The sequence below is a fragment of the Sarcophilus harrisii genome, chromosome 4, assembly GCF_902635505.1.
Source record: "Sarcophilus harrisii chromosome 4, mSarHar1.11, whole genome shotgun sequence".
Classification (NCBI taxonomy): Eukaryota; Metazoa; Chordata; class Mammalia; order Dasyuromorphia; family Dasyuridae; genus Sarcophilus; species Sarcophilus harrisii.
Genome location: NC_045429.1, coordinates 211562632 through 211634720, shown reverse-complemented (window position 1 = coordinate 211634720; position 72089 = coordinate 211562632).

The following is a 72089-nucleotide window of genomic DNA, read 5'->3' as shown; positions in this document are numbered from 1 at the left end:
CCAAGATGGAGGAGAGAAACCAGGAAATTACCTGGTCTATCCCCAGTTTCCCTCAGAGAGAGGAAAATCAAATCTTTAAATGGTTTATGAAGGGACAGAACCCATGAAAATTAGGAATGAAGCAAGTTTCTAGTGAAAGGCAATGTAGAAAGACTTCAGGGAACATCTGTCTCACCAGGATGGAGAGGGCATATGAGTATGGTATAAGGAAAAGAGCTGAAGGTTCTTAGCCACAGCAAAGATCAGTACTTGAGGTCCCTCAATACTCACTTAGTTCATCAGTGGTATAGGTCAGCCATAAGATCTTCAGCTCCAGTGTAGAAAACAAATTATAAGCCCTTGAACTCTTGGGTGAACAGGTCAGGCTGGCTGGGCAATAAACCAGTAAAAGGCTGTTAAAAAGAGCAGAGCTCAACAGAAAATTTGATCTTCAAATGCAACACTCAAAAGAAGCATAAAATGGTAAACTGGAAAGACAAAAAAATGTGAAGATTAAATTCTTTAAGTCCCTTAAAGGGAAAATGATACATATAACTATTGAGAACACATCTTTGGTTTTTATCAATTAATTAATTAATTTAAAATACTCATTGTATTATGAATCACAAAAATCAAAACAAAAGGGAAAACATCATGGGAGAGAAACAAAAACAGAAAAAAAGAAATCAACATAACATATTGTCATTTACATTCAATCTCTTTATTTTCTGGATGCAGATGACATTCTCTACCCAAAATCTCTTGGCATTGATTGCCATGGATCACTGAAATACTGAGAAGAACCAAGACTTTCATTGTTGATCATCACACATTCTTGCTGGTTATTGTACACAATTATTCCTGGTTCTGCTCATTTCACTCAACAGCAGTTCATGTAAATCATCCCAGGCCTTTCTAAATCAGCTTGTTCATCATTTTTAACATAACAATAATATCCCATTACTTCCATATAACACATCTTATTCGGTCATTCCTTAAAGGATGGGCATCTATTCATTTTCCAATTCTTTACTACTACAAAAAGAGCTGCTATAAACATCTTTGCATATGTGGGTCCTTTTCCCTCTTGATGATTCAAGTGACACTGTTGGCTCAAAGGCTATACATAATTTTATAGCCTTTGGACATAGTTCCAGATTATTCTCCAGAATGGTTGGATCATTTCACAACTCTACCAAAAATTCATTAGTGTCCCAATACTGGAGTACCAATTATTTTAAGGAAAGCTCCCTTGATCCCCATGTTCTCTAGTGTTTTTAGTAGGAATGGATGCTATGTTTTATCAAATGCATTTTCTACATCTATTGAAATTATTATGATTAGGGGCAGAGCCAAGATGGTGGAGAGGACACATGCTTCTTTCTGATCTTCTCCCATGACACTCAAGTAATTAGCAAATTCATCCTCTGAATTAGTTCTGCTCTGGCAGAATTCATAAATATTGGGAATACAGCAAATTACCAGCAGAAAATTTTGAAGATCACCATAAAAGGTTTGTTTCAGTCAGGCACAGAGGGAGGTGGCCAGGTGCAGTCAGGCAGAGCATGGATGCCAACACATACTGTGCAGACCTAAGAAGGGGTATGGACTCCATGGGAAGAAGCATACTCCACACTGCAGAGAATATTCGAGCAGGAGCCTACACCAGTGCTGGCTACTCTGCCCTGGTTGCAAGCCAATAGATTGGCAGAGAAGTAATAAAACATCCAACACAAACACAAAAGGTAAATTGTGAACCCCAAAGTGCTGGAGGCTCATAGGTGGGTGGCACACCCACCCAATACTGAGAGTGAGTCAGCACTGACCTAGCACAGCTGCAGTTGCTTAGTTGCTTGTATAGGGAGCTTGGAAAATCTCCCTTGCCATAAAAGCATATTCCAACTTTTAAAAAAATGAGTAAAAAGGCAAAGAGAATGATAGATAGTTTCTATGGTGAAAGAGAAGAATAGATTGCAAACCCTGAGGAGACTAAAAGCAGATTGTCTTCAGAAGAATGTGGTATAACTTGGTCCCTATTACACAAGATTCTCCTAGAAGAAATTTTAAAAATGATCTTAAAAGAGAGCTAGAAGTAAAATGGGGAAATGAAAGGAAAAATTTGCAAGAGAGTTTAGAAAAGGCATAAAACTCATTAAAATATAGATTTGATAAAATGGAAAAAAAACTCCTTGGAAAACAGAAGTTGAGAAACAGAAAATGAAGATAACTTAAAAAAAACAGAATTTGTGAAATGGAAAAAAAATCCATACAACAAAACAATTCCTTTAAAAATTCAATTGAACAAATACAAAAAGAAGTAAGAAAAAAGTAAATGAAGAAAATAATTCAGTAACCATCAGAACTGAACAAATGGTCAATGAATGACTTGATGAAACATCAACAATCAATCAAGCAAAACCAAAAAGAAAAAAAGAAAAAAATAAGAAAAAGTAAAATAGCTAATTGGGAAAACAACTGACCTGGAAAATTTATGTAGGGGTGACAGTCTAAGGATTATTGGAATCCCTGAAAACAATGATGAAAAAAAAAAGCCTAGATAATATTTTTTCATGAAATCATCAAAGAGAACTGCCCTAATGTCATAGAATCAGAATGCAAAATAGCTACTGAAAGAATTTGCTGAACCCTTCGAAAGAACCCCAAAAAAAACCCCCAATATTGTGGCAAATTTTGAACATTGACCCAGGAAAAAATATCAAAGCCCAGAAAAGACAATAAATACGGGAAAACAATTTAGATTACCAGGACCAACATCTTCTACCTTAAAGGATCAAGGGGCCTGGAATTTGATATCCGGGAAAAAACTTGGAACAAATAAAAACCTGAAACTACTTTCTTCCGGGGAAAAGATGGAAAGCAAATTCCACCCCTAAAATTTACGACAAACAAAAATTACCAAACAAAAAAAACATGTAAAAGCCAAACTCTGAAGGGAACAAAAAGAAATGAAAAGAATGATTTAAAAAAATGAGATGAAGAAAACTCCCAAAAAGGGGTAAGATAAAAAAAAAATTAATCCAACAAGGCCAAAAAACCAAATTGAGAAACAAAGGAGGGGCATTGAATTTTTCCTCAATTTCCCCAGAAAATATTAGGATGTTTTTCGGAACCTCCCACTTGAAAAAAGTGGGAAAAAGGAGAAAAAAGGGGGATAGGGAAAATGGAAGAGAAAAGAAACAATAGGGAAAGGTATAAGAAAGGAGAAGTACCTTAAAGGGGAGGGGTTTTGGGGATGGCTGCTTGAAAGGGTGCCATAAGAAAACTGGGGAGGAGAAAAGAGGAAAAGGAAAAAGAAAAGTAATCTGGGGAAAAGATGAAAAACAAGAATTAGCATTTTTTATCCATAAATGTGAATGGGGTGAACTCTCCCATAAAGTGGAAGCAGATAGCAGACCAGATGAAAAGTCAGAATCCTATAATATATTGTTTACAAGAAACGCATTTGGACTCCTGGGGGAGGTGGCAAGATGGCAGAGATGATATACGTTTCACTCTGACCTTCTGCTACAACACTCAGACTAATTAGCAAATCCAGCCTCTGAATTAGCTCTAGAATGTCAGAACTCACAGATATTGGGATTGCAACAAATTATCAGCAAAATATAATTTTGAAGCTTGCCAGAAAAGATCTGTTTTACTTGGAAACAAAAGGGAGGCAGCAAGCACAAGCAGTTGAGCACAAACATTAGTGAAGACAGTGCAGAGTCCTGGGGTGGCATGGACTCAGTGGAGCAGTGCAATCTCCATGTGGCCGTGCATACATATTCTGTGTGGAAGAGAATCTACATGAAAGAAACAGACCAGAAAAGGTCTGTTTCAATCAGAAACAGGAAGGAGGCAGTCAAGCACAAACAGGTGAACATAAATACCAGTGAAGACAGCACAGAGTCCAAAATCTGTGCAGGCAGCACAGGGTGGTGCACTCTCTGGGGATGGAGAATCTACAGGGAGGAATATATAGCACCAGTGTTCGTTACTCTTCTCTGACTGCAAGCCAGTAAATCAGCAGGGAAGTTAGAAAATATCCAACACAAACACAAAGGTAAATAGTGAACCCCAAAAGGCCAGACTCTCACAGAACCTGGCCACACTCACTCACCAGCCAGAGTGAGTCAACACTGACCCATAATGCAGCTGAGGATGATCATAGAGGAAGTCACTGTTTGTACAGGAAGTTTGAAAAATCTGCCCTGCCCTAAAAGCAGATCTTAACTTAAAAAAAGTGAGTATAAAAGTAATGAGAATTCAGATGATAGATAGCTTCTATGGTGAAAGAGAAGAAGAGATATCAAATCTTGAGGAGACTAAAGGCAAATTGTCTCCAGATGAAGCCCCAAAAGGTGATATAATCTGGTCCCCATCAAACAAGGCTCTCCTAGAAAAAATTAAAAAGGATCTTAAAAGAGAGCTAGAATAAAAATGGGCAAAGGAATGAAAACTTTACATGACAGTTTGGAAAAGGCATACAACTCATTAAAAGACAGATTTCATAAAATGTAAAAAGAAAACAACTCTCATAAAAATTTCTGAATTTCTGAAAAAGAACAAGAAAATAACTCCTTAAAAAACAGAATTTGTGAAATGGAAAAATAATTTTTCCATTTAAATACAGAATTTTTGAAATTGAAAAAAATTCCACAGAACAAAATAACACATTTAAAAATTCAATTGGACAAAAACAAAAAAAGTTAAAAAAAAAGTAAATGAAGAAAATAATTCAGTAAAATTCACAACTTAACAAATGGAAGTGAACAACTTAATGAGACAAAAAGAATTAGTCAAGCAAAACAAAAAAAAAAAAAGTAAAATGTAAAAACTGACCTGGAAAATAGATCTTGGATAGACAGTCTAAGGATTATTATTCTCCCTGAAATCCATGATGAAAAAAAGAGTCTAGATATTATTTTTCAGGAAATCATCACAGAGAACTGCCCATATGTCATAGAATCAGAAGGGAAAATGACCATTGAAAGAATTAACCAAACACCTCCTGAAAGAGACCCTAAAATTAAAATGCCAAGAAATATCGTGGTTAAATTTCAGAACAATCAGACCAAGGAAAAAGCAGCCAGAAAGAAAAAATTCAAATACCAAAGAACCCCCATTAGAATTACTTGGGACCTAAAGCTTCCACTTTAAAGGATCAAAGGGCCTAGAATCTGATATTCTGAAAGGCAAAGTACCTTGGAATGCAGCCAAGAAAAAATTACCCTGCTAAACTGAGCAATTTTTTCAGGGAAGAAGGAGACATTTGATGAAATGGGTGAATTCCATTTTTTTAAAATGAAAAGACCAAAACTAAAAAAAAAAAAATTGACCTCCAAATATAGAACTTAAGAGAAGCATAAAATGATAAAAAGAAAAAAAAAATCTTGAGAACTATTTCTTTTAGGGATATACATAGATGATACATGTATAATCTGATTATATTGTTATAGTCTGAAAAATAAACTAGAAGTGGAAAGGGGATCATCCCAGAAAAAAAGGGGAATGCAGAGGTAAAATGAGGACAATTCATCTTAGGAAGAGGCAAAGAAAACCTATTTTAATTGAGAAAAAGAAGGCAGGGTGATGAATATTATGGAATCTTACTCTCATCTGATTTGGCTCAAAAAAGAATATTAGACATATTTGTTTCTCTAACATTATAGAAAAGTGGGAAGTGAAAAGTGAAAAGATAAGGGATAGGCTAAATAAAAGGGACAGCAGAAATAGTAGGGGAAAGGTGTAAGAAAGGGGAAAGGTCCCTAAAGATGAAGGACTGCTTGAGGCAAGTAGTGCTCATAAGTAAAATACTGGAGAGGAGGAACAAAAGAAGAGGAAAGAGAAAAGTATAGTTTGGCATTAATGAGATGGCAGGAAATATAGAATTGGTACTTTTAACTGTAAATGTGTATGGGGTGAACTCTCCCATAAAGCATAAGCAGATAGCAGACTGGATTAAAAGCCAGAATCCTACAATATGTTGTTTATTAAAAAAAAAAACATACTTAAATCAGAAAGATACATACAGAGTAAGGGTAAAAAGGTGGGAGCACAATCTATTATGCATCAGGTGAAGTAAAAAAAAAAAAACAGGGGTAGCCATCCTGATCTCAGATCAAGCAAAAGCAAAACATGAAAAAAATGATCTAGTTAAAACTATATCTTGCTAAAATGTACCATAGATAATGAAGCAATATCAATACTAAACATATATGCACCTAGTGGTATGGCATCTAAATTCCTAAAGAAGTTAAGAGAGTTGTAAGAAGAAACAGACAGCAAAACTATAATAGTAGGAGATCTCAACCTTGCTCTCTCAGAACTAGATATATCAAACAACAAAATAAATAAGAGAGAAGTTAAAAAGCTAAATAGAATACTAGAAAAGTTAGGTATGATAGATCTTTGGAGAAAATTGAATGGAGACAGAAAGGAGTACACATTTTTTTTCAACAGCTAATGCAACCTATACAAAAATTGGCTGTATATTGGGACATAAAGAACTCAAAATCAAATGAAGAAAGGCAAAATTTGTAAATGCATTTTTTGATACCACAATGCAATAAAAATTCCATCCAATAGAATGCCAGGGGAAAATAGACCAAAAAGTAATTGAAAGCTAAATAATCTCAAGGAAAAAAATATTATAAGCAGGCAGAAAAAAAAAAAAAAAACAACAATTAAAATATCTGAGGAGCCAAAATAAGGATTACTCAGGATCTAGCAGTATCCACATTAAAGGATTGAAAGGCCTGCAATCTTAAATTCTGAAATATCAGTCAAGAATAATTTATTCAGCCAAAATGAGCTGGACATTCAATGAAATAAGTGAAATTCACTTATTTCTGAGAAAAACTGGAACTAAATAAAAAAAGTTTGACCTCCAAGTATAGGATTCAAGAGAAACATAAAAAGGTAAAAAGAAATCTTGGGAACTATATTTCTTTTATAAGTATACATAAAGAATATATGTATAATTTGGTTTTACTATATAATATATAATATAAAAAAGAAGATAGAGGTGGAAATGAAATTGTACCAGAAAAAGGTAAGAGTGAAGGTACCACAACTCACAAAGAGGCAAAAGAAAGCTTTTATATCTGAGGGAAAGAAGGAAGGGGGATGAACATAGTGTGAATCTTACTCTTATCAGAGTTCGCTCAAAGAGAAAATATTAGACATTCAATTTACAGAGAAACTTCTCCCATCTCAATGAAAACTGGGAGGGGAAAAGTGAAAAGGGAAGGAGTAAGCTAAATAGAAGGGAATACAAAAATTGTAAAGGAAAGATTTAAGGTAAGGGGAGTTACTCTAAGGGTGTGAGGGATCCTAAAGAAGGAAAGTTGCATGAGGCAAGTGATGCTCACAAGTTTAATACTGGGGAAGGGGGTAAGTGAAAAGAACAGAGAAAAGCATAATCTCAGGTTAACAAAATGGCAGGAAATACAGAATTAATAATTTTAACCATAAATGTGAATGGGGTAAACTCTCCCATAAAGTGGAGACAGCAGACTGGATTAAAAGTCAGAATCCTACAATATGTTGTTTACAGGAAACACACTGGAAGCCAGGAAATACATACAGAGTTAATTTAAAAGGCTGGAGCAGAATCTACTATGATTCAGGTGAAGCCAAAAATCAGGGATAGCCATCCTGATTTCAGATCAAGGAAAAGCAAAAATTGATCTAATTAAAAGAGATAACAAAGAGCAATATAGCTTGCTAAAAGGTAGCATAGATAATGAAGCAATATGAATATTAAACACATATGCATCAAGTAGTGTAGCATTTATATTCTTAAAGGAGAAATTATGACAGCTGCAAGAAGAAATAGATAGCAAAACTATACCAGTGGGAGATCTCAACCTTGCACTCTCAAAACTAAATAAATCAAACCACAAAATACACATAAGAAAGATGTAAAAGAGGTAAATAGAACAATAGAAAAGTTAGGTGTGATAGACCTTTGGAGAAAACTAAATGAAAACAGAAAGGAGTATACTTTCTTTTCAGCAATTCATGGAACCTATACAAAATTGACCATATATTAGGACATAAAGACCTCAAATTGAAATGCAGAAAGGTAAAAATAATAAATACAACATGATGCAATAAAAATTACATTCAATAAAAAGCCAGGGGAAAATACACTAAAAAGGAATTGGAAACTAAATAATCTCATCCTAAAGAATAATTGGGTGAAGCAGCAAAAAATAGATATAATTAATAATTTCACCCAAGACAAGGACAGTAATGAGACATCATAGCAAAATATGTGGGATTCAGCCAAAGTGGTAATAAGGGGGAATTTTATCTCTTTAGAGGCCTACTTGCATAAAATAGAAAAATAGAAAATCAATTAATTAGAATTGCAACTAAAAAAAGCTAGAAAAAGAGCAAATTAACAACCCCAATCAAACACTAAACATGAAATTAAAAATAAAAAGAGAGATTAATAAAAATTGAAAGTAAAAAAAAAACTATTGAATTAATAAATAAAACTCAGAGTTGGCCCATGAAAAAAACCAGCAAGACAGATAAACTCTTGGTAAATTTGATTAGAAAAAGGAAAGAGGAAAACAAAATTGTCAGTCTTAAAAATAAAAAGTAAGAACTTGCCACTAATGAAGAGGAAATTAGAGCAATAATTAGGAGTTACTTTGCTCACCTTTATGCCAATAAATTCAATAACTTAAATGAAATGGATGAATACATTAAAAAATGTAATTTGCCCAGATTAATAGAGAATAAAGTAAATTGGCTAAAGAGCCCCATTAAAAAAATAAAATAAGCTATTAATCAGCTCCCTAAGAAAAAATCCCTGGGACCAAATGGATTTACATGTGAATGTTACCAAACATTTAAAGAACAATTAGCTCCAATGTTATATACACTATTTGAAAAAAAATTGGGATTGAAGGAGGCCTATTAAATTCTATTTATGTAACAGACATGGTACTGATACCTAAACCAGGTAGGATATAAACAGAGAAAGAAAATTGTAGACCAATCTCCCTAATGAACATTGATGTAACAATCTTAAATAAAATACTAGAAAAAAGATAACAGAAAATCATCACCAGGATGATATACCATTACCAGACAGGATTTATACCAGGAATAGTAGGAAAACTATTAGGATAAATGACTATATCAATAACCAAATTAACAAAAACCATATGATCATCTAATAGATGCAGAAAAAAAATTGATAAAATCCAACACCCATTCCTATTAAAACATAAGTTAGAGGAAAAATGGAATTTTCCTTAAAAATAAGATTTATTTAAAACCATCGTAAACATAATATAATAGGGATAAACTGGAACCATTCCCAATAAGATCAGGAGTAAACAAGATTACCCCTATCACCATTTATTCAATATTGTATTAGAAATGCTATTTGGCAATAAGAATCAAAAAGGAAAGAATTATATGGGGGAAAATAAATTATCACTTTTGCAGATATATATATATATTTAAGAACCACAGAGATTTACAAAACTAATTTAAAAAATCCAAAGTTAGAAATTTGCAGGATACAAAATAAATCCACATAAATATTCAACATTATACATCACTAACAAAATCCAACAGCAAGAGATAAAAGAAATTCTATTTAAAATAATTCTCAATAGTATAAAATATTTAGGAATTTATCTTAAAAATGAAAGTCAGGAACTACATGAGTAAAACTACAAAACACTTTCCACACAAATAAAGTAATCAAACAATTGAAAAAAAATTAATGCTCGGGGTAGGTCGAGAAATATAATAAAGAAAAATAACGTAAATTAATCTATTTATTTGTGTATAAATCACTCCAAGAAACTATTTTAATGACCTGAAAAAACAACAAAATTAAGGAAGAACAAAGACAACATTTCATTAATGAAAAAAAAAAAATCAAATGAAGGTGGGCTAGCTGTACCTAATCTAAAACCATATTATAAAGCAGAGATCACCAAAACCATTTTGTATTAGCTAGCTGATCAGAGTAGTTGATCATTGGAATAGGTTATTGGAATATTGGAATAGGTTCACAGGACAAAAGTCAATAACAATAGCAATCCAGTGTTTGAAAAACCCAAAGACCCCAACTTTTGGAATAAGAATTCACTGTTTGATTAAAACTGCTGGGGAAATTAGAAATTAGTATGGCAGAAACTAGACATTGACCCACAGTGAAGACTGTACATCAAGATAAGATCAAAATGGATTCATGAATTAGGCATAAAGAATGAGATTATAAATAAATTAGAAAATCATAGGATCGTTTACCTCTTAGACCTGTGGAGGAAGAAGGAATTTGTGACCAAAGAAGAACTAGAGATCATTGTTGATCACAAAATAGAAAATTTTGATTATATCAAGTTAAAAAGCTTTTATAGAAACAAAACTAATGCAGACAAAATTAGAAGGGAAGCAATAAACTGGGAAAACTTTTTTTTCAGCAAAAGGTTCTGATAAAGGCCTCATTTTCAAATTATATAGAGACTTTATTCAAATTTATAAGAAATCAAGCCATTTTCTAATTGATAAATGGTCAAAGGATATGAACAGACAATTTTCAGGTGATGAAATTGAAACTATTTCTACTCATATGAACAGGTGTTCTAAATCATTATTGATCAGAGAAATGTAAATTAAGACAATTCTGAGATACCACTAAACAGCTGTTAGATTGGCTGAGATGGAAGAAAAAGGAAATGATGAATGTTGGAGGGAATGTGGGAAAACTGGAACACTGTTGCATTGTTGGTGGATTTTTGAACAGATCTAAACATTCTGGAGCACAATTTGAAATTATACTCAAAAAGTTATCAAAATGTGCATACCCTTTAATCCAGAAGTGTTAGTGCTGGGCTTACATCCCAAAGAAACATTAAAGAAAGGATATGCAAAAAAAAAAAATGTTTGTGGCTGCACAATATAGGAATGCATGCCTATAAATTGGAGACTGGCTGAGTAAATTATGGTATATGAATGTTATAGAATATTAATTTTCTGTGAGAAATGACCAGCATGATGAATACAGAGGGGCTTTGAGGGAACATGCATGAACTGATGTTAAGTGAAATGAGCAGAGCCAGGTGATCATTATATGCTTCAACAACAATACTATATTAAGATCATTCTGATGAAAGTGACTATCTTCAGCAATGAGAGGATCCAAATCAGTTCTTATTGAACAGTAATGAACAGAAACAGCTACATCCAGTGAAAGAACACTGGGAAATAAGTGTGGACCATAACATAGCATTTATTCTCTTTCTCTTGTTTGCTTGCATTTTAGTTATTTTTACCTTCTTTCTAAATCCCATCTTTCCTGTGCAACAAGAAAATTGTATAAATATGTATACATATATTGTCTTTAACATATACTTTAACATGTTTAATATGTATTGGACTGCCTGCCATCTAGGGGAAGGGAGAGAGGGAAGAAGGGGAAAAGTTGGAACAGAACTGTTTGCAAGGTCAGTGTTGAAAAATTACTTATGTATATGTTTTGTCAATAAAAAGCTATAATATTCATAATAAATATTCAGCTTCTATTGTTGTGGTCAAGAATTGGAAACTGAGAGGATGTTCATTGAATAGGGAGTTGCTGAAATGATTGTGATAAATGATTGTTATGTAATGTTATTACACTATTCTATATGAAATAATGAGCAAGATCATTTGAGAAAAACCTGAATAGATTTATATGGATTAATGCAAAGTAAAGCAAGCAGAACTACTGCTTAATGAATTAATTCATTACATACATAGTGCATAGTAATAGCAATATTATAAGGGTGATATGAGCAACCAAGCAGTATAGCAGATAAAGTGCTGAACTGGAAGTGAGGAATACTTATTTTCTAGAGATCAAACCTGGGTTCAGATACCTATTAGGTCTGTGGTCCTGGACAAGTCATTTAACCTGTTTTATTCAGTTTCTTCATCTATAAAATGAGATAGACAAAGAAATAGAAAATTACACCACTCTCTTTGCCAAAAAACTCCAAATATGGTCATGAAGAACCAAACATGACTGAATAATGACAATGGTTATCTGTGGAAGACTTAATTACTCTGATCAGCGTATTAATTGAAGACAATTTCAAAGAACCCATGATGGATAAAATTTGTCCATCTTAAGAGAAAGAACCATTAAACTCTAAATATAAATTAAAGCATATGTTTTAAACTATAGTTTTCTGTGTTTTTTTTCAAAAATTTTAAAATAAAAATATTTTTACATGACCTCTCCTGTAACATATAAACCAAAAGCCTTGCCTTCTTTTTTCATGTTAAATGTTGTATATTAGCATGTTATGTAACAAAACTTGCCAGTCATAAACAACACATAACAGCATATGGCACAATTTTATACAAAGCATATTTTACATGCACACTAGTAATGATCATTACCTGACTTATAAGTGATCATTTCTCTGTTTTTCTTAGGATATCATTATCTCTAAGATCTTGGACCATAAGATTCTAGAGACCAAAACCTATTTTTGCTTAACTTTCTATCTTCAGTCTTTAAAAGAATGTCTGACACTCCATCAACCCTTAATAGATAGTTATTGAAGGGTTATTAAAGTTGGCAAAATAGGGTTGACAATTCTAATGTGATTCCCAATTTTGTATACAACTAACTTAAGATGATCATCACCATCTATAAACTGACTGCTTTGCAATAATAATCCTGTGAATGTGTGGGACAGTTGTTTATTGTTTTTTTTTTAAATTAAAGCTTTTTATTTACAAAATATATCGATGGGTAATTTTAACATTGACATTTGCAAAACTTCTGTTCCATATTTTTCCCTCCTTCACTCTACCCTCTCCTTTAGATGGTAGGTAGTCTAATATATGTTAAATATGTTAAAATACATATTAAATCCAATATATGTACACACATTTATACATTTATTTTCCTGCACAAAAAATAATCAGATCAAGAAAGGAAAAAATCCTGAGAAAGAAAACAAAATGCAAGTAAACAACATAAAGCAAAAATGCTATGTTGTGGTCCACACTCACTTGCCACAGTCCTCTGTATGGGTGTAGACAGCTCTCTTCATCACTGAACAATTGGAGTTGGTTGCAATCATTTCATTATTTAAGAGAGCCACATCCGACTTCTGACCAAGATGGCAGAGAGGAGGCACACATCTGCTTAGGCTCCATGTTTTATCTCAGAATCTGATGCATGACAAGCCTCAGAATTAGTGCTTGACTGAAAAAAACCAACAAATAATTACCAAGAGAAGACATACTTGAAATTTGCCAAGAAAGGTCTGTTTTTGCTTGAGGGCAGTGATGGTTTTAGATCAGGCACAGGCTGAGGGCAGGCAGTGGTAGTGAGAGCACAGCAGGCAGCTCAAAGCTGAGCAGACCTGAGGGGGGGTGGGGTGTGATCTCAGCCATCTCTGCAGGGAGAGCTTTACTACAGTATTTGATACTTTGTCCTGGCAGCAAGCCAGTAGACAAGCAGAGAAGCTAAAAACACAAGGGATATAGAAGACTATAATCAAGAAAAGCTAGCTTCTATCAGGACCTGGGCACCTTCCCCCTCCCCCCACAGTGTCTCAGAATGCTCTCGAAGTCTCAGAGCACAGGCTCATCACAGCCATTGCTGTCCTGCTAGCGCCTTGCTGCTGCCCCTGTCTCCCCCCCCCCCAGTCTGTAGAGTAAGCTTGGTAACACCACCCAGTCTCTCCAACAAAGCAGATTCCATTTTTTTTGATAGTTTGTCTTCTTTTATTCTTCTCTGACAAAATCAGCAAAAAATTTAAATGGGCCTTAACCATTGATAGCTTCTATACAGATAGAGAGCAGACTTTAAACCCTGAGGAAGGTAAAAATAGACTGTCTCCAGATGAATCCCCAAAGGAGGATATCATCTGGTCATCAACACAGATGATTCTCATAGAAGAAATTTTAAAAAGGCTCTCACAAGAGAGCTAGAAGAAAAATAGGAAAAGGAAAGGGAAGCTTGGCAAGAAAGTCTGGAGAAGTCATCCCACTCATTTAAAGACAGAGTGGATAAATAAATCAAATCCTTGAAAAATAGAATTAGTGAACTGGAAAAAGAAAATAGCTCTCAAAATTACAAAAAAACTTTCCACGTAAAGTCCCACTTAAATAATTGGAGAAATATTAAGTGCTCCTGGATAGGCTGAGCAAATATAATAAAGATGACAATACTCCCCAAACTAATCTATTTTTTTAGTGCTATAACAATCAGACTTCCAAGAAAATATTTTAATGATCTAGAAAAAATAACAACAAAATTCATATGGAATAATAAAAAGTCGAGAATCTCAAAAGAATTAATGGAAAAAAAATCAAATGAAGGTGGCCTAGCTGTACCTGATCTAAAACTATATTATAAAGCAGCAGTCAATAAAACCATTTAGTATTGGCTAAGAAATAGATTAGTTGATCAGTGGAACAGTTTAGGTTCACAAGACAGAACAGTCAACTATAGCAATCTACTGTTTGACAAACCCAAAGATCCTAACTTTTGGGATAAGAATTCATTATTTGACAAAAACTGCTGGGATAACTGGAAATTAGTATGGCACAAATTAGGCATGGATCCACACTTAACGCCGTATACCAAGGTAAGATCAAAATGGGTCCATGATTTAGACATAAAGAACAAGATTATAAATAAATTGGAGGAACATAGGATAGTTTATCTCTCAGAATTGTGGAGGAAGAAGAAATTTGTGACCAAAGACGAACTAGAGACCATTATTGATCACAAAAAATAAATTTTGATTACACCAAATTAAAAAGCTTCTGTACAAACAAAACTAATGCAAACAAGATTAATGATTAAAAAATTTCTAATGATTTCTTGGGAAAACAACAGATCTGGAAAATAGATCTAGGAGAGACAATCTGAGAATTATTGGACTCCCTGAAAAATATGATTAAAAAATTGTCTGGACACTATTTTCCAGGAAATTATCAAAGAGAAATGCCCAGAAGTCATAGAAACAGATGGTAAAATAGACATTGAAAGAATTCATTGATCACCTACTGAAAGGGATCCTAAAATCAAACCACCAAAAAATATAGTGGCCAAAGTCCAGAACTATCAGATGAAGGAAAAAATACTGCCAGCAGCTAGAAAAAATCAATTCAAATATAGAGGAAACACAATAAGGATTACCCAGGGTCTAGCAACATCCACATTAAAGGATAAAAGGGCCTGGGATATGGTATTCTGAAAGGCTAAGCAACCTGGTGTGTAACCAAAAATAACATACCCAGCCAATATAAGCATCTTTTTCCAGGGAAGAAGATGGACATTCAATGCAAATTTCACCTATTTTTGATGAAAAAACCAGAACTTACCAAAAAGTTTGATCTACAAATATAGAACTCAAGAGAAACCTAAAAAAGTAAAAAGAAATCTTGGAAACTATATTTCTGCTATAAAGATATATAAAGAATACATGCATACCTTGTTCTAGAAATTAGAGGTAGAAAGGAAATTGTACCAGAAAAAGGATAAAGTAGGGGTACTACATCTCATGAAGAGGCAAAAGAAACCTATTATATATGAGAGAAAGAATGGAGGGGGATGAATGTAGTGTGTATCTTACTGCCATCAGAAGTGACTTAAAGAGAAAAAATATTAGACATATTCGATTTATGCTAAAACTTTTCCCATCTCATTGAAAAGTGGGAAGGGAAAAGTGAAAAGGGAAGGAATAAACTAAGGGAAGGGAATACAGAAAATGTGAGGAAAAGGAATAAGATAGGGGGAGGAACTCTATGGTAGGGGAGGGATACTAAAAAAGGAGGGCTGTGAGAACCAAATGATGCTCACAAATTTTATACTGGAGAGGAGGCTAAGAGGGAAGGAAGGGAGAAAAGCATAAACAAGGGTTAACAAGATGGCAAGTAATACAGGATTGGTAATCTTAACCATAAATGTGAATGGGGTAAACTCCACTATAAAGAAGAAGCAGATAACAGAATGGATTAAAAGCCAGAATCCTACAATATGTTGTTTACAGGAAACACACTTGAAACAGGGAGATACATACAGAGTAAAGGTAAAAGGTTGGAGCACAATCTACTATGCTTCGGGTGAAGTCAAAAAAGCAGGTAAGCCATCCTGATCTCAGATCAAGCAAAAGCAAAAATTGATCTAATTAAAAGAGATAAAGAAGTGCACTATATCTTGCTAAAGAGTAGCATAGTTAATAAAGCAATGTCAATATTAAACATATATGCACCAAGTGATGTAGCATCTAAATTCTTAAAAGAGCAATTCAGAGAGCCTCAAGAAGAAACTGACGGCAAAACTGTAATAGTGGGAGATCTCAACCTTGCACTCTCAGAATTAGATAAATAAAACCACAAAATAAATAAGAAATAAGCCAAAGAGGTAAATAGAATACTAGAAAAATTAGATGTGATAGATCTCTGGAGAAAACTAAATGGAGATAGAAAGGAGTACACTTTCTTCTCAGCAGTTCATGGAACCTATAAAAAAACTGACCATAAATAGGACATTAAAAAACCTCAGCAGAAATAGTAAATGCAACCTTTTCAGACCACGATGGAATGAAAATTACATTAATAAAAAGCCAGGGGAAAATAGACCAAAAAATAATTGGAAATTAAATAATCTCATACTAAAGAATGATTGGGAAACAGCAAATCATAGAAATAATTAATAACTTCCCCCAAGAAAATGACAATAATGAGACATCATACCAAAATGTGTGGGATGCAGCCAAAACAGTAATAAGGGGAAATCTCGTATCTCTAGAGGCCTACTTGCATAAAATGGAGAAAGAGAAGGTCAGTGAATTGGGCTTGCAACTAAAAATTCTAGAAAAGGAATAAATTGGAAACCCCCAGTCAAACACTAAACTAGAAATTCTAAAAATAAAAGGAGAGATCAATAAAATTGAAAGCAAAAAAAAAACTATTGATTTAATTAATAAAACTAAGTGTTGGTTCTATGAAAAAAAAACAATAAAATAGACAAACCCTTAGTAAATCTAATTTTAAAAAAGGAAAGAGGAGAATCACATTATTAGTCTTAAAAATGAAAAGGGAGAACTCGCCACTAATGAACAGGTAATTAGAGCAATTATTCGGATTACTTTGCCCAACTTTATGGCAATAAATTCAACAACTTAAATGAAATGGAAGAATACCTTCAAAAATATTGCTTGCCCAGATTAATAGAGGAAGAAGTAAATATCCTAAACAGTCCCATCTTAGAAAAAGAAATAGAAGAAGCTATTAACCAACTCCCTGAAAAAATCCCCGAACCAGATGGTTTACATGAATTTACCAAACATTTAAGAACAATTAATTTTTTATAAACTTTTGAAAAATAGGGATTGAAGGAGTCCACAAACCGTTTTACGACAAGACATGGTACTGATTTCAAACCAGGTAGGCTGAAAACCGAAAAAAATTATAGACCAATCTCCCAATGAATATTTTTTAAAATCTTAAATAAAATATTGTAAAAATATAGAAAATCATCCCCAGGATAATACAATAAGACCAAGTAGGATTTATACCAGGAATGCAGGGCTAGTTCAATATTAAGAAAACTATTAGCATAATCAACTATATCAATAACCAAACTAAAAAGACCATATGATCACTCAATATATGCAGAAAAAAATTTGATAAAATCCAACATCCATTCCTAATAAAAACACTTGATAGGATAGCAATAAATGGACTTTTCTTTAAAATAGTCAGGAGTATATATTTTAAACAATCAGAAATTATAATGGGAAAATTGGAATCTTTCCCAATAAAATCAGGAGGAAACAAGGTTGCCACTATCACCATTATTATTCAATATTGTATTAGAAATGCTGGTTGGAATAGGGTTTAAAAGAGATTAAAGGAATTAGAGTGGTAATGGGAAACCAAATATCACCTTTGCAGATGATAGATGGATACTTAGAAACCCAAGAATTCTACTAAAAGCTATTCTACTAAAAGCTATTTCTAACTTTAGAAAGTTGAGGATAAAAAATAAATCCCCAAAATCCTCAATATTTTTATATATCCCAACAAAATCCAACAGCAAGAGAACAAAGAAAATTCCATTCAAAATAACTCAATAGCATAAAAATTTTGGGAATCATTACCAAAGGAAAGTCAAAATTATATTAGAAAAATTACAAAAACTTTCCCAAAAATTGTTAGATTTAAATAATTGGAAAAAAATTAAATCCTTTGGATAGGCTACAAAAAAAAAGTGACAATACCCTAAAAATAATTTTTTTTAGTGTATATCAATCAGACCCTAAGAAAATAGTTTAATGATTAAAAAAATAAAATAAAGTTCTAGAGAAACAAAAGGTCAAGAATTCAAGGGTTAAGAAAAAAATCAAATAAAGGGGCCATTTTACCAGATCTAAAAACAATTAAATCAGCAGTCACCAAACCATTTGGTATTGGTAAGAAATAATTAGTTGGATCATGGAATAGGTTAGGTTCACAAAAAAAATAGTTAACTATAGCAATCTAGTGTTTGACAAACCCAAAGATTCTAACTTTTGGATAAGAATTCATTATTTGACAAAATTTTGAGATAACTGGAAATTAGTATGGAAATTAGGCATGGACCCACACTTAACACAGTTTACCAAGATAAGATAATAATGGGTCCATGATTTAGCCATAAAGAATGATATTATTAATAAATTAGAGGAACATAAGATAGTTTACCTCTCAGACATGTGGAGGAAGAAGAAATTTGTGACCAAAGATGAATGGATGGGTAAATTGTGGTATATGAATGTTATGGAATGTTATTGTTCTGTAAGAAATGATCACCAAGATGAATTCAGACAGGTTTGGAGAGACTTACATGAACTGATGCTAAGTGAAATGAGTAGAACCAAGAGATCATTATATACTTCAATAACGATACTGTATGAGGATGTATTCTGATGGAAGTGAATTTCTTTGACAAAGAGAAAATCTAACTCAGTTTCAATTGACCAATTAGGGACAGAAGTAGCTACACCCAAAGAAAGCACACTGGGAAATGAATGTAAACTGTTTGCATTTTTGTTTTTCTTCCCGGGTTATTTTTACCTTCTGGATCAAATTCTTCCTGTGCAACAAGAGAACTGTTTGGTTCTGCACACATATATTGTATCTAAGATATACTGTGACATATTGAACATGTATAGGACTGCTTGCCATCTGGGGGAGCGGGTGGAGGGAGGGAGGGGGAAAAGTCAGAACAGAAGTGAGTGCAAGGGATAATGTTGTAAAAAATTACCCAGGCATGGGTTCTGTCAATAAAAAGTTATAATTATTAAAAAAACAAAAAACAAAAAACAAAACAAAACAAGGAAGAGGAGTCTTTCTGATGTCAGGACTGGCACTGTACACACTGCAGCTTAATCACTTTATTAACAGAATTTCAATTCAAGTTCAATTTTTATTTTAATTTTTAAATTATAACTTCATTTTTAAATATTTAATTCAATTAAATATAATATTAATTAGGCGCCTAAAAAAAAGAGAGCCACATACATCCTAATTGATTATCATTTAGTCTTGTTGTTTCCATGTATAATGATCTCTTGGTTCTACTCAATGCACTTAGTATCAGTTCATGTAAGTCTCTCCAGGCCTCTCTAAACTCATCCTGTTGGTTGTTTCTTACAGAACAATACAATTCCATAGCATTTATATACCATAATTTATTCAGCCATTCTCCAATTGATGGCAGAGCATCCATTCAATTTCCAGGTTCTAGCCACTATGAAAAGAGCTGCCAAAAATATATTTGCACATGTAGATCCCTTTCCTTCCTTTCAGCTTTCTTTGGGGTATAAGCCCAGTAGAAACACTTCTGGGTCAAAGGATATACACAGTTTGATAACATTTTGAGCATATTTCCAAATTGCTTTCCAGAAGTGTTAGATCCATTCACAGTTCCACCAACAATGTATCAATGTTCCAGTTTTCCCACATCCTCTCCAGCATTCATCATTATCTGTTCCTGTCATCTTAGCCAGTCGAAGACGTGTATAGTGATATCTCAGAGTAGTCTTAATTTGCATTTCTTTCATCAATAGTTATTTGGAGTACCTTTTCATATGACTAGAAATAGTTTCAATTTCTTCATCTGACAATTATCTGAATTGTATCCTTTGACCATTTATTAATTGGAGAAAACTTGGATTCTTATAAATTTGAGTTAATTGTCTATATATTTTAGAAATAAGTAGGCTTGTCTTGTTAAAGAAGTGAAAAGAGGAAGAAGTAAGAAAATTTGGAACTTAAGTTTTTTTTTAAATAATGGTTAAATAATATTTTACTTGTAATAAAGGAATATTTAATGAAATTATATATATATATATATATATATATATATATATATATATATATATATATATATATATGTTTTGGGTTTTTTAAAGGCAATTGGAATCAAGTAACTTATCCATGGTTACACAGCTATTACATGTTAAGTATCTGAGAACAGATTTGTTCTCATGTCATCCCAAACTTCTATGTCAGTGCTCTATCCACTGTGCTATCTAACTTCTCCCTATAAAAATATATTTAAAAAAATATATTCTCAACACTAATGGATATCATGTGTGGATTATTTTGAAAAATCATTTATTTTATTAATAAAAATCAGTTGAATTTTATTAAAGTAATATCCCATTTACATAAACACATATAATGTTGAATTGCTAAACCTACACACTCTTCAATATTTGCTTTTGATTATAGATGATAATAATTATGGACAGAAGAAGAAAAAAAATTGTTCATGATTTTTATGATTGCTGATATAATTATATGAAAGTATTCATAAGTGAGTGTAAGATAGCAACTTGTACTTGCGAACTTTTCTTTTTGAATTCCATTTACAAAAACAAATAAGAATGGAATCTTTATTATTGTTATCATACCAAAGTCCAATATACTTTTTTTCATGAGAGAGGGCAGGGAGGTGAGTTGAGAAACAATATCAGAGTAAGGGCATTCCAGTTAGAGTACTGTGAAATGGGGAATTTATGTACCCTGAAAATATTATGGAATTTGAAAACTTGACAAGATGAGCATTGGCAGTAACCACCTGAACAATATGCGAGAAATACTCCAAAGAATCATAAAAGTAAATAACATATAGTGTTGCCAGGTGGGTATATCCAAAACTGTCTTGTGTAATTTAGGGGCTAGAAAAATGAGTGATATTTCTTCATGTTTGTTAGAGTTGGAAAATAATAATAATTTCAATAGAATAAATAAACAGCATTAATATTCCACTGAATTGAAATAAAGTATGAATGGCAGTGACCCATGGAAGAGGTTAAAGCATGATCAATTAAAATCAAAAATGATTATTGCAATAATCAAGGCATGAAGTTATGAGGACCTGCACTAGAGTGGTGGCAGTGTTAGAAGAAAGAAAGTGTCATATTTGAGAACTTTTTTGCTTGTTTTTGACAAAGATGAAATCTAAAGACTTTGACAACTGTCTGGATGTTGGAGGTTGAGGAGTGAGAGATATTGTCAAATTCAGGATGCCTCTTAGATTGGAAGCCTGAGAAATTGAGAGGATAGTAACAGGGAAGATTAGAAGTAGACTGTGAATGCTTAAGGAGAACAATTGTGAGTTCTATTTTGCACATAGCAATTTTAAGATGTCCACTGGATATCCAGTTCAAAGTTTCTGAAAGGAAATTATTTAAAAAAAATAAAGATTAGAGGTCTGTAGAATGATTGGGGCAGGAAAGGAAGATTTGAGAATAAGTACCATAGAGATGATAATTAAATACATGGAAGGTGATGAAATTACTAAATGAAGTAAGTATTCTTCAGTGAAAGGGTGTGATTTGGAGGATTCAGCAAATGACACAGATTATCAGCCTTGGGACAACTAGGAGGAAAATCAGGAAAAAATAGTATTCCAAAAACTTGTCAAGGAAAAGAGAGTGATCAACAGTGTCAAAGTTTATAAAGGGATCAAAAGGAATTAGGATTGAGAAAAGGTCATTGCACTGGTAACTAAGAGATCATTAATAATTTTAGAGGGAACAGTTACAGCAGATAGTCAGAAGTCAGAATGTAAACTGTTAAGAAGAGAATGAGAAAAGGGAACTCTTCTAAATAGGCCATACTTGTAGTTTATTTACAGAAGGCAAAAGAATTATAAGATCGTAGTCAGCAGACATGAAAAGTTAAATGAAGAGGTTTTTTTGGTTTGTATTTTTTTAAGGATAAAAGAGAGATAAGCACATTTGTAGGTCATAAAGAATGACCCAGTAGAGAAGAAGAAATAAAAATAAATGAAAGAGTGAGAATGATGGAAGAGGGAGTGTGTTGGAAGAGACGTAATGGAATGAAATCTCTTGAAAAAGAAAGGAGGAAGAATATCTCATGTAAAGATAAAGAAGGACAAAGTTTTAGAAAGAAGTAAGATAGAGGATTATAAAGAGGAGAGAATAAAAAATTTCATGGGAAATGATCCAGTTGAGCCTATGAATAAATATAAGTTCATAGAAGAAAAAAAAATCACAAGATAGAGTCATTTGTAAGGATTGCTTTGTTTTTTTTTTTTTTTTTTTTTTTTTGCCATATATTTCTTTTCATTTTTTATTTGTCACTTGAATTTTCCACGATAATAAAGTGACTTTTTATTTAATTTCCTAAAGCAAAAATACATAAAAATACTTCATTCTAAACCAGTACAAGAGGTTAAAAAATTAATTTGTTTCCAATTTTAAATTATATCAAATAGGAAATGAAGTGAAAGAACTGCTAAAACCTAAAGAGGCAAAATTTAAAGAACTTGAGATAATTAAAAATCTTCATCTAAACAAAAATTCAAACAACGTGAGATGGATGATGAAAACAACACTGATATCTCAACCTATTTTTAAAAATGAAATAAGCATATTTATATTGATTTTTTAAAAAATCATTTTTTCAACATCATGACTTTAGATATCAGACCGACTATGTCAAAAGTATAATTCCGAAAAGATGGTATCATCTATAACTACCAGCACCTAAAATTTAACAAAATGTTCAAACAATATTTGAGGGAGAAATGTAAAAAAAAAAAAATTTAGAACTCAACACAAAAGTATAGTAAGTTTCTTCACTTAGACTCATAGGAGAAAAAGTGGCATTATCAAGGGATAATCCAAATGACTACTGTCAAACACCATCATGGATGAGAAGATTTGAGAGAATTAAGAAAAGTCTGCATAAAGTTATTGAGAGTGCATCAATATCTAGGTAATTAGTCAAATACCATATCACCCAGTTAAAGGCAATTTTTTAAAAAAAGGTATGAAACAGAATCAGGAACCAAACTCAAGGGTTTATCAGAACTATAGATTCTTTAAGCAATGAAAAGCAAACATCAGACTAAAAGCAGTTCAGATGAGGAAAATAAACAATTCATCATTAATGTTTAAAACAGTTGTGAGAAATAAAGAAATTTGAGTGATGAAAGAAAGACCCCCAAGGAAGGATGATATGTCATCTATTTAAAAAAAAGAGAAATGGAATCAATAGTTAGAAGGGCATAAAGAATGATGGCATAAAATATGTTGGAAAATAGTGCTCAGTGGATGCCCATCAGTTGGGGAACAGCTGAATATAGTATTTGAATGAGATGAAATATTGTTTAATAAGAAATAACGAACATGCTGAGTTCAGAAATGTCTGGAAAACTTACATAACCTAATGCTAAGTGAAGTGAGCAGAATAAAGATAGCATTATACACAGTAACAAAATATTATTTGATGATCAATTGTTATGGCCTTGGCTCTTTTCAATAATAAATTTATTCAAGACAATTTCTGTAGACTTCTGATGTAAAGTGTCAATCACATCCAGAGAGAAAACTATGGACAGTGAATGTGGATCAAAGAATAATAGTTTCACCTTTTTGTTTGTTTTGTTTTGCTTTGCCTTTTTTATTTTATCCCCTTTCATCCATTTTTTCTTGTGCATTATGATGAATATGGAAATATGTTCAGAAGAAATGCACATATATAACCTATATTAGATTGCTTGCTGTCTTGGGAAGGGGGAAGAGAGAGAGGGACACAAATTTGGAACACAAGATTTTGCAAAGGTGAATTTTGAAAATTATCTTTTATTGTATTTGGAATAATAAAATACTATTTAAAATATTGCTCAAAATAATAGATAAAAAACTTGGGATACAAGTGTTATGATTAGTCTCATTTTTCAAATGAAGAAAATGAGGCAAAAAGAGGTTAAGTGAATTGCCTTATTAACTTGCCTAGTTAGTTAGTGTCTGAAGCTTCTATTTGACTTCTACTTCTTCCTGAGTCCAGATCCAATACTCTATCTACTGCATCATTATAAGAAATGAGAGAACGTGAGCTCTGTATTTTGAAAAATAATAATAATACTAGTGTAAAATTATCATTTTCCTTTTTGTAATATTTATATCTTATTTAATTTTCTCCCTGGCTTACTAAACAGAATAGATAGAACTCAGTTTTCTATGATGAAACATTATCCTTTCAAATTATTGTACTATTTTATCACCAATCAGGGAGTAAACTTAAGTAGCTTTTGACAAAGGCATTTTCAAAATTAATGTGTATATGTGTGTGTATAGATGTAGATCTCTAAATCAAAATGCATTTATATAGATATCTTTTTATCTCTCTATCTCTCATCTAGCTAGCTATCTGGAGAAACTTTTACTACTAATACATTACCCTACCTACAAAGCCTAAGAAATATAAATACACAGAGTATTCCTGATCAAATAGCAATGCTGATGTGGAGAAATACAGGGCTATAACACTCAATAGCTTGAATAAGACACAGAGTGATTGAAAAATAGTAGTCAATTAATTTGTAAAGTTTGTTGTAGCCCATTTGTCATGAACTGCATATGACAGGCTCTGGATTCCCTTCTTCATTACCACACATAATCTCTTTTTAATCCAATCATCAATAGGGACATAATGAAAGACTTTTGACTTAAGAATGATAAAGTCAGGTATTTTCATTAGGAAGAATATTTTGTCAGATGTGAGAAAGATGGATTGAAGATGGTAGAGATTACAGAAAGGTATTTCAGTTACATCATTACAATATTACATGTGAGAAGTGATGATGAAAGGAACTAGGGCTTTGGGAAGGGTCTTTAGGTAGACATGAGAGAGAATGAGATTAGTAGAATGGTGAGGATTTAATATCTGACTGAATGTCAATGTGCTAGGGGAAGGAATAATTAGAATTCATTTTAATATTTTCATTAGAAAAGCTTTAAGACTAAATAAAAACTAAATTGTGTTATAATAAATGTTACTGTTCAAAAATAATTTTGTGATTTGATATGTGACCATTGCAAAACAACAATAAAACCTAACTATATGTATTAGCTTCTTTGAAGGCAGCAACAGAATATTCTTTTTTCTTTGTCCCACTATATATCTGTGTGTACCCCCACACACATACAGATACATGTACTCATGTACATATACTTGACAAAAGGGGTCATTAACATTTTATGTGCATGAAATATGGAGATCTAATTCTTTCCTTTAGTTTTTGTTAGATAGATAGATATATAAAAGTATTCTTTCTATATAATTGAGTTTCCTGTAATACCAGTCATACATTCCTTAATGGTCTGAAAATTGTTGTTAGAGTTAGTGCCCAATTACAAAGAACACTTAGAGATCTTAATTAAAAGAGAGCAGTCCATGTTGACAGCTTATTCTAACTAGTTGCAGTTACCAGAATAATTTAATAGATTTTTAAATGGATTTCCAGAGAATATACATTTTAGCATATTTCCAAGGAAGGAAATGTGTTTGTACTCCTTTCAGTCCTAAGTCACAGTTTGGTGATATTAAAATTAAAATGTTCCCTGAAGTCAACATAGATTTTGGTTATTCTTAGAAGAGAATGGAATGTGTTCACCAATATAGATTTACCTCTTGAAAGGCCCTTGCTTCAAGTACTAGATGTTGGTATTAAATTGTTCTTTTAAATGTAGATGTCATTGGGAAACCTGAAACTTAAGCATTTGGCTTTTTGCCTTTAGATATGGTGGAAAGCTCCTAGAGGGCAGTGATTATCTTTTTTTTTTTTTTTCATTAATTGTATTTTCAACATTTAGTCTAGTACTTGATACATAATACACATTAAATAAAGTTTATTGGAATGGTTTGGATTTAGAGCATTTTATACCTAAGGCAATTAATTATTATGGGCAGTGAGTTGGTATAGTGAAGAGAACTCTGGGCCTGCATTCAGGAAGACTAATTTTTTGTAAATTGAAATCCAATCTCAGATGTTTCTTAGCTGTGTGACCCTGGGAAAGTCACTTTATTTTTATTTATTTTTATTTTTTAATAATTATAACTTTTTATTGACAGAACCCATGCCTGGGTAATTTTTTACAACATTATCCCTTGCACTCTCTTCTGTTCTGATTTTTCCCCTCCCTCGTTCCAACCCCTCCCCCAAATGGCAAGCAGTCCTATATATGTTAAATGTCACAGTATATCCTAGATACAATATATGTGTGCAGAACTGAACAGTTCTCTTGTTGCAGAGGAAGAATTGGATTCAGAAGGTAAAAATAACCTGGGAAGAAAAACAAAAATGCAAACAGTTTACATTCATTTCCCAGTGTTCTTTCTTTGGGTGTAGCTGCTTCTGTCCACAATTGATTAACTGAAACTGAATTAGGTCTGTTTATCAAGGAAATCCATGTCCATCAGAAAACATCTTCACACTGTATCGTTGTTGAAGTATATAATGATCTCCTGGTTCTGCTCATTTCACTTAGCATCAGTTCATGTAAGTCTCTCCAAGCCTCTCTGTATTCATCCTGCTGGTCATTTCTTACAGAACAATAATATTCCATAACATTCATATACCACAATTTACCCAACCATTCTCCAATTGATGGGCATCCATTCTTTTTCCAGTTTCTAGCTACTACAAACAGGGCTGCCACAAACATTTTGGCACATACAAGTCCCTTTCCCTTCCTTATGATCTCTTTGGGATATAAGCCCAATAGTAGCACTGCTGGATCAAAGGGTATGCACAGTTTGATAACTTTTTGGGCATAATTCCAGATTGCTCTCCAGAATGGATGGATTTGTTCACAACTCCACCAACAATGCATCCGTATCCAGTTTTCCCGCATTTTCTCCAGCATTCATCATTATTTTTTCCTGTCATCTTAGCCAATATGACAGGTGTGTAGTGCATCTCAGAGCTGTCTTATTTTGCATTTCTCTGATCAATAGTTATTTGGAACATTCTTTCATATGAATGGTAATAGTTTCAATTTCATCATCTGAAAATTGTGTGTTCATATCCTTTGACTATTTGTCAATTGGAGAATGGCTTGGTTTCTTATAAATTAGAGTCAGTTCTCTATATATTTTGGAAATGAGGCCTTTATTAGAATCTTTAACTGTGAAAATGTTTTCCCAGTTTGTTGCTTCCCTTCTAATCTTGTTTGCATTAATCTTGTTTGTACAAAAGCTTTTTAATTTGATGTAATCAAATTTTCTATTTTGTGATCAATAATGGTCTCTAGTTTAACTTTGGTCACAAATTTCTTTGTCCCCTACAATTCTGAGAGATAAACTATCCTATGCTCCTCTAATTTATTTATAATCTCCTTCTTTATGCCTAAATCATGGACCCATTTTGATCTTATCTTGGTATACGGTGTTAAGTGTGGGTCTGTGCCTAATTTCTACCATACTAATTCCCAGTTATCCCAGAGTTTTTGTCAAATAATGAATTCTTATCCTTGGGCAAGTCACTTAACTGCCTCAATTTCTTTATTTGTAAAATGAGTTGGAGAAGGAAAGGACAACCATTACAGCATCTTTGCCAAGAAAATCCTTAAAGATTTCACAAAATTGAATATGACTTTAAAAAGACTAAACAAATTAAAGAGTAAACATTCATTAAACACCTTACATCATGGACTGTCTGGTAAAATTCAGAAAAGACTTGCTAAAGATCACACAGAGCTGACAGCTTAACTCATGACCTCTGACTCCATGATCACTACTCTCTGAGTTCTACTCCCTTATGAAATGAAAACATGTTGCTTGCCTCCAGAAGTAGTGAGTGAATTGCATCTCAATAGAGTTCTTCAAGAAAAGCCTTTATAATCATAGGTGTACAGTAATGGGAATTCTTTTTTCAAGCATGAACTGGACTAAACAGCTTCTGAGGCCCTCACCCAAATTAGAAATTCTTTGAATCTGTGATTCCTTCTAAGTAAAAAAATATGGCCCTTCAGCATATTTATAAAAAAAACTCCCCACAAGTTGAAGAGAAGAAATGATCAGGGGCATTTTTGGGTAGAGTCAACCTAGACACAGTAATATTTATTCTATATTCCGGTTCATAGGCTCTTCTGCATTCCCACAGAGAAGGAAAATTATTCCCCTTTTGAATTTTATAAGCTTTCAGATACTCTTCTATCAGACATACCACCTGATCATTGTCTCTTATAATGAGTCTAAACTTCCATCTTGGAAAGCATAATTCTTAATTTATAGGAAACAATGGTAGAGTTTATGAGGGTGGAAGAGTATAGTCATTTATTCAAAAAAAAACTTACCTTTTTTAAACTGTACTCTGAACACTGTCTGATATATATTTTGGGTGTAGTCATGCTGTCACTGATAAATGTTATTAAAACATGTTGCTCCTCACAGCAATAAGCATTTCTGTTCCTAATTCCTATAGTGAAAGAAATAATCTCTTGGTGTTTTCTGTCTCCTATCCAACTGGAAGATAGAGTAAGAGTTTATCAGCGGGAAACTTATACTCTGAAGAATTAAAATATCCCAAATATTTGTGCTTATGGAGGCTTGTGTCCTTTCACTTACTATCTCTCAGAATTTTTGACCTTCATTAATTCTTTATTAAATTTTAGTCTTTATTAATTCTTCCATATCCTTTCACCTTTTCCTTATCTGTTCCAAGTTCACATTTTTTTTTAACTTTCTTATTTATTTATTTATTTATTTCATTTTTACTTTCTTTTTACTATCCATCAACACCATACCTTTCAGAACATTCCTTCATAGTGTAGAGAACTGGTGAAAGTCCAGGCAGTAATAATACCTGTGATATTTCTGGTTCCTATTTCATCTTCCAGGCGTCCTGTTGATAAAGGATGATTTCATCATTCCTTGAAATATAAATATGTTACCTCAGCATAAATTTTTGAAATTTATGAGATGGTCATATTATTAAGACACAGCATTGAACCCTTTCTATTAACTCCTCTTTTTCAAATTCATGTATAGTGCTGTTCCTATAAAACAAACCTGTGAAATTTCTTTTGTTTTACAGGTTATCCTTTACTTCCCCTTATTTCTCAAACAGACTCCCTCTGAGCTCTCTGTCACAATAGCCTTGCCAAAAAACTATCAAGCTTATTGGCCTCACTAAATAAATTACTTTTTCACCAGCTCTCTCATGTATTACACTTTCTCACTGGGGATTGCATTTAATTGGCCTCACTCTATAATTAGCTCATTTTGCTGGGATTTTATTTTAAATGTGATCAAGCTGCAATTTTGTGATTTCCTTTTCTAAGGCATATCTTCTAGTCATCCCTCTCATTTGAATTACTTATTTTTATGGTCTCTTAAAGGTGTTCTCACTAACCTTCAAAACTGTGTTTAGACAGATAGCTTCTTTCATTGTCTTCTTTGTACTTGTGGTTTTCTTACTGGAGGACTTTTTATTCTATCTCCATTGGCAATATCATCCTTAAAATATCCCTAATACTTTTTTATTAGTCTTTCACTTAGACTATTATTAGTTACCTTTTATCCAGACTTAGTAAGAGATGAGAACTACTCATAGTATGAGAAATATATGAATATTTGTTTAGGAAACCTAAGTAGCCAACTCACATGATCAAAGGAAGATATTTATTTTTAAAGAGGCAATGTTGTATACTGGTTGGAGACTAGACTTTAGGGTAAGGAAGACCTGTCTTCAAGTCTTCCCATTATTCATGTTGTTTGTGTGAATGATAAGTCATTCTAAGGATCACTCACTATCATTGCTATGATTATAAATTGGAGGTCTGATGCCAGTCTGCATAGTTTGAAAAAAAATTGCTTTACTAACTAAACTCTTTTTTTGGATATATATATATATATCTATCTATCAGTATTTTATCTATATCTAGTAAAGGTAAATAGGAATAGAGAGAAATATATAAAGCACTTCACAAACCTTAAAACTCGATATAAGTGCTAGCTAGGAAAATTGATGGAATATATAAAATCTATCTATCTTTCTTTCTAGCATTGTAGATATACATGTATGTAAAACATTTTTCTTTGTTCCTTTATTCTAATATTTAAAGTTAAATTTAACACTGAGGATTATATCCTTGTAAGCCTATATGCATTACAGGATATAAATAATTGAAATTCAATATCAGAAATTAGTTACTTCAAAAAAGGTATAAAAGACAGCAGTTGTGAAATATTAAACATTTGTATTACCCATTCATATATGTTGATTCTCATTTATATCATCTCATATTAGTCTGGTTATTTTATTCAACAAAAGCTTTGTATACATGCTGCCAAAATATCTGGAGAAAAAGGAAAACATTATCAATCTATTTTTCCTCTCACCTTTTTGTATTTTTATCTCAAGCACCTAGTACAGTCCTAGGCACATAGGAGATATTTAATAAACATTGATTGGCTGATTGAAGATGGAGGCATGAGAAAGAAATAGTTGAGTATCAAGTTTCTTTAAGATTATTTCAGGAGTTTGAAAATGCAAAGGGAAAAGAAGCTGATAATCAATACTAAAAAAGGGGAAAGACTTTTAAAGCTATTTTAGGGCAAGAGAAAATGGATCATACTATTGCTTGAGCTGGATAAAGTGATTATAATGGATTGCAAAAAGAAAGCAGAATTTCTTTTGTTCTGTTTTCCCTGCCGAGAATAACACATAGATTGTGATATATCATAAACAAATTGTTAAGTAGATATATAAGATAAGTGATGAAGTAAAAAGAAAATATTTACCTATAATCAATGATTTCAAAACTTGAAAACTTGAATGAACTATAAGAGTTGCTATATATGTTTCTGTAATTGTTGGTAGTGAGTCTAGAAAGCTATGAAAAAGGAGAGGTGACATAAGTGTATAGTGTCAGACATATGTATTGAATTTCTTTTAAAAGTAGATTCTCTAAATTAAAAATTAGTGTACTTGATTTGTATTGCTAGAAAATGTGCAAAATGTGCAAAGGAATAATGTGTGAGACTTTAGAAATGGCAGTAGTAATCTCTAAAATAGAGAGCTTCATGAAATATTTGGATCTAGGAAGAGTACCAGACTGAGTAGTGTTTGAGAATTCCAAGGAGAAACCTCATCAGGTCATTTTTTCCTACCTCAAGGTCACCAACTGACCCCAGAGGCAAATACTCAGGGTAGGAATTGAAGACTGGGATCATTAACTTAGCTCTTGGACTCAGAAGAGGGTCAAGATGTGTTCTCTCTGATCTCAGACTGAGATTATCACCCAGTCTCTGGATTCAGAAGCAGCAAAGGTTTAAACCTCTGTTGCTTTCAGGGGAATTAGACTCAAACAAGATGTACATTCAGACAACATAGTCACTCACTGAATAGATATTGTCTTCTAAGTAGCTAACAACGTAGACTCTACCATTCTGAACCAATGTGTTAATGATATTTGACTGTATGTTTTTTACCTTTAGTGAAATCAATTATGCATGCATATAATTATGTTTTTCTCTCAATTTCTTTTCTTTTGCATTATTGATTCACATATACATAAATGTATGTATTCCATAATTATCTTGCCTTAAGAGATAGTCAATGGTTCCTTATAGTTCCAATAGTTCCCAATTAAGTTACTTAGTCTCTTGCAGAGATTTTTTAGCTAACTGTCCTCAAAACTTTTATGGTTCAGAACTTTCGACTTACAAATACTTTCTTCTCAATTAATGCTCACAGAATGCTTTCTCATAGACACTAGTTGGCCTGGAGTCAGGATGTGCAGAGTTCAAATATGATCTCAGACACTAGCTATGTAACTCTAGGCAAGTCATTTCACCTCAATCAGACTTCTTTTTCTCATCTGTAAAATGGGGATAGTAATAACACCTACTTCAAAAGATTGATGTGAAGATCAAATGAGTCAACATATGTAAAGCATTATTATACAAATCTATTATGTTTTAATTTTTAAAATCTTTAAAATAACAAAAAAGAAGATTCATTGAGAGAAATAAAATTTTGGTAATTGAAATAATAAATCATTTTTTGATGTCTTTTTTAATACTAATTTTTATTTTTATTATAGCTTTTTATATACAAAACATATGCATGGGTAATTTTTCAACATTGACCCTTGCTAAACCTTCTGTCCCAACTTTTCCTCTCCTTCCCCCAATCCCCTCCCCTAGATGGCAGGTAGTCCTGTACATGTTAAATATGTTAAAGTATATGTTAAATACAATATATGTATACATATTTATACAGTTTTCTTGTTGCACAGGAAAGATTGGATATAGAAAGAAGTTAAAAATAACCTGCGAAGAAAAAAAATGCAAACAAATAGTAACAGAAAGAGTGGAAATGTTATGTTGTGGTCGATACTCATTTCCCAGTGTTCTTTCTCTGAGTGTAGCTGGTTTTATTTATTACAGATCAATTTGAACTGATTTGGAGTCTCTCATTGTTGAAGAGAGCTACTTCCATCAGAATTGATCATCATGTATTATTATTGTTGAAGTGTATAATGATTTCCTGGTTCTGCTCATTTCACTTAGCATCAGTTCATGCATGTCCCTCAAAGCCTCTCTATATTCATCCTGCTGGTCATTTCTTATAGAACAATAATATTCCATAACATTCATATACCACAATTTATTCAGCCATTCTCCAAATGGTGGGCATCCCTTCAATTTCCAGTTTCTAGCCACTACAAAAAGGGCTACCACAAACATTTTTGCACGTATGGGTCCCTTTCCCTTCTTTACAATATCTTTAGGATATAAGCCCAATAATAACACTGCTGGATCAAAAGGTATGCACTGTCCAATAACTTTTTGAGTATAATTCAAATTCACTTTCCATAAAAATTGGATATATATTCACAACTCCACCAACAATGCATCAGTGTGCCAGTTTTCTCACATCTCCAACATTCGTCATTATCTTTTTCTGTCATCTTAGCCAATCTGACAGGTGTGTAGTGGTATCTCAGACTGTCTTATTGCATTTCTCTGATCAACAATGATTAGATCACCTTTTCATATTACTAGAAATAGTTTCAATTTCTTCATCTGAAAATTGTCTGTTCATATCCTTTGGCCATTTATCAACTGAAGAATGGCTTGATTTCTTATAAATTTGAGTAAATTTTCTACATATTTTGGAAATGAGGGTTTTATCAGAATCTTTAGCTGTAAAAATGTTTTCCCGATTTATTACTTCTCTTCTAATCCTGTCCACATTAGTTTTATTTGTGCCAAAGTTTTTTTAACTTAATATAATTGAAATTTTGTATTTTGTGATCAATAATGACCTCTAGTTCTTCTTTGTACCACAGGTGCAATTCTTCCTCCTCCACAGGTCTGAGAGCTAAACGATCCTATGTTCTTCTAATTTATTTATAATCTCATTCTTTATGCCTAGATCATGGACCTATTTTGATCTTATCTTGGTGTAGGGTGTTAAGTGAGGGTCCATGCCTAGTTTCTGCCATTATAATTTCCAATTTTCCCAGAAATTATTGTCAAATAATGAATTGTTATCCCAAAGCCTTGGGGTATTTAGGTTTGTCAAACACTAGATTGCTATAGTTATTGAGCATTTTGTCCTGTGAACCTAACCTATTCCATTGATCAACTAGTCTATTTTTTAGCCAATCCCAAATGGTTTTGGTGACCACTGCTTTATAATATAATCTTAGATCAGGTAGAGCCTAGGCCAATTTCATTTGATTTTTTTCAAGTTCCCTTGAAATTCTTGACCTTTTGTTCTTCCAGATGAATTTTGTTGTTATTTTTTCTGGGTCATTAAAATAGTTTCTTGGGACTCTGGTATAGCACTAAATAAATAGATTAGTTTAGGTAGTATTGTCATCTTTATTATATTCGCTCAACCTATCCAGGAGCATTTAATATTTTTTTGAAATGTTAAATCTGACTTTATTTATGTGGAAAGTATTTTGTTGTTTTGCTCATAGAGTTCCTGATTTTCCCTTGGCAGATATAATCTTAAATATTTTATACTATTGGTAGTTACATTAAATTAAATTTCTCTTTGTAACTTTAACTGCTGGATTTTGTTAGTGATATATAAGAATAATGATGACTTATGTGGGTTTATTTTGTTTCCTGCAACTTTGCAAAAGGTCTGGATTATTTCTAATAGCTTTTTAGTAGATTCTCTGGGGTTCTCTAAGTATACCATCGTATCATCTGCAAAGAGTGATAATTTGGTTTCCTCATTACCTACTCTAATTCCTTTAATTCCTTTTTCATCTCTTACTGCTGAACTAACATTTCTAATATGATACTGAATAGTAATGGTGAAAGCGGGTAACCTTGTTTTCAAGAATGGTTCAGTTTATCAGTTAATATATTTATGATAGTCTTAAATAGATGCTATTGAATATTTTAAGGAAAAGTTCATTTATTCCTATACTCTCTAGTGTTTTTAATAGAAAGAGGTGTTGGATTTTATGAAATGCTTTTTCTGTATCTATTGAGATCATCATATGATTTTTGTTAATTTGGTCAATTATGCTAATAGTTTTCCCAATATTAAAACAGCCCTGCATTACTGGTATACAAGTCATGGTGTATTTATCCTAGAGATGATTTTCTGTAGTCTTTTTGCTAAGATTATACTTACGATGTTAGCATCAATGTTCATTAGGGAGATTGGTCTATAATTTTCTTTCTCTGTATTCAACCTACCTGGTTTAGATATCAGTACCATGTCTGTGTCATAAAAGGAATTTGGTAGGACTCCTTCATTGCCTATTTTCCCAAATAGTTAAATAGCATTGGAATTAATTGTTCTTTAAATGTTTGGTAGAGTTCATATGTAGATCCATCTGGTTTGGGGGATTTTTTTCTTAGAGAGTTTATTAATAGCTTGTTCTATTTCTTTTTCTAAAATGGGACCAATTTACTTCTTTCTCTGTTAATCTGGGCAACCTATATTTTTGAATATATTCATCCATTTCATTTAAGTTATCAAATTTATCAGCTTAAAGGTAGATAAAGAAACTCTTAATTATTGCTCTAATTTCCTCTTCATTAGTGGAAATTTTTCCCTTTTCATTTTTAAGACTAACAATTTTATTTTCCTCTTTCCTTTTTCTAATCAAATTTACCAAGGGTTTTTCTATTTTGTTGGTTTTTTCATAGAAGTAATTCTTAATTTTATTTATTAATTTAATAATTTTTTTTAACTTTCAATTTTATAAATCTCTCCTTCTATTTTTAGAATTTCAAGTTTAGTGTTTGGGGGTTTTTAATCTTCTCTTTTTCTAGCTTTTTTAATTGTAAGCCAAATTCATTGATTTTCTTTTTCTCTATTTTATCCAAGTAGGCATTTAGAGATATAAAATTTCTCTTTTTTACTGCCTTAGCTGCATCCCACACATTTTGGTATGATGTCTCATTATTGCCATTCTCTTCGGTGAAATTATTGATTGTGTCTATGATTCTCTGCTTCACCCAATCATTTTTAGGATGAGATTGTTTAGTTTCCAAAAGCTTTTTGGTCTATTTTCCCCTGGTTTTTTATTGAATGTAATTTTTATTGCATCCTGATCTGAGGATGCATTTACTACTTCTGCCTTTCTGCATTTGAATTTGAGGTTTTTAAGCCCTAATATATGGTCAGTTTTGGTATAGTTTTCCTGAACTGCTGCAAAGAAAGCATACTCCTTTCTGTCTCCATTTAGTTTTCTCCAAAGATCTATCATACTTAACTTTTTAAGTGTTCTATTTAACTTTTTAACTTCTCTCTTATTTATTTTGTGGTTTGCTTTATCTAGTTCTGGCTATCCCTATTTTTTTTTTTTGGCTTCACCTGAAGCATAGTAGATTCTGCTGCAGCCTTTTACCTTTATTCTGTATGTATTGCCCTGCTTCAAGTCTGTTTCCTGTAAACAACATATTGTAGGATTCTGGCTTTTAATCCAGTCTGGTATCTGCCTCTGCCTTATTGCAGAGCTTACCCCATTCATATTTATGTTTAAAACTACTAATTCTGTATTTCCTGCCATCTTATTATCCCCAAATTAGGCTTTTCTCTTTCGTTTCCCCCTTACCCTTCTCCTCAGTATTACTCTTATGAGCATCACATGTCTCATACAGCTCTCCCTCTTTAGAGTCCTTCCCTCCTCCTTGAAATCTCTCCTCTTTTCTTAAGCCTTTTACTTACTATTTCTTTATTCCCTTCTATTTACCCTAACCCTTCCCTTTCATTTCCCCACTCCCCACTTTTCAATGAGATGGGAGAAGTTTCTATGTAAACCAAATATGGTTAATATTTTCTCTTTCAGCCAAATCTGATGAGAGTTAAGATTCATGCTACGTTTATTCTCCTCCTTTCATTCACTCAGATATATTATGTTTCCTTTGTCTCTTCCTGAGCTGTAGTTTCCCTCTTTTTATTTCCACTTTTTGCTTTTTCTACTATAATTTCCTTTCTACCTCTAGTTCCTTTTTTATAACAGTAAAACCAAAATATACATGTAGTCTTTACATATACCTATAACAGAAATTCAGTTTCCAAGAGTTCTTTTTACCTTTTGATTCTTCTCTTAAGTCCTATATTTGGAAGTTAAACTTTTTGTTTTGCTCTGGTTTCTTCATCTGGAAGAAATGGAATTCACCTATTTCATTCAATGTCCATCTTCTTCCCTAAGAAAAAAAATGCTCATTTTGGCTAGGTAAATTATTCTTGGCTGCATACCAACTTCTTTTGTCTTTAAGAATATCAGATTCCAGGCCCTTCAATGCTTTAATGTGGGTGCTGCTAGATTCCAAGTAATCATTATGATGGCTTCTCTTTATTTGAATTTTTTTTCTGGCTTCTTGAAATATTTTTTCTTGGTCTGATAGTTCTGGAATTTAGTCACACTATTTCTTGGAGTTTTGTTTTGGGATCCCTTTCAGTAGATCGATGAATTGTTTCAATGTCTATTTTGCCTTCTGTTTCTATAACATCTGGGCAGTTCTCTTTAATGATTTACTGAAAAATAGTGTCTAGGCTCTTTTTATCGTCATAATTTTCAGGGAGTCCAATAATCCTTAGATCATCTTTCCTAGATCGATTTTCCAGGTGTGTTGTTTTCTCAAGTAGGTATTTACCATTTTTTCCTATTTTTTCTTTTTTTTGGTTTTGCTTGACTAATTCTTGGTGTTTTCTTGAGTCATTCATTTCCATTTGTTCAAGTATGATTTTAATAAATTATTTTCTTCATTTACTTTTTTATATCATTTTGTATTTGTTCAATTGAGTTTTTAAATGAGTTGTTTTGTTTTATGGAATGTTTTCCATTTCGCCATTTTTAAAGAATTATTTTCTTTTTCCAATTCACAATTTCTGTTTTCCTTGGAATTGTTTACCTTTTCCAATTCACAAATTATGTTTTCCTCAAAGTCGTTCATCTTCTCCAGTTCACAAATTCTGTTTTTCAGGGAGTTGATTTCTTTATCCATTCTATCTTTTAATGACTTATCCTGACCTTCTTGCAAAGCTTTCCTTTCCTTTCCCCATTTTTCATCTAGCTCTCTTTTTAGATCCTTTTTAATTTCTTCTATGACAGCTTTGTGTGATGGAGATCAGATCATTTCCACCTTTGGATTTAGAGACAAACTGTTTTTAGCCTCCTCAGGTTTGAAGTCTGCTTTCTGTCCATATAGGGGGTTTATCTATAGTTAAAGTCTGCTTTGCCTTTTTGTTCATTTTGAAAAAACAAAAACAAAAACAAACAACTTAAGATCTGCTTACTGAAGGCAGTGCGATATTTCCAAGCTGCCTCAACAGACAACCAGAAATTGCAGTAAAGGACAGTGGGACAGCATTCACTGGCTGTGCTGGGACCTGAAGTCAGCAGCAACAGAAAGGCAAACAACTAGGGCTATGCTGGGACCAACTACAGTGGCTGCGCTTGGATTACTCTGAGTCACTCTGGGTGTTGGTTGAGTGAGTGTGGCCAGGTCCCAAGAGACTGTAGTGTTTTGCGGTTGTAGCCTTTACCCCTGTATTTATAGCTTCTCTATTGATCTATTGGCTTGTTTCCAGGGCAAAGCAGTTCATATCATGGTAAAGTTCTCTCCACAGTATTTCCACCAGCAGAGACCACACCTTGCCCGACTCTGGTCTACTCAGCCATGAGCTGTTTTCTGAGCTCTCACTGCTGATGTGATGTCTATTCCTGGCCAATCCCATTCTGTCCCTGCGTGGGAGCAAAAACAAACATTTTCTAGTGAATTTCAAGAATATCTTCTGTTGGTAATATGTTGTACTCCCAATATTTGTGAGTTTTGACAGTGAAACACTAATTCTGAGGCTGAATATCATTAAAATAGGTTGAAGGAAAAGGAGAGTTTAGGAAGATGCATGAGTCCTATCTGCCATTTTCTTGAGATCTTTTAATTGCCTCCATCCTCAAAAATTCATTTTTTCCCCTACTGGAAAGTTGTATAGGGCCATTAGAATGTGAAATTGTTACTATACCTTCAAACACTGAGGCTCTCAAGGTCATGCTTTTTAAATTAGTCTTTCAAAGAACAATGCAACATTCTAGGTATGTTTGCCTAATTCCAGCATCCCTTGGGACATCCTATCATTAACCTATTCTAAGAATGTCTTCAGTAAAAAGAATGATCATAGGATTATATAAAAATATTTAGTAGATGTACTTTAAAAAAAAAGCACACTAATTAATCTACTTCTAATATGCTAGGGAAAATTTTAGGAGCTGGTATTTTCAAATAAAGGACAAACTTGTGAAAACATATTGGATTCTGAGAAAACAGAGTTGAATCATACTATTCCAAAAGATAACTTGCTTGTTTTTGAGCTGTATTAGTAAAATCTTTTTTTCTCCTTTTAAGTCATTATTAGCTGAATTCCTTGAAACATTCAATATTTCAAATGGTTGACAAAAATATTGCTATTGACAAACATAAGAATGTAATAATATATAATCACTTGACTAAGGGTTCAATAGTATGATGTAAGCAAACCCTTAAAGACAGAGCCATTTTACCATGGCCTGAATCAGAAACATATTATAAATTCCATGAACTTATAACTTTCCCTGCTTTCACTAATAGCTCCTTTTCTTAAAATGGAAGAAATATTATGATTGTGGACTTCTGGTCATTCACCAAAATTAAAAGAGTAGTTCAGAACTGGAAAATGCAATTAAATTCCTAAATATAATTTCTTTCTACATTGTGCAGTATTGAACACAGTCAGCACTTTAGTGATTTATAATTAAAGGCCAATGTAGCTTTTGATGAAAATGTTTTTACTACTATTGCAGTTATTTACTTCTTATTTCAATCATTTTTTCTTGCATCATTATAACTTCTTTTTTTTTTGACATTTTTTGTTTGACAATTTTATTATCCCTTAGCTTCCTTCCATCCACCCAAATGCACACAAAACAAAATCATTCTCATAAACTTTCCAACTACTAGATTCCTTATACAAAGTTTACTCAGATGATAAGCTATTTGTGTTCACACTGTAGCTGTATTTTTTGTTATTTTGTTATTTATTATTTTTATTAAATCTTTTTTTTTCAAAACGCATTCATTGATAATTTTCAGTATTCATCCCTGCAAAACCTTGTCTTCCATTTTTTCCCTCTATGTCCCCCACTCCTTCCCTTAGATGGTAAGTAATCCAATATATGCTATATATGTGTAATTCTTTTGTACATGTTTCCGTATTTATCATGCTGAGCAAGAAAAATCAAATCAGCAAGGAAAAAAATGAGAAAGAAAACAAAATGCAAGCAAGCAACAACAAAAAGATTGAAAATACTATGTGGTGATCCATATTCAGTCTTCACAGTCTTCTTTCTGGATGCAGATGGCTATCTTTATTACAAGAACACTGGAACTGGCCTGAACCATCTCATTGTTGAAAAGAGCCATGTCCATCAGAATTTATCTTTGTATAATCTTGCTGTTGTCATGTGGGATGAACTTCTCATATCTTCACTTAGCATCATTTTATATATGTCTCTCCACACCTCTCTGAAATTATCCTGCTGATCATTTCTGATAGAATAATAATATGGAATATGGAATATCATTAATATACTACAACTTGTTTAGCCATTCTTCAACTGATGGGCATCCACTTAAGTTCCCATTTCATGCCATTACTAAAGGGGTTGCCACAATCATTTTTGCACATGTGCATCCCTTTCCCTTTTTCATGGTCACTTTGGGATACAAGCTTGGTAGAGGATTAAAAGGGTATACATAGACTGATAGCCTTTTGGACATGGTTCCAAATTGCTCTCTAGGATGAGTGGGTCAATCAGTTCATAACTCCACCAACATGTATTAGTGTCCTACTTTTCCCACATCCCCTCCGACATTCATCATTAACTTTTTCTGTCATCTCAGCCAATATGACATGTGTATAGTGGTATCTCAGAGTTGTTTTAATTTGCATTTCTGTGATCAATAATGATTTAGAGCTCCTTTTAATATGACTAGAAATGGTTTCAAAATCTACACCTGAAAACTGTCTATTCATATTCTTTGATCATTTATCAATTGAAGAATAGCATGATTTCATATAAATTCAAGTCAAATTCTCTATATATTTAGAAATTAGGCCTTTATCAGAACCATTGAATGTAAAATTTCCCCCCAGTTTATTACTTTCCTTATAATCTTGTCTGCATTGATTTTGTTTGTACAAAACCTTTTTAACTTAATATAATCAAAATTATCCATTTTGCATTCCATAATGTATTCTAATTCTTTGGCTACAAATTCCTTCTTTATCCACAGATCTGATAGGTAGATTATTTTTCATTCTTCTAATTTATTTAGAATATCACTCTTTATGTTTCAGGCTACAGTTTTCATACATAATATAGATTTATTTTCTTTTCAGAACTTCAGATTTTCTTTACTTCTGAAACTTTGTTTCACACTCATTCTTATTAACTCATATCGTTGAGAGGAGTCAGGGTTGAGTTTTGAGATTGTAAGCAGCAGGTTTGCTGCCATGCAAGATAAAGTATTGAAATATGAATTTCTGTTACCAATCTATAAAACCAAAATGAGTATCACATAAAGAGTAATGAAAAAAAGACACAATGCTGTGAGTATCTTGACAATGTATTCCCAACAGGGAATTTTGGAAGAAAATTGGATTAAAATATCATCACAAAAATATAAGAATGAAAAAAAAGCTACTGACATAAACAGAGGGAGGGATAGTCAATGACCAGGTCATATGTTGCCTGAAAAAATTGTGATCATAAGATACCTTGAGAAAGGTATCTAACAGATTGTATGGACACCCTGTTGTCAGCTTAGGGGAGAAAATTAAATGGATTTTAATCTATATCTTTAGAGAGACTACCTACATTTAAAAGATAATTGACCTATTTAAGTATTAGAAATTTATAATCTTCTATTACTAAGTTCATGGAATATGTCCTTGAAATGTAGGATTGATATTATTTTAGAAAATGGGGGAGGGAATTGACAAATGTTCCATTAAATATAGAACCAGGATTACAACCACTAAATTACACAATGCTATCTACATATACCATGTGGGTGTTCTATGTTTAGTATTTCTTAGATCATGCCTTTCTGAATTTGTAATTAATGGTGCCTAGAATTTTTAGCATTAAATTTACTTATTTCTAAATGAAAGAAAAAACACAAAATAACTCAATATATTATTATTTTAATGATCATTTCATTGCCTAATTAGAACCCATTCTAAATGTAGGACTCAGGGTAGAATGCTGATTAAAATCTTTCTTAAGCTTATTCTCTCCTGAGATTCTAGAAGATATACTCAGTTAAAGATTAAAAGCTTTATGAGCAATGTGGTACGCAGGTTGTGGCATGTCATTTCGTTCAATTAGGAATGATAAAAATGTTCTTTTAATGAGGAAAAAAGTTACTTAGTTACTCAGATAAGTTACTTATAAATATGTACAGAGAGACCCTCTTTTTCTGCTGTAGTCTTACAGTTTCATATTCATGCATTTTAATTTTTGTCATATATTTAGAGAAGCAATGTAGATGTGGTGGAGACTGAATTCAGAGTTAGAAAAATATGGGTTCAAGTTTCACCTCAAGTACAATGCAAAAAAAGAGCCATTAAGTTATAAATGGCAATTGTTATTTGTCCATTTTGAAATCAATGACATAACAGATGATGTGGACTTTTAATGTGAATTGGATTTAAGTGAAACAGTGCTGCAAAAAGTTAGTCTTGCTCTCTTTTCATGAATCATCAGTCCAGAAGCAGGATATAAGTCACTATGACTGCAGAAGACTTGAGATGCAGTACATGATCTTGGTGTGGTTAATGTCTAGACAAACTCTAAATGTTTCACAGAAAGCCACCAGGGAAAAATGTTTTCATCTGCCCATTCTGACAGAGAAAGTCTTCACATGCTTCACAGCTCCTTGGAGCTACAGATAAAACTTGGGTGAAGGTTGACAGCAAAGGTAGATGAGCTGTTCTGGAAAAGACTTAGAAAACTCTCATACCAAGGTGTTAGTCCTCACTGAGGACACCATACACCGCATGATATTTGATAGGATATATATATATATATATATATATATATATATATATATATATATATATTTATGTAAAGATAGAAAGGTAGGTAGAGGGATAATAGGTGAAATGTTTATAAGGTTTTTCATATGTGCTTAGTTCTGGGAACGCACTTATAACCAATAGAAATAGGACCTAGTCAGCTTCTGGCCAAGATGGTGGAGAGGACACACACATCTACTTAAGCTCCGCATTTTCTCCAAGAATTTATTTCATGACAAGTTTCAGAATTGGTACTTGACTGAAAAAAATAAAAACACACAAATAATTACCAACAGAAGACATCCTTGAAAATCACCAGAAAATGTCTGTTTTTGCTCGAGGGTCGGGATGGTTAGATGGGGCACAGGCTGAGGGCAAGCAGCAGCACTGAGAGCATAGCAGGCAGCTCACTGAGCAGATCAAAGAAGGGGGGTGTGATCTCAGCCATCTCTGTGGGGAGAGCTTTATTACAGTACTGATTACTTTGCCCTGGCAGCAAGCAAGTAGAAAAACAGAGAAACTAAAAACACAGGAGGTAAAAAGACTATTACTTAGAAAAGTTGGGGTCTCTCAGGATCTGGGCACACCCACCTGCAATGTCTCACCACGCTTTCAGAGTCTCAGAATGCAGACACATTGCTATCCTGCTAGTGCTTTGCTGCTGCCCCCTGCAGGCTGTAGAGGAAGTTTGGTAATACCATCCATCCACTACCCCCCACCCCCCCAAAAAAAAGCAGACTACATTTGTTTTTTTTCTGTTAATTTGTCTTCTTTGATTCTTCTCTGACAAAATGAGCAAAAAATTTAAACAGAATTTAACCATTGATAGCTTTCATATGGATAGAGAGCAGAATTTAAATCCTAAGAAGACTAAAAACAGACAGTCTCCAGATGAATCCCCAAAGGGGATATTGATTTGATCCTCAACACACGAGACTCTCATAGAAGAAATTTAAAAGGCCTCACAAGAGATCTAGAAGAAAAATGGGAAAGGAAAGGGAAGCTTGTCAAGAAGTCGAGAAGTCATCCTACTCATTTAAAGATAGAGGATAAAGAAATCAAACCTTGAAAAACAGAATTAGTGAATTGGAAAAAGAAAATGGCTCTCTAAAAAATGAAATTGGTGAAATGGAAAAAAAAAATCCATGGAACAAAACTACCTATTTAAAAACTCAATTGGAAAATTAGAAAAAGATATAAAAAAGTGAGTGAAGTAAATACTTCATTGAAAATTAGAATTGAATAAATAGAATTGAATGACCAAGGAAACACCAAGAATCAGTCCAGCAAAACCAAAAAAAAAAAAAAAAAAAGAAACACTGGGAAAAAAAATGTCAAATACTATCTTGGGAAAACAACAGATCTGGAAAAAAGATCTAGGAGAGACAATGTGAGAATTATTGGGCTCTCTGAAGAATAGGATGAAAAAAAGAGCCTGGACACTATTTTCCAGGGAATTATCAAAGAGAACTGTCCAGAAGTTATAGAAAAAGAGGGTAAATAGAAATTGAAAGAATTCATTGATAGCCTACTGAAAGGCATCCTAAAATCAAAACACCAAGAAATATAGTGGTCAAATGCAAGAACAATCACACGAAGGAAAAAATACTGCAAACTACTAGAAAAAATCAATTCAAATATAGAGGAGGCACAATAAGGATTACTCAAGACATATTTGCATCTACATTAAACGATTGAAGGGCTTGGAATATGATATTCTGAAAGGCTTTGCAACTTGGTATGCAGCCAAAAATAACTTACCCAGCCAAAATGAACATATTTTTTTCCAGGGAAGAAGATGGACATTCTACAAAATAAGTGAATTTCATCTATTTTTGATGAAAAAACTGGAACTAAAACAAAAGTTTGATCTACAAATATAGAACTCAAGAGAAACCTAAAAGGTAAAAAGAAATCTTGGGAACTATATTTCTGTTATAAAGATATATAAAGAATGCATATATACCTTGTTCTCGAAACTAGAGGTGGAAAGGAAATTGTACCAGAAAAAGGGTAAAGTAGGGGTACTACATCTCACAAAGAGGCAAAAGAAACCTATTATAACTGAGAGAAAGAATGGAGGGAGTTGAACATAGTATGTATCTTATTGCCATCAGAATTGGCTTAAAAAGAAAAAATATTAGACATATTCCATTTATGGCGAAACTTCTCCCACCTCATTGAAAAGTGGGAGGGGAAAAGTGAGAAGGGAAGGAATAAACTAAGGGAAGGGAATACAGAAAATGTGAGGAAAAGGAATAAGATAGGGGGAGGAACCAAGTAGGTGAGGGATACTAAAAAGGGAAGGCTGTGAGAAGCAAGTGGTGCTCACAAGTTTAATACTGAGGAGGGGAGTAAGGGGAAGGAAAGGAGAAAAGGAGAAACAGAGGTTAACAAGATGGGAAGTAATACAGAATTGGTAATTTTAACCATAAATGTGAATGGGGTAAACTCCACTATAAAGAGGAAGCAGATAGCAGAATGGATTAAAAGCCAGAATCCTACAATATGTTGTTTACAGGAGACACATGTGAAGCAGGGTGATACATACAGAGTAAAGGTAAAAGGTTGGAACAGAATCTACTATGCTTCCGGTTAAGTCAAAAAAGCAAGGATAGCCATCCTGATCTCAGATCAAGCAAAAGCCATCCTGATCTAATTAAAAGAGATAAAGGAGGACACTATATCTTGCTAGAGGGTAGCATAAATAAGGAAGCAATATCAATATTAAACATATATGCACCAAATGGTGTAGCATTTAAATTCTTAAAAGAGCAATTAAGAGAGCCTCAAGAAGAAATAGACAGCAAAACTATAATAGTGAGAAATCTCAACCTTGCACTCTCAGAATTAGATAAATAAAACCACTAAATAAATAAGAAAGAAGTCAAAGAGGTAAATAGAATACTAGAACAGTTAGATATGATAGATATCTGGAGAAAATGAAATGGAGACAGAAAGAAGTACACTTTCTTCTTAGTAGTTCATGGAACCTATACAAAAGTAGACCATAGGACATAAAAACCTCAAACTCAAATACAATAAGGCAGAAACAGTAAATGCATCCTTTTCAGACCACAATGCAATGAAAATTACATTCAACAAAAAGCCAGGGAAAATAGACCAAAAAATAATTGGAAACTAAATAATCTCATACTAAAAAATGATTGGTTGAAATAGCAAATCATAGACATAATTAATAACTTCACCCAAGAAAACAACAATAATGAGACATCATACCAAATGTGTGATGCAGCTAAAGTGGTAATAAGGAGAAATTTCATCTCTAGAGGCCTACTTGCATAAAAAGGAGAAAGAGAAGTCAATGAATTGGGTTAAAAAAAAATGCTAGAAAAGGAACAAATTAAAACCCCCAGTCAAACACTAAACTAGAAATTCTAAAAATAAAAGGAGAGAGCAATAAAATTGAAAGTAAAAAAAAATTGAGTTAATAAACTAAGAGTTGGTTTTATGAAAAAAACTAACAAAATAGACAAACCCTTAGTAAATCTGATTCAAAAGGAAAGAAGAAAATCAAGATGTTGGTCTTAAAATGAAAAGGGAGAAATCACCACTAATGAGAGGAAATTAGATCAATAACTAGGAATCCCTTTACCCAATTTTATGCCAATAAATTCGATAACTTAAATGAAATGGAAGAATACCTTCAAACATATAGCTTGCCCAGATTAACAGAGGAAGAAGAAAATAGACTAAACAGTCCCCCTAAAATCTTAAATAAAATTTTAGCAAAAATATTACAGAAAATCATCCACAGGTACACTATGACCCAGTAGGATTTATACCAGGAATGCAGGGCTGGTTCAATATTAGGAAAACTCTTATCATAATTGACAATATCAATAACCAAATTAACAAAAACCATGAGATCATCTCAATAGATGCTGAAAAAGCATTTGCTAAAATCCAACATCCATTCCTAATAAAAAACGCGTGACAAGATAGCAATAAATGGACATTTCCTTAAAATAGTCAGGAGCATATATTTTAAACCATCAGCAAGCATCATATGCAATGGGGGAAAAGTGGAACCTTTCCCAGTTAGATCAGGAGTGAAACAAGGTTGTCCTTGATTGAATTGAATTATTATTCAATATTGTGTAAGAAATGCTAGCCTTGGCAATAAGAGTCAAGAAGGAGATTAAAGGAATTAGAGTACGTAATAAGGAAAGCAAACTACCACTCTTTGCAGATGATATGATGGTATTCTTAGACAACACCAGAGATTTTACTAAAAAGCTGTTAGAAATTATTCATAACTTTAGTGAAGTTGCAGGATAAAAATAAATCCACATAAATCCTCAGCATGTTTATACATCACCAACAAAATCCAACAACAAGAGATACAAAGAGAAATTCCATTCAAAATAATTGTTGTTAGCAATCTATCTACCAAAGGAAAGTCAGGAATTACATGAGCAAAATTACAAAACACTTTCTACACAAATAAAGTCAGATTTAAATAATTGGAGAAATATTAAGTTCTCTTGGATAGGCTGAGCAAATGTAATAAAGATGACAATACTACCTAACTCAATCTATTTATTTAGTTCTATACCAATCAGACTCCCAAAAAACTATTTTAATGACCTAGAAAAAATAACAACAAAATTCATTTGGAAGAACAAAAGGTCAAGAATTTCAAGGGAATTAATAAAAAAAAATCAAATACAGAGAGGCTTGGAGAGACTTACATGAACTGATGCTAAGTGAAATGAGATGAACCAGGAGATCATTATGTATGTCAACAAAATACTGTATGAGGATGAATTCTGATGGAAGTGACTATCTTATTTATTAATTATAACTTTTTATTGATAGAACCCATGACAGGGTAATTTTTTACAATATTTTCCTTTGCACTCACTTCTCTTCTGATTTTTCCCTTCCCTCCCTCCACCCCCTCTACTAGATGGCAAGCAGTCCTATATATGTTAAATATGTCGCAGTATATCCTAGATACAATATATGTGTGCATAATCAAACATTTCTTTGTTGCACAGGGAGAATTGGATTCAGAAGGTAAAAAGAGCCTGGGAAGAAAAACAAAAATGCAAACAGTTTACATTCATTTCCCAGTGTTCTTTCTTTGGGTGTAGCTGCTTCTGTCCACAATTGATTAACTGAAACTGAATTAGGTCTGTTTATCAAGGAAATCCATGTCCATCAGAAAACATCTTCATACTGTATCGTTGTTGAAGTATATAATGATCTCCTGGTTCTGCTCATTTCACTTAGCATCAGTTCATGTAAGTCTCTCCAAGCCTCTCTGTATTCATCCTGCTGGTCATTTCTTACAGAACAATAATATTCCATAACATTCATATACCATAATTTACCCAAACATTCTCCAATTGATGGGCATCCATTCATTTTCCAGTTTCTAGCTACTACAAACAGGGCTGCCACAAAAATTTTGGCACATACAGGTCCCTTTCCCTTCTTTAGTATCTCTTTGGGGTATAAGCCCAGTAGTAGCACTGCAGGGTCAAAGGATATGCACAGTTTGATAACTTTTTGGGCATAATTCCAGATTGCTCTCCAGAATGGTTGGATTTGTTCACAACTCCACCAATAATGTATCAGTGTCCCAATTTTTCCGCATCCCCTCCAATATTTATCATTATTTTTTCCTGTCATCTTAGCCAATCTGACAGGTGTATAGTGGTACACTCACTTCCTTTCAGAGTTGTCTTAATTTTCATTTCTCTGATCAATAGTGATTTGTAGCACTTTTCATAAGGAAGGTGGGAAAGAAAATTTCATCAACTGAAAATTACCTGTTCATATCCTTTAGCTATTTATCAGTTGGAGAATGGCTTGATTTCTTATAAATTAGAAAAAAATTTCTCTATATATTTTGGAAATGAGGCCTTTATTGGAACCTTTAACTGTGAAGATGATTTCCCAGTTTGTTGCTTCCCTTCTAATCTTGTTTGCATTAGTTTTATTTTTGCAAAGGCTTTTTAATTTGATGTAACCAAAATTTTCTATTTTGTGATCAATAATGATCTCTTGTTCATCTTTGGTCACAAATTTCTTCCTCCTTCACAAGTCTGAGAGATAAACTATCCTTGTTCCCTAATTATTTATAATCTTGTTCTTTATCCCAAATCCATAACCCATTTTAATTTTTCTTTGGTATACGGTATTAAGTTTCCAAGCCTAATTTCTGCCATACTAATTTCCAGTTTTCCCAACAGTTTTGGTTTTAATAATGGATTCTTATCCCAAAAGTTGAATCTTTGATTTGTCAAAATTAAGATTGCTAAGTTGACTATTTTCTGTTTTGTGTCCTAACCTGTTCCACTGATCAATTAATTCATTTCTTAGCCAATACCAAATGGGTTTGGGTGCTCTTTATAATATAGTTTTAGATCCAAATTTAAGCTAGGCCATCTTCATTTGTTTTTTTTTGTTGTTGTTGTTGTTGTTGTTGTTGTTTGTTTGTTTTTTATTTTTCATTAATTACCTTGAGATTCTCGACCTTTTATTATTCCATATGAATTTTGTTGTTATTTTTTCTAGATCTTTAAAATATTTTTCTTAGAAGTCTGATTGGTATAGACCAAATAAGTTAATTTAGGAGTATTTCTTTTATTAACCTGGCCTATCCAAGAGCATTAATATTTTCCAATTATTTAAGTCTGACTTTCTTTGTGTGGAAAGTTTTTTGTAATTTGCTCATAAATTCCTGACTTTCCTTTGGTAGTTGATTCCCAAGTATTTTATGCTGTCCAAAGTTATTTTGAAATTGGAAATTTTTTTGATCTTTTGTTTTGGATTTTGTTGGTGATGTATAAAAATGCTGAGGATTTAGGGTTTATTTTATATCCTGCCACTTTGCTAAAGTTATTTCTAATATAGAATTTGGGTTCTCTAAGGGTACTTATTATTTTAAAGAATGAATTTGGGTTTTCTTGTTTATTTTTAATTTTTTCCCTTAGGCCGAGGCTAGTGTTTTTCAAAGGTTAATGTTAGTGGGAATTTGCTTCCTAGAACGGGGGATTTCCAATTTTCGGCAAAATGGCATGGGGTTTAAATATTTTTAGATTTGGAAAAGTTTTTACCCGGTTTTTATTTAGGAATAATGTTGGGTTTTAATGTATTTTTTTTAGGGGGACTTGGTTTTGGTTAAGGTTTTGATAAGGAATTAAGTTTTGGTTTTAATTTGCCGTGGTTTTGGTAAATTTTGGGCAAAGGTGTTTTTGGGTTTTCTAATTTTTTTTTTTTATTTGGGATTTTAAATTTTTTAGGGAATTTGGTTTTTTTTTTCTGTTTTTAATAAGGGTATTCCTTGTTTGTGTTATAAAAGAGTTTGTTAACTTTTCAACCTTTTTTTTTTTTAGATTGGGTTAATTGTTTTTTAAAGTTTGGTAAAACCTTAAATTTGGTTTCTGGGGTTTTTTTTTTGGGAGTTGGTTTTTTTTTTTTAAGATGGGATTGTTTTAGGAATTTTATTTTTTTTAATTGGGGTTTTTTAAGGTTTTTTTTCATTTGGTTTGTTTAATTGGCCATAAGTTGGGAATTTCCAATTTTTTTTTTTCCTTTAGTGGTGGAGTTTCCTTTTTTTTGGCTTTTTTGGGATTTTCCCTTTTTTTTTTAATTGGATTTTGGGTTTGCTTTTGTTGGTTTTTTTAGAATAAATTTTGGATTTTTAATTAATTTATAAGTTTTACTTTAATTTTTTTTTTTTTTTAAATTTTAAGTTTAGTGTTTTGGATTGGGGTTTTTTAATTTGTTTTTTTAATTTTGTTAAAGTTTCTTTTTTTTCTTATTTTTGCAAGTTTTGAGATAAGAAATTTCCCTTTTATTTTTAAGTTTATGTTTTTTTGTTTCCTTTTTGGGGTGGGTTACCATTATTGTTTTTTGCTTTTTAAAATTTTTGTATGAGATTGTTTTAAAATTATTTTTTTCTTTTGGGGCTTTTTTGGCTTGTGGTTGGAAAAAGAATGGCTTTTTTTCTTCTGATTTGAGTTTGGAGGTTTTTTTTTAAATATGGTTTTTGTATAGGGTTTTGCTGAAAAGAAATTATTTTTTTTTTTTTTGTTTTGGAATTTCCATTTAATTTTTCAGTTTTTTTCCTTTTTGACTTTTTTTTTTTTTTGTGGTTTTGATTTAATTTTGAGAGGGCAAGGTTGGGGTTCCCTCTTTATATTTTTTAATTTTTTTTTCTTTTAATTTTCTTTTAAATTTAGATGCTACCATTGGTGGTATTGGCTTTTGATATTGGCTTTTTTATAGTTTTTAAGTATAGGTGTTTTCCTTATTTTTTATTAGATTAATTTTTGTTTTTTGCTTGATTTTGGAGATTGGGAAGCATTTTGTTTTTGGATTGGTGTAATTTTTGTTTCCAATTTTTCCTTTTTGGCTGTATTTGTTTCGGTTGTTTTTAAAAAATGTTATAGGATTTTGGTTTTAATTTCTTATAAAACCATTATTGGGAGTTTAATTTATTTTAATTTTTTCCAATTTTGATTATTATTTTTTAACTTTTTTGGTTTTTTGGGCTTTTTCCTTTGTATTAAAATTGGGATACTTATTTTTTTTTTTGTATTCCCATTCCCTTTATATTTGATTTTATTTTTTCCCTTTTTTTTTTTGTTTTTCCTTTTTTTCCTTTTTCCTTTTCCTTTTTCAATGAGGGGGAGAAGGTATAAAAAATATGTTTCTTTTTTTTAAAGCCATTTTGATGGTGTGGTTACCCCTATTTATTCTTTCTTTTTTCTCAGAATTAGGTTTTTTTAAGGGGATTGGGCCCACTTTTTATTTTTTCTGGGACAATGTTTTTCCTAATTTTAAACGGGGTATATGTTTTTAAATTTTCCCTGATAAATATAGTTTTAAAGATTTTTTTTACCCTTTTGGTTTCTTTTGGAGTTTTTTTGTAGATCAAATTTTTTTTTGTTTTTTTTAAAATTTAAGGTGAAATTTGGGTTTTTGTTGAATGACCATTTTTCTTGGAAAAGATGTTTTTCTGGCTTCTTTTTTTTTTGGTTATAAGGTTTTAAGCCTTTAGGAAAATAATTTGGTTTTGATTTTTTTAATGGAGTGTTAGATTCCTGGGTATTTTTTGTGGTTTTTTTGAATTGGGTTTTCTATTTTGGGTATTTTTTTTTGTTTTGGGGTTTCTGGCATTAACTTATTTGGTGTTTTTATTTTAGGATCCTTTTTCTGGGTGGACCAAAATTTTTCAATGTTTTTTATTCCTTTGTTTTTATGGATTTGGGGAGTTTTTTGATTTTTTGGAAAATAGTGTCCGGTTTTTTTATTATTTTTTTGGAATTTTGGGATTGTTTTGCCTTGACCTTTTTTTCCAGGTTTTTGTTTTTCCCAAGAATGTATTTTTCCTTTTTCCTTTGTTTGGATTTTTGGCTTGGATTGATTTTGTTGTTTTTCAATTTTTCCTTTGTTTGATTTTGATTTTTTAAGGGGAAGTATTTTTTTCAATTTTTTATTTTTTTCTAATTGTTCATTTGTTTTTTTTGGAATTTTTCCATTTTATAATTTTTTTTTTAAAATTTTTTTGTTTCGTTTCCCTAATTTTGTTTTTTAAAGGTTTGGATTTTTTTTTCCACTTGTTTTTAAATGAGGAGATGATTTTTGTCTTTTGCCTTTTCTTTTTCCCTTTTTTTTAGTTTTTGTGAGAGTTTTTAACTTTTTGAGATTATTTGTGTGAGGGTAGAGGAATTTCCTTTGGGATTTCCCTTGGAGACAGTTTTTTTTAGTTTCCTTTGGTTTAGGGTTTGCTTTTCTTTCCCATAAAATGTCAATGTTAAGGTTCCTTTTTTCAATTTTTTTCACCAGAGAAGAATCAGAAAAAAGCAAGAAAAAAGAAAAAAAAAATAAATTGTTTTGGGGGAGGGGTTGGATGATGTTAATAATTTTCTACAGATTGGGGAGGGGGGAAGGGGGGGCAGTGAGGACTAGAGGACGGTGAGCCTGTGTTTGGAGATTTTAAGTGGAGACGCTGGGGGAGGGGTGGGGTCTTCAGAGAGACTAGTTGTTTGGGGGTTGTATTTTCAAAATTTCCTTCTTTTTAAGCTTTTGCTGGTTTCTGATTTTGCTGGGAAAGTATTCCAAGAGTATTCCAAGCCTTTGTAAAGTTTTCCCCAAGATTTAACAGTTTGTGACGGGAGTTGCCTGGAGTTTTTCTGTGTTTCAATTTGTCCTTGACAAAACCAGCCACCCTTGCAAAAAGATTTTTCCTTTGGAATTTCAAGGATGTTTTCCCTTGGGGTTTTTTGGGGTTTTTTTTTCGCAATTAATTAATTTGTTGTCAAGGAAATGAATTGAGAAAATGTGACCAAGGCTTTTCCCTTTCTGCCATTCTTTGGGAAGTTGGGGTGGCTATTCTTCAACAAAGAAAGATCTAATTCTGTTCCAGTTGATCAATGAAGGACAAAAAAGCTACCAAAAGAAAGAATTCTGGGAAAAGTTTAAATTGTTTGATTTTTTGTTTTTCCTCCGAGTTATTTTTACCGGAATCAATTTTCCCTGTTCAAGTAGAGAATTGGTTCTGCACATATATTTATCTAAGATATTTGTGGCATATTTAAATGTTGGATTCTTGATCGGGGAGGGGATGGAGGGAGGGAGGGGAAAATAGAAAGAAGGGAATTAAGGGACAATGTTAAAAAAAAAAATCAGGCATGGGGTTTCGGTTAAAATACAATTAAAAAAAATAAAAAGAAAGAAATAGTGAATAACAAGGAGCTTACATTCTAACAGGAAAAAAATTGTATGTACTGGATAACTTTTGGAGGAGGACAAAAGGCAGTATCTGTGTGAAGGACGTAGTGAAATCCATAAATTGTATTCAACTAGAAGTATTGTAAGCATGGCTATTATGTCTCTTTAAATGGTTGTCTGAGCTACTTGTTCAATAGGTAGGAGACCAGAACTCACAGTGGAAGACCTTCATGGTGAGAAGGTAGAATGGGGCTGGCCAGAAATGGATGTAGTTCATAATCTCTTAATGAAAACAAAATATGAAATATTTTCCATATTAATATGTAGGAGCTATTTTGAGAATATTGAGCCTTTTTACTCCCATACAAACACACACACACACACATACACACACACACACACACTCCAATACGAGGTAATAAAATTTTATGACTGCTTCTAGTTGTCATTTAAAATTGGCTACTATGTCAGAATTCTACAGATATAATCAACAATTCTCTTCAGATTTTCTTTTTGCAGGCTTTGCAGTATAAGGATGATACTTGTAAAACCCAGGGGGAGAGACAGCTAGTTGGTGTAGAAGACAGAGCATCAGCCTTGACATCAGGAGTATCTGAGTTCAAATTTAGCCTCAGACACTTGATCCCAATTGTCTCAGCCAAAAAAAAATTATCTTTGGGGAAAGGAGAGGATTCCAAGAATTCTTAGGTGAATGTACCTGGCATGGATCTGGTTTCTGTGACTACTTTCATTTTTTTTTCCTTTCCTCTTTTCCCTTCTCCCCAGTATTTTGTTTCTCATTGCCAACTCCCTCAAACAGCTCTCCCATTTTGCAGTTCCTTCATCTTTCTTATCCCTTTCCCCTTTTACTTCTGTTCTCCCTTTTGTTAGCTTCCCCCATTTCCTTTCCTCTTTCCTCTCCTACTTCCCTATAGTGAGAGAGAATTTTTTCCGTGAGCTAAATAATTCTAATATTCTCTCTTTGATTCAAATCCAATGAGATTAATATTCATACAATGCTCATCCCTCTCCTTTTTTTCTCTCAATTGTAATAGTTCTTCTTTTGTTCCTTTATCAATGTAATTCATCCATTTTACTTAATATTTCTTCTTCTTTCAATACAATCCCTTTTCCATCTAGTTTTTTAATATCATTGCAATTAAATTAAATTATACCTACACCCTCTATATATACTTGTAACAGAGATAGAGTTCTCAAGAGTTAAACATATCATATTCCCATGTAGGTGTGGGAACTTTTTAACTTTTAAAACAAAGTTAATTATTTTCTTTTCTTTTTTTTTAACCTTTTTATGCTTCTCTTGAATCCTGTATTTGAAAATCATTTTTTAAATTCATCTCTGATATTTTCATCAGAAATAAATGAAATTCATTAAGTGTCCATGGTTTCTTCTGAAAAATAATGCTTAATTTTGCGGGATACTTGATTTTTGCCTGCAATCCAAGTTCCTTTGCCCTTTGAAATATCATACTCTAAACTCTTTAAATCTTTAAAGTAGAAGCTAGTGGTTCCTGGGTAATCCTGATTGTGTCTCCTAGATATTGGAATTGTTTCTTTCTGACTGCTTGCAGTATTTTCTTCTTGATCTGATAATTTTGAAATTTAACTATGATATTTCTTGGTGTTTAAATTTTGGCATCTTTCAAGAGATGATTAATAAATCTCTCAATGACTATTTTACCTTCTGTTCTAAGACATCAGGCTAGTGTTTTATTTATTTATTTATTTATTTATTTTGATGATTTCCTGAAAGATGTTGTCAAGGCTCTTTTTTATCATGATTTTCAAGAAGTCCAATAATTATTAGAGTGTCTCTCTTATTTTCTCCTGTTTCTTAATTTTTTTATTTTGTTGAATGATTCTTGATGTCTCATTGAATCATTCACTTCTATTTGTTCAATTATAATTTTTAGTGAAATATAGTTTTGAGTTACTTTTTTAAATCTCCTTTTGCATTTAGTCAACTGAAATTTTAAATGAAGTGTTTTTGTTAATTATTTTTCCATTTCATAATTTCTGTTTTCACCAAGTTGGTTTCTTTTTTACATTTCATCAAATCATATTTTGTCGGGAGTTATATAATTTTTTCCCATTTCTCTCTATTTTAAAGGAGTTTTCTTCAGATAATTTCTGTGTCCTTTTCCAAACTCCTTTGCGAACTTCTCCTTTCCTTTTCCTAAATTTCTTCTAACTCTCTTTTAAGATGCTTTTAAAATTCTTCTAAGACAGCCTTGTAATATGGAGACCAACTCATATCATCCTTTGAGGCTTCATCTGGAGATGTTTTGCCTTTAGTGTACTCAGGATTTGAGATCTGTTCTAATCTGTCTCCATAAAAGCTATTTCTAGTGAGACATCTTTTTGCTTTTTTGAAAAACCTTTGTAAAGGTTGAAGTCTGCTCTTAGGGCAAAGAGGAAATTTTTCCAAATTTCCTCTACAGGTGACAGTGGCTTTACACTACCCTGGACTGGTGCTATTGACTTCCTTCCTTTACTGGATAGACATGACCAAGTGCTATGGGGTTTTTTGGGGTTTAGGGGCTCACTATTTGCCTTTTATAACTGCATTGGAGATCTCACAGCTAATCTGCTGATCCATTGGTTTCTGAAAGAGAACAGAATAGCAAATACAGCTGTATTTTGCCTAGGAACCTCCCAAAAGATTCCCTTAGTGCATGGATGACACACTGCACTGGGTCCCTGGGCTGTGCTTGCACTTGCACACCTTCCCATGCCTGATTAAAACAGAGCTTTTCTGAAGTTTTCCCAAAATATCTTCTGGTTGAAATTTGTTGCACTCCAAATATTTGTTTGTTCTATCACTCCGAAACCAGTTCAGAGGCTTGATCTGGTGTTGATCTGAGGGAAGCCAGGAAGAACTCAGAAAAAGATCTGTCTAGTCTCTGCCATCTTGGCTTCACCCCTTGTGATTGCCTTTTTTTCCTTTGGTATGGGGCCATAGGAGATCTCAAAAGGGAATTGACTCCTACCCACCAATTCCCTCACCCCACCCTCATTCTAAATGTGCAAGCAAAAGAGTATCAAGTATTAGTACTGTTGTGACAAAATTAGTGGAATAGTCAGATAGGCTAAGAGAAAAACGTCTGCAGACAGAGAAATCATCAAAAGAACCCTTTTACTTGATATTTATAAGCCTGTAGTTAGTAGAGGTAAAATGCAAAATAACAAATAAATAATCTTGTTTTCAATACTATCTTTTAACTGATTTGAACCATGTAATGATCCTTTATTGCTTAATGTTTCTTGTTCTATGTGGGAAAAAACTAATTCATTTCACATGTAATTCATGATTGTACCTTAGAAACTTTTTTACTCCCTTTGCCCCACTTTTCTGGCAATGTCCTTGCAACAAGACAAAACAGATAACAACAACAACATAATTATTTCCCAGAAGTCTGAAGTGTTGAAGCAGTTGGAGACCTAAGGAACCTACTCTTCTAATTGATGAAACAAGAAATCCCAGACCAATCAACCAAAGACAAGTGATGAGGAAATATAAAGTTCAGAGGCTAACAAAGATTGCCAATCACTATCACAGAAGCATTTATTCATTCATTCATTTATTCATTCCTCTCTTCCTCCTTTCCATCATGGAAACTCTTAAGGACTAAGTATAAAGAAATGTTAGTGTGTCTATGTGCTATGAATTAGTAGAAAGGAATAACTGCCATCAATGAGATCACTTTTGTTTGATCTATTAAGCTAAAATATAGAATGAATGAACATTTATTAGACTCTTGCTACCTGCCATGTGTTGACTAAGTGCTGAAGATAGAAAAAAGACCAAAAAAAAAAAAGCATTATAGTCCTTACCCTTGACAGCAATAAACATGATAAAATATTTATATAATGTGTGACAATGAAATTCTTTACTAAAATGTTACTTATTTTTGAATCTGTCATATGCTGTCTCTTATATGAATTTCTGAAATTCTCTATAAAGTTTCAGCTGTCTTTTTATCCTGGAAGATCCTTTTGCCTTTGTAAGACTCTCCTTTCATTGAAAAGTCCCTTCCAGAACTTCTATTTTGATGAAGTTCCCAGGTCAACAACCGCCCTGAATTTTTAGATTACTCCTCTCTGTCCTTACTTCAGTACCTCAGTTCCATTTCATTTATCTTTAAGTGTTATCTTTCCCAATTAAAATATAAGTTCCTTGAGGAAGGGTCCTGTGCTTGTATTTGAATTCCTACCACTTAACACAGTGTCCGTTACATGATGATTGATTAAGAAATGCTTGTAAGAGTGACCTTCATTTTTTTAAGGCTATTTCATAAAGTTCCATCAAGTTCTTCTAATATAGAAACTTATTTAAACCAGTCTATGGACATACTCTGTAATGCCGGCCTAATTAGGTTCATAGAGACATATTAATCAGGGACTGGTGATGGGGATTATACTTTATATTTCTTTGTGTGTGTGTGTGAAATACTCCCAGCTGAGGAAACATGACATATAAAAAGGACATGATACCTTTATTCCAATTAATTTTCTTAAAATGTTTCCCATATTTTGGAAATATATATAAAAGATTTGCACATGTTTAACATATATTGGATTACTTGTTGTTTAGGGGAGGGGATGGGAGGAAGGCAGGGAAAATATAGAAGACAAGATTTTGTAAGGGTGAATATGAAAATTATCCATATATATATTTTGAAAATAAAAAGCTTTAATTAAAAAAATAAAATGACAACAGAAATTAAAAAAAAATTCACTTAAAAATGTTACTAAAAAATTCAGAGATTAATTGATTTGTCCAGTTTCAAACAGAGGATATGGGATATAGATGGGATTTTAACTCGGGTCTTCCTGATTTCAAAGCCAGCTATTAATCAACTCTTTCTGGTCATTCAGTAAATAAATGACTAACTGACTGATAATAATTACTAAAAGTAATACATTCCCAATGCAGAAGACAGTGATCTCTGTTTCTAGCAGAAATAAACTCACAGAAATCAGTTCAATGCCAGTTAAAATTGCAAAAAGAAAAGGGATTATATTAATTGCTAGTAGGAGGCAGAGTTGAAATTTAAAATGGTTTCACTAAGTTTACCACTGACTGGAAAGGGCAAGCAGATTTTTCATATGTTGGAGAGCCAAAAGAAAAGTCCACATAAATTGCACCTTAAGTAAAGGTAGAAAGGGTGAGTGTGAAAACCACAGGTGGGAGCTGGTGAGTAGATGTGTTATCCCAAAAATGTTGCAAAGAAAAGTATCAGTCTCAATTCTTTAGCCATGTTCAATATTGTTGATTGTCTCTGAGAATTTTGACTACTTCCATTCTTTCAACAGACTGGGTTTTTCTCATGCTTAGTAAGCTCAGGAACAGACAAAAGTACTCACTATCACCATCTGCCTTTTTCTTCTAAGATCCACCTGGAGGATATGTGAGCTCTAAATCATCTATTTTAATGACTCATTCCCCATGCCTTCTCCAACAATCTACTTCATCTTTCCAGTCTCTGTTAAAGAATTGGTCCTCTAGCCGATGACATGATGGTATACTTAGAGAACCCCAGAGATTCTGCTAAAAAGTTATTAGAAATAATCCACAACTTTAGCAAAGTTTCTGGTTATAAAATAAACCCACATAAGTCATCAGCATTCTTATATATCACTAACAAAATCCAATAGTCAGAGTTACAAAGAGAATTCCATTTAAAGTAACTACTGATAATATAAAATATTTAGGAATCTATCTGCCAAGGGAAAATCAGAAAATTTATGAGCAAAACTACAGACCACTTTTCACACAAATTAAGTTTGATCTAACCAATTGGAAAAATATTAAATGCTCTTGGATAGGGCGAGCAAATATAATAAAGATGACAATATTACCTAAACTAATTTATTTATTTAGCTATACCAATCAGACTCTAAAAAACTATTTTAATGACCTAGAAAAATAACAACAAAGTTCATATGGAAAACAAAAGGTCAAGAATTTCAAGGAATTAATGAAAAAATCAAATGAAGGTGGCTTACCTGTACAGATCTAAAATTATATTATAGAGTAGCAGTTACCAAAACTATTTGGTATTGGCTAAGGAATAGATTAGTTGATCAGTGGAATAGATTGGTTCAAAGATAAACAGTCAACAAATATATAACCTAGTCTTTGACAAACCCAAAGATCCCAGCTTTTGGATAAGAACTTACTGTTTGATAAAATTGCTGGGAAAATTGAAACTAATATGGAGTAACTAGGCATTGATCCATACTTAACGCCAAGACACCAAGATAAGGTCAAAATGGGTTCATGACCTAGGCATAAAGAATGAAATTATTAATAAATTAGAGGAACACAGGATAGTTTACCTCTCAGACCTGTGGAAGGGAAGGTCTTATGACCAAAGCAGAACTAGAGATCATTACTGATCACAAAATAGAAAATTTGATTATACCAAACTGAAAAGTTTTTGTACAACAAACTAATGCAGACAAGATTAGAAGGGAAGCAATAAACTGGGAAAATATTTTATAGTCAAAGTGTCTGATAAAGGCCAAATTTCCAAAATATATGAGAAATTAACTCTAATTTATAAAAATCAGCCATTCTCCAACTGAAAAGGTCAATGGATATGAACAGACAATTCTCAGATGAAGAAATTGAAACTATTTCTAGTCATATGAAAAGATGCTCCAAGTCATTATTAATCAGAGAAATGCAAATTAAGACAACTCTAAGATACCACTACACACCTGTCAGATTGGTTAAGATGACAGGAAAAATAATGATGATTGTTGGAGGGATGTGGAAAACTGGGACATTGATGCATTGTTGGTGGAGTTGTGAACGAATCCAACCATTTTGGAGAGTAGTTGGAACTATGCTCAAAAAGTTATCAAACTGTGCATACCCTTTGATCCAGCAGTGTTACTACGGGATTATATCCCAAAGAGATTATAAAGAAGGGAAGGGACCTGTATGTGCACGAATGTTTGTGCAGCCCTTTTGTAGTGCTAAAACTGGAAACTGAATGGATGTCCATCAGTTGGAGAATGGCTGAACAAATTGTGATATATGAATATATGGAATATTACTGTTCTGTAAGAAAACCAACAGGATAATTTCAGAAAGGCCTGGAGAGACTTACACGAACTGATGCTGAGTGAAATGAGCAGGACCGAGATCATTATATACTTCAACAATACTATATGATGACCAGTTCTGATGGACCAGGCCATCCTTCGCAAGAGATCAACTAAATCATTTCTAATGGAGCAGTAATGAACTGAACTAGCTATGCCAGAAAAGAATTTTGGAGATGACTAAAACCATTACATTGAATTCAATCCTATATTTATGCACACCTGCATTTTGATTTTCACAAACTAAGTGTACAATATTTCAGAGTCTGATTCTTTTGTAAGCAAAATAACGTTTTGTCATGTATACTTATTGTGTATCTAATTTATATTTAATATATTTAAATCTACTGGTCATCCTACCATCTAGGGAGGGTGGTGGGGTAAGAGGTGAAAATTGGAACAAGAGGTTTGGCATGTTAATGCTGTAAAGTTACCATGTATATATCCTGTAAATAAAAGGCTATTAAATAAAAATAAAAAAAAAGAATTGGTCCTCCTGGGGAAGCAGAGTCAAGATGGCAGAGAAGACACACACATCTCCCTGAGCTCTCCTTTTCCCTCAAGCTATTTTTTTTAATGAAACTCAGATTAGGAATTAGGGCTTGACTGTCAAAACCCATGGATATTGGGAGTACAACACATTAACAACAGAAGATAATCTTGAAGTTCACCAGAAAAGGTCTGTTTTTGCTCATGGATAGGGATGGAATTGGGATATACCAGATGCATAATCAGCCAGGTATGCAATGAGAGCGCGAAGAACAGGTCACTCTGAGCAGACTGCAAAAAGGTGAGGTGTGGTCTTTGCCAGCTGAAAATTTGTGGGGAGAACTCTACTACAGTGTTGGCTACTCTGCTTTGACAGCAAGGCAGTAGATCAGCAGAGAAGCTATAAACACAGAAGGTAAAGACAATAATCCCAAAACTCTAGAGTTTCTTGGGACCTGGCCACAGCCACCCAGAACCAGAAGGGACTGAGCATGATATCAGCACACAATTGCTAATTTCAGCACAACTACTCATCCCAGTGAACCACTGCTGTCCCACTGCTGCTTCAGTTCTACTTCCTGTTGTCTGTAGAAGCAGCGTGGGAATATCCTACTATCCCATAAGCAGACTGCAGCATCTTTGTGTGTGTGTGTGTGTCTGTGTTTATGTGTGTTTTGTTTACTTAAAATGAGTAAAAAGGAAAAGTGGGCTCTAACTATAGATAGCTTCTATACTGAGAAGACTAAAAGGAAATTGTCTCCAGATGAAGCCACAAATGGTGATATAACATGGTCCCTATCTCGCAAGACTCTCTCATAAAAGAAATTAAAAAGGCCCTTAAAAGAGAGTTAGAAGAAAAATGGGGAAAGGAAAGGGAAACTTTACAAGAGGGTCTGGATAAGTCATGTTACTCATTAAAATATAAAGTGCATAAAGAAATCAACTATCTGAAAAACAGAATTAGTGAATTAGAAAAATAAAATAGCTCCATAAAAAATAAAATTGGCAAAATGGAAAAAAAATTCTGTAGAACAAAGCAACTCATTTAAAAACAAAATTGGACAATTACAAAAAGAAACGAATAAGTAAATGAAGAAACTAATTCATTGAAAATCAGAATTTAACAAATGGAAATGAATGACTCAAGGAGATACCACTAATTAGTCAAGCAAAACAAAAAATAAACAAAAAAAAAAAAGGAAAAAAAAAGGAAAAAAAATGTTAAATACCTAATTGAAAAACAACAGACCTGGAAAATAGATCTAGGAGAGATAATCTAAGGATTATTGGTTGCCCTGAAAATCATGATTAGTATCAGTATTTTTCAGGAAATCATCAAAGAGAACTGCTCATATGTTATAGAAACAGAAGGTAAAATAGACATTGAGAGGATTCATTGATCACCTATTGAAAAAGATCCTTAAATGAAAACTCCAAGAAATATTGTGGCTAAATTTCAGAATTATCAAACCAAGGAAAAAATACTATAGCATCCAGAAAAAAAAGTCAAATAAAGGAGAGCTACAGTAAGGATTACTCAAGATCTAGCAGCATCCACATTACAAGATCGAAGGGCCTGGAATCTGATATTCTGAAAGACTAAAAAACTTGGTATGCAGCCAAGAATAACTTATCCAGCCAAAATGAGCATTTTATTCAAGGGAAGAAGATGGACAAACAAAGAAATAGGTGAATTCCATTTATTTCTGATGAAAAAAACAGAACTAAACAAAAAAAAGTTTGACCTCCAAATATAGGACTCGAGAGAAGCATAAAAAGGTTAGAAGAAATCTTGAGAACTCTATTTCTGTTATGAGTATACATAAAGAGTTCATGTATGATTTGGTTTTATTGTTTTAATACAAAAACGAATCTAGAGTTACAAAGGAAATTGTAGGAGAAAAGGGGAAAAATTTAGGTACTACATCTCAAGAAGAGGCAAAGGATGCCTATTATATCTGAGGGAAAGAAGGGAGGGGAAGAGGGGATGAACATAGTGTGAATATTACTGTCATCAGAATTGACTCAAAGAGAAAATGTTAGACATACTTGATTTAAAGAGAAGCCTTTCCCATCTCAATGAAAAGTGGGAGGGGGAAACAAAAAGGGAAAGAGTAGGCTAAATAGAAAGGAAAGAGAAATAGTAGGGGAAAAGTTTAAGAAAAGGGGAGGGATTCTAATGGGGGAAGATCCTTAAGAGGGAGGGCTGCATGAGGCAAATGGTGCTCACAAGTTTAATACTGGGGAGAAGGGTAAAGGGGAAATGAAAAAGAAAAGCATAATCTGGGGTTAACAAGATAGCAGGAAACAGACTTAGTAATTGTAACCATAAATGTGAATGGGGTAAATTTCCCCATAAATTGGAGGAGGATAGCAGACTGGATTAAAAGTCAAAATCCTACAATATGTTGTTTACAGGAAACACAATTGAAGCAGGGTGATACATAAAGAGTAAAGGTAAAAAGCTGGAGCAGAATCTACTATGCATCAAGTGCAGTTCAAAAAAAGCAGGAGTAACCATTTTGATATCGATTAAGCAAAAGCAAAAATTGATCTAACTGAAAGAGATAAGGAAGGACACTATATCTTGCTAAAGAGCAGAATAATGAAACAATATCAATAGTAAACATATATGCACCAAGTGATGTGGCATCTAAATTCCTAAAGGAGAAGTTAAGAGAGCTGCAAGAAGAAATAGACAGCAAATTTATAATAATGGGAGATCGCAACCTTGCACTCTCAGAATTAGATAAATCAAACCACAAAACAAATAAGAAAGAAATTAAAGGGGTAAATAGACAATTAAAAAGTTATGTATGATAGATCTTTGGAGAAAACTAAATGGAGATAGAAAGGAGTATGCTTTTTTTTCAGCAGTTCAGGGAACCTATATAAAAATTGACCATATATTAGGACATAAAGACCTCAAATTCAAATGCAGAAAGGTAGAAATAATATATGCATCCCTTTCAAACCAAGATGCAATAAAAATTGCATTCCATAAAAGCCAGGGGGAAATGGACCAAAAAATAATTGGAAACTAGATATTCTCGTCCTAAAGAACGATTGGGTGAAACAGCAAATCATTGACACAATTAATAATTTCACCCAAGAGAATAACAATGATGAGATGTCATAGCAAACTGTGTGAGATGCAGGAAAAGTGTGAATTTTATATTAAGGGGAAATTTTATATTTCTAGAGGCTTATTTGCATAAAATAGAGAAAAAACAATCAATTAGTCTTATAACTAAAAATACTAGAAAAAGAGCAAATTAAAAACCCCCAATCAAATACTAAACTTGAAATTCTAAAAATAAAAGAATAGATTGATAAAACTGAAAGTACAAAAACTATTGAATTAAAAAAATAAAACTAATAGTTGGTTGTATGAAAAAACCAACAACATAAATAAACCATTGATAAATTTGATTAGATAAAGGAAAGAGGAAAATCAAATAGTCTTAAAAATGAAAAGGGAGAAATTGCTACTAAAGAAGAGGAAATTGGAGCAGTAATTAGGAGTTACTTTGCCTAACTTTATGCCAAAAATTTCATTAATGAAATGAAATGACTGAATACCTTCAAAAAATATAGCTTGCCCAGATTAACAGAGAAAGAAGTAAATTGGTCCCATTTTAGAAAATGTAATAGAATAAGCTATTAATCAATTCCCTAAGAAAAATCCCCAGGACTATATGGATTTACATGTGAATTCTACCAAATAGTTAAAAAACAATTAACTGCAGTACCTTACAAACTATTTGACAAAATAGGGAAAGAAGGGCTCATAGCAAATTCTTTCTATAACATAGACATGTTACTGATACTTAAACCAGATAGGACAAAAACAGAGAAAGAAAGAATATTATAGACCAATCTTCCTAATGAACATTGATGCAAAAATCTTAAATAAAATACTAGAAAAACAATTTCAGAAAATCATCTCCAGGATAATACATCATGACCAAGTAGGATTTATTCCAGGAATGCAGGGCTGCTTCAATATTAGGAAAACTATTAACATAATTGACTATATCAATAACCAAATGAACAAAAACAATATGATCATCTCAATAGAGGTGGAAAAAGCATTTGATACAATTCAACACCCATTTCTATTAAAACATTAGAGAGTATAGAAATAAATGGACTTTTCCTTAAAATAGTAGCAACTATTTAAAATTGTCATGTAATGGGGATAAACTGGAACCATTCCCAATAAAGTCAGCAATGTAACAAAGTTGCCAACTATCACCATTATTATTCAATACTGTATTAGAGATGCTAGCCTCAGAAATAAAGAGATGAAAATGAATTTAAATGAATTAGAGTATGTAATGAGGAAACCAAATTATCACTTTGCAGATGATATGATTGTACTTAGGTAACCCTAGAAATTCGATTAAGAATTTATTAGAAATATTCCACAACTTTAGCAAAGTTGCAGGATACAAAATAAATACACATAAATCCTCATCATTTTTATACATCACTAACAAAATCCAATAGCAAGAGATACACAGAGAAATTCCATTTAAAATAACTGTTGATAGTATAAAATATTTGGCCATAGGTGCCAAAGGAAAGTCAGAAATTATATGAGAAAAAATTACATACCACTTTCCACACAAATAAAGTCAGATCTAAATAATTGGAAAAAAACATTAAGTGAAAAAACAAAAAACAAAAACAAAAAAAAACAAAAACAAAAAAAAAAACATTAAGTGCTCTTGAATAGACTGAGAAAATATAATAAAGATGGCAATACTACCTAAACTAATCTATGTATTTAGTGCTAGACCAATTAGACTCCCAAGAAACAATTTTAATGACCTAGAAAAATAAAAAAAAAATTATATGGAAAAAAATGTCAAGAATTTATTCTTCCAAGGGAATTTCAAGGGAACTAATGAAAAAAAAAAATCAAGTGAAGGTAGCCTAGCTGTACTTGACCTAAAACTATATTATAAAGTTACAGTTACCAAAGACATTTGGTATTGCCTAAGAAATAGACTAGTTGATCAGTGGAATAGATTAGGTTCACAGGACAAAATAGTTAATTGCTATAGCAATCTAGAATTTGACAAACCCAAAGACATCAACTTTGGGATAAGAATTCACTATTTGACAAAAACTGCTGGGAAAATTGGGAATTAGTATGACAGAAACTAGGCATTCACCCTCACATAACACTGTACACCAAGATAAGATCATAATGGGTTCATGATTTAGGCATAAAGAATGAGATTATAAATAAATTGGAAGAACATAGGATAGTTTACCTCTCAGACTTCTGGAGGAGGAAGGAATTTGTCACCAATGAAGATCTAAAGATCATTATTGATCACAAAATAGAAAATTTTATTATATCAAGTTAGAAAGCTTTTGTACATACAAAACTAATGCAGATAAGATTAAAAGGAAAGCAATAAATCAGGAAAATATTTTTACAGTTAAAGATTCTGATAAATGCCTCATTTCAAAAATATATAGAGAATTTACTCAAATTTATAAGAAATCAAGCCATTCTCCTGGAGAGACTTGCATGAACTGATGCTGAGTGAAATGAGCAGGACAAGAAGATCATCATATACTTCAATAACAATACTATATGATTATCAATTCTGATGGATGTGGCCTTCTTCAACAATGATGAACCAAATCACCTCCAATAGAGCAGTAATGAATTGAACCAGCTATATCTAGTGCAATAACTCTGGGAGATATCTATGAACCACTACATAGAATTCCCAATCCTTCTATTTTTGTCTGCCTTCATTTTTGATTTCCTTCACAGGTTAATTGTACACTATTTCAAAGTCCAATTCTTTTTGAACAGCAAAATAACTGTATGGACATGTATACATATATTATATTTAACTTTAACATATTTTACATGTAGTGATCAACCTGCCATCTGGGGGAGGGGTGGAGGGAAGGAGGGAAAAATTGGAATAAAAAGTTTTGCAACTGTCAATGCTGAAAAATTACCCATGCATATATCTTATAAATAAAAAGCTTTATTAAAAAAAGAAAAAAAGAAATCAAGCCATTCTCCAATTGGTAAAAGATCAAAAGCTATGAACAGACAATTTCCAGATCATGAAATTGAAACTAATTCTACTCATATCAAAAGGTGCTTCAAATCATTATTGATCAGAGAAATGCAAATTAAGACAACTCTGAAATACTACTACACACCTTTCAGATTGGCTAAGATGATAGGAAAAGATAATGACGAATGTTGGAGGGGTTGTGGGAAAACTGGGATACTGATGCATTATTGGTGGATTTGTGAACAGATCCAACAATTCTGGAGAACAATTCTCAAAAAGTCATCAAACTGTGCATATCCTTTGATCCAGAAATGTGACTATTGGGCTTATATCCCAGAGAGATATTAAAGAAGGGAAAGGGACCTGTATGTGTAAACATATTTGTGTCTGCTCTTTTGTAGTGGCTAGAAACTGGAAACTGAATGGATGCCCATAAATTGGAGAATGGCTGAGTAAATTATCATATCTGAATGATATGGAAAATTATTGTTTTGTAAGAACTGACCAGCTAGATGAATAGAGAGAGGCTTGAACAGACTTACATGAACAGATGCTAAGTGAAATGAGCAGGACTAGGAGATTATTACATGCTTAACCAACAATATTATATGAGGATCCATTCTGATGGAAGTGGCTATCTTTGGCAATGATAGGATTCAATTTAATTCCAATTGATCAGTGCTGAAGAGAACCAACTACATCCAATGAAAGAACACTGTAAAATGAGTGTGGACCACAACATAGCATTTGTATTCTTTCTCATGTTTGCTTGCATTTTTGTTTTTCTTCCCAGGTTTTTTTTTTACCTTTCTAAATCTGATTTTCTTCTGCAACAATATAACTGTATAAATATGTATACATACATCATATTTAACATATACTTTAACATGTTTAACATATGTGGGACTACTTGCTATCTAGGGGAGGGAGTGGAGGGAATGTAGGAACAAAATTATTTGCAAGCATCTATGTTGAAAAATTAGCCATGCATATGTTTTGTCAATAAAAAGATATAATAATAGTAAAATAATAATAATAATAATAAAAGAATTGGTCTTCCTTGCAAAAACCAGTACTTTCAATATACTTATCTTTCTGATTTTTTTTCTCAGGATTTCATATCATCTAGTTTAATGGGTACTACCTATACTATAATTTTTTTGGATGGAGGAAGCTTTTTTTCCGAAGAGGAGGTTTAGACTATCTTACTAAGTAATTTCCTCAATTTTCATGAGTTGTTTTTCTACATAAAGATATACATATATGCATATAATATACAGATAAACAAATCCAATATACAAGCTCAAATTCTATACAACCAATTGCCCATTGACCATTTCAAGCTGGATGTCATACAGTCATCTTAAACTTGGCATTCAAAAAAACAGAATCAATTATCTTCCCTTTCCCAAACTATTCCTTTGATTGTTCTAGGACACCACCTTCTTCTGAGTTACCCAGGTTTACAACTTCCATGTCATAATCAACTACTTTCTCTCAATAGTAGGGATTGACAAGTCAGTGTCCCAGTCTTGTCCTTTGTATCTTCACAACATCTTTTATATGCATTTTCTTCTCTCCAGATATGCAGTCTCACCCCAGTTCAAGCCCTTATCATTTCTCATTTGTCTTATTGAAATTAACTTTAATTGGTCTACCTGTACTCTAGCATATACTCCACTCATTTACCATGCCTTTACATTGCTATTATATTCCACTATTTTCTCATGTATTTTAATATCTAGCTATGTCACTTTACTTCTTATTCCTGAGACATGCCACTCAGTCTCCATTAATTTGCACAGATATCCCCCCCTAAAATCTTCCACCTCCTTTCCTCACTTTTACTCTTTAGAATCTCTGACTTTCCCCAAGACTTATCTCTGATGCAATATATGTAATAATCCACTTGCCATTCTCTCTATTTCCTATATTCGAATGTACTATCTGTGAGATCAAAGAAAATGCTTTGCCCTTCTTTTAATATTAGAACTTGGTACATTGTCTGGCACATAGTAAGCTTTTGAAAAATATTTATTGATTGGCATTAAGAAGACTAGTGTAAGGAAGAAAAAAAATCACTCTTATTATGAAACAAAGATTAACCCTTGGCTTATCTAGAAAATGAATGTATCAGTAATAAATAACTATTTGAAAACTCAGTTTGGAAATGCTGACATTTTTTGGATCCATGAAATAAACTGACAAGGAAAATCATTTGCTTCACTGAGCTCTAATAAAGGTGCAGTGAGATGACCAAATGTGAAGCTAGCCATCATGAAAGAAATATCACTATTCATGAAATAGCAAGAAAAGAGAAGTTTAACATTTAAAATAAAAGTAAATGTAGTTAATCAAATATGACTGATTTTTTAAAAAGTTTTTAGAAATAGTGAAAAACAAACAAAATCAAGAACAAACCCAAAGTCTCAAAAGACAAAGAATAGATGAGTATTTTGCCTGTCCCGGAGAAATATTACTTAACTGGGAAGATAAATTTTAGATGTTAATAAAAACTTTTAGTTTTTGAATAATTTATGTTGAAATAAATTATTTTATCAAAAGATCTTGTGAGCAAAAATGTATTTATCCAATGTTTAATTAGCTTGAAAATTTGGCAAAATATATTTCTTTTTTTTGCCTTTTTATTCCATTTTATTCTTACAATAGTAAGATCATTAATGACGGGGGAAAAGATGGCAAAGCCATATTCTTTATTTTAATGGATGGTGTGTTATTTCTTTGTTACAATATCTACTACCAAAAGTTATCATTTCAAAAGATAGTAGAAATAACCTAAAGCAACAATTCTCAACAAGTGTTATATGAATTTATTTTAAAACATTTTACATGTATTTTAATATAATTAGATTGCTTTGTAATACTATATATTTTATTTTATGAATGTAAAATATTTTCTAGTGACTTTTGCACATTGACAAATGAGTTCATGGCACAAAATTGGATAAGAAAAAATTGCTTTAAATTATTTTCTTTGAAGTTCTTTTTGTTTTCTCTTCCAAAGAAACATAGATGTTTAGAGAAAACTAATGAACTGAAAGAAAAGGAGATTGGAAAAAATGTTAAATTAGAGTAGTAGGAACAAGGAATAAACTAGTCATGAAAATGTAGAAAGCAACCAATGAGGAAAGAATTGAACAAAACTGGTAAATATTCATTTTACTTATTTAAAAAATTGTTATACTATTAAGTCTGTGTATCACTTTTTACCAAACTAAGCTTATTATATCCACTTCACATTCCAATCATTTCAACTTCTTTCTTTCTGGTCTCTGCCAGTGATACCATAATTATATCAATCTGCAAAGCTAGAAAACTGTTAGTTGTCTATGTTTTATCATTCTACTTTATCTTTTATATTAATATAATCATTACACTTTTTGAAAATGCCTCTTGGATTTTCCACTTCCCCCCATTTCTATTATATTAGAGTTGAGAGTCATTATCAATAATAATTTCCTGTTATTTAGACTATTATATCCTACTTGAGTCCGTATCCTATTCATCTAATATCTTTCTGATTTGAGAGACTATGAACAATTTGGTTTATTCATCTATTCTTATTTCCTAATCTATTAAAGACTATCTCTTTTTCCAAATAAAATGGTCCAGAACTCTGAAACAAGAATTCTTATAACATGTTAAATCAGTGGAATTGATGAGACAATGGTTATCTAGTTTACTATGATGATTAATAGTTCTCTAAGTTCAGTATGAATGATTTAATCTTACAACAAATAATGGTTGCCTAATGATATAATGATTGGCTTATACTCAGTATGAAGAATGGCTATAACTGTAAAGGAGCATGTAAGCTGGGACAAACTCAGCCAGGGTGGGACTGAGAGACAGATTCATTCCATCGTCCACCTTTATGGTGGCTGGAGGCTGAAGCACAAGCCCTGGGACTCAGAGACACTCACTTCATCTCACACCTACCATGGTGGCTGGTCTATCATCAAACATTTTCTCCACTGAAACCAAGTCCCATCTGAAGGCCACAAGAAAGTTAGCTGAGCACCAGGTGAAGGAGACAATAAAGACTTTTGGACTTTAACATCTGGCTCTTCTTGTGATGATTACTCAACTGAAATGAAGGCTGCTCCAAGACCTCCAGAAAACCAAATAGGAACACTTCAGTGAAATTTAAAAAAAAATTCAAATATCCTGGAGATACAATTAGAATTGTACAGAATTTATCAGCAGCCACAATAAAGGACTTCAAGTCTTAGATTCCTCTATTCTGGCAAACAAAAGAACTAGGCTTGAGACCAAAAATATCATGTCCAGAAAAATTATCCATAATATTGAAAATAAAATGTACATTCAACAAACTTGCAGTTTTTCAGGACTTTCAACCAAATCTGAATGCAATAGAAATTTTCACATATGATAGTCAATATTGAAGATCAATTTCAAGGAACTTAACATATGCACATTGTTTATTTTTTAATCTGAATTGATATCATATGCTTAAGATTGATATCAGCATTTGGGTAGCTCAAAGGAAAGACTGGGAAAGAGTTCAATAGATTTAAAAAAAAAAAACTTAGAAAAAGGTAAAAATAGTAATTGTTATACAAATGAGGTGCAGATGAAGAATAGACACAGAGGCATTAGAGGGAGGAAGAGGCCTTATAATTCTGAAAACTTAATCATGTTTGGAAATGGGTTAAATAGGTAACATTACATATATACCATCAAGGGTATAGCATCATTCAAAATCTATAAAGAAAAAAGGAAGGAGGGATGACTGGAGGAGGAAGCAAAGGATGGGGAAA